Source organism: Sphaerodactylus townsendi, linkage group LG06, assembly GCF_021028975.2.
Source record: "Sphaerodactylus townsendi isolate TG3544 linkage group LG06, MPM_Stown_v2.3, whole genome shotgun sequence".
NCBI lineage: Eukaryota > Metazoa > Chordata > Lepidosauria > Squamata > Sphaerodactylidae > Sphaerodactylus > Sphaerodactylus townsendi.
Window position 1 is genome coordinate 59,662,230 of NC_059430.1, and position 50,524 is coordinate 59,712,753.

Here is a 50,524-nt window from a genome sequence, read left to right on the forward strand (position 1 = left end):
GAGAGAAGTACTCACAGCAGTTTCGTACTGGGCAGATTCCACCTTTGATTCTCTCCTGTTAGTCTCCCGCGCATTAGCCTTGGGAGTAGTGGTTCGGAGACAGGCCTGGTTGAGAGCCTGGACCGCAGACTTCCACTCAAAACAGGTGGTGTCTACTTACGATTATCATGGTTCCAGGCTCTTTGGCAAAGATTTAGACGCTGTGTTGGTGGAGACTAAGGGAAACAAAAAATCTATGCCTAGGTACGTTAGGCCAGACCAGGGCTCCTCCACCTACAAACCTTACACTTCATTTCGCACTCAGCGCACACTTGCACGAACTCCCAGAGATGGCAGAAAGTGGTTTTCTCAACAACCTCAACAGCAACACTACTCCTTTCGTAGAAGAGGATTCTCTGGCAGCTCCTTGCGCTCAAGACATTTATCATCAGAACAGAGAATATCAGACGGACTGAATCCCTATTCATAAACGTTACCATGCCTAATCTGGGAGCTCAGATGTCCAAGGCTGCACTCAGTTACACTCTCAGAATGTGCATTACCGAGGCATATAAAGCATCTCACATACCTGTGCCTAGCAGCATCACGGCTCATTCCACTCGGAGTGCCACAACTAACGCGGCATTCAGACGACAGGTTCCTCTGGAGGATGTGTGTAGGGCGGCCACCTGGTCCTCTTCATCCTCCTTTATCAGACATTACAGGTTGCGTTCCATGGCGGCTAACGAAACCGCTTTTGGAACTAGAGTGCTCGAACATATATTTGGAGACTAACATTCCCACCCATTTCGGGACACTGCTCTGGGAGGTCCCAATCCAAGATGCCCGAGATCGCCTCCAGGAGAACGGTACATTGGTACTTACCCTGAAGGGACCTTCTTCTGGTAGGCGATGAGGGCATCTTGGCCCTCCCTGTGCGCACTTTCTATGCAGTCTCCAAAATTAATCATTCCTTCGTTTATTATTATGATCTATGGATCGGGGTAGTTAGTTATAAAATACTTGGAGTTCCTCACGTTTTGATGTTTGTTTTCAATGTTATTCTTCGTTACTTCCTGTTCTACTTCTTAAGATAATAGAGTTTTTTCTCTCACTGCTGAGTCAACGGAATACTGGGGATCTAAGATGGATTCCAGCCTCTACAGGAAGTGACATCATTTAGTCCTGCCTCCCTGAGTATAGGTTAATATTCTTTCAACACCCTAATAAAGTTTAAATACTAAAAGATGTAATAAAATTACCATTAAATTATTACACATAATTCTAATTTAAACTAAGATTTAGACACTACAATATACCAAGATTACTGCCCAGATGGGTGGTGGAGAGCAGGGTTGTCAGCTTAGTATTGGGAACCAGTGGGAAGTTTAACGAATATGCAAACAGGACATAGGTAAGGGGGGGGGGTTTCTCGGGTTCAACCCCCCCATTCATGTTCGAAGCTCCCCCCCCCCCGGTTTGTGGATTTTAAAAACATTTTAGTGTTGTTTTGTTTTTGGCCTGCAGGGGGTGCATTGTTTAGGCTAGCAGCACCAAACTTTCAGGGGTTGTTTGGGGGACTCTCCTGATGATACTACCTAGGTTTGGTGAGGATTGGTCCAGGGGGTCCAAAGTTATGGACTCCCAAAGGGGGTGTCCCCATCCTCCATTGTTTCCAATGGGAGCTAATAGAAGATGGGGGCTACAACTTTGAGGGCCCATAACTTTGGACCCCTAAACCAAACTTCACCAAACCTGGCAGGTATCATCAGGAGAGTCTCTTACTGATACCACCCAGGTTTTGTGAAGTTTGGTCCAGGGGGTCCAAAGCTATGGACTCCCAAAGGGGGTGGCCCCATCCCGCATTGTTTCCAATGGGAGCTAATAGGAGATGGGGGCTACACCTTTGAGGGTCCATAACTTTGGACCCCCTCAACCAAACTTCACCAAACCTGGGTGGTATCATTAGGAGAGCTTAACAATTGCACCCCTGACAGCAGGCACCCCCCAAATTTCCCCAGATCCTCCTTTTAAATCCACCCCCTTCAGCATGGATTTAAAGGGAGAATCTGAGATCCTCAGTTTAGAAGAAGAAGAAGAGTTTGGATTTATATTCCCCCCTTCTCTCCTGTAGGAGACTCAAAGGACCTTACAATCTCCTTGCCCTTCCCCCCTCACAACAAACACCCTGTGAGGTGAGTGGGGCTGAGAGAGCTCCGAAAAGCTGTGACTAGCCAAAGGTCACTCAGCTGATGTGTGTGGTAGTTCATAGGCTAATCTGAATTGCCCAGATAAGCCTCCACAGCTCAAGCGGCAGAGCAGGGAATCAAACCCGGTTCCTCCAGATTAGAATGCACCTGCTCTTAACCACTATGCCACATTGAAAGTGATGCTGTTTCAGGGTGAGGGATAATCCACCTCAAAACAGCATCACTTTCAATGCTGTTTAACTGGGGACCCCAGATTCTCCCTTTAAGGTGGATTTAAAGGGAGAATTTGGGCTCTCTAGTTTAAACACCATTGAAAGTGATGCTGTTTGGGGATGGATTCCAGCATTGCAGCGGCTGCATGGGGGGGGGGGGGGCAAAACTCAGATTTTGCACCGGGCTCCATCTTCCCTCTATGCCTCTGCCCAGAGGGGAGGGCAGAAGGAACTGCCGGCTGCCGGCTGGGAGCCCAGCTAGTGGGGGGCAGGGGAGGGGAGGGTAGGGCAGGGGAGTCTGCCGTCCCTGGCCTCGGAGAGCTGCTTTTATAAGCGCTAGGCCGGGGGGGGGGGGGCTTGGGGAGGCATGGCCATGCCCTAGGGGTGGATGGGGGTGTGGCCCCCCGAACCCTCCCTGATGGGTATGCTGTTAAATTTTTTTAAAAATTGTTTGGTTTTATACCTTGCCCATCCCAGAAGGGCTCAGGGCAACAACAACATGTTAACCCTACATTACAGGTAAAAATCATAATTTTAAAAATGCTCAGCATAACTTAAAAGATAGCGCAAAAGCAGGACCTACCTGCTAAAAAACTACCTTTATTAACATACAGAGTCAGTATGGCTCTGTGTAGCTGGGTTTCTGGAGCACTTGCACATGTGCTTAGCCTGGCAAGGGGGAGTGGCCATGTGGGGGACGCTGCAGACAGGCCTGGGTGCCATTTTGCCTCGGGCTCTGGTTCCCCTTCCTATGCCTCTGACTAGAAAAAGTGTTTTCTATCCTCTCAGAAGGATCTCTGGATCCAAATTTTGTCTTTTCTAAATCTTATATTTAGTTCAAACACATTATATTAGCACGTAGATGATTTAAAAAGGTATCATCTATATACTAATAGCTAAATTGACTAAATCTGAGAATACTTAAACCTGGTGATTGGAGCATACGCAAGATAGGTATTTCTACAAACCTGATAAAAGGCCAAGGTTTGCAGAAAATGTGATATCTAAAAAAATAAATTGTGGATGTTTAAAAAACCCCGCAATGATAAAAATTGCTCCTGTAGCTTTAAGCAATGAATTCCCTCAGTGGCTTTTATTAGACAGCCACAGTATTCCAGGCTTAGTTCTATCAGTAAAAGGCAGAGGGAGGGGGCAGGACCTTTCCAGGTTTGTTTTGGTCTTTGAGGAAGGCCACTCTATGAAAGCCAGTGTGATTTAGCAGTAAGAGCTTCAGAGCAGGGTTTTGGAGGCTCATATTCAAATCCCCATCTTCCTATGGAAGCTCACTGAGTGACTGTGGACCAGTCACATACTTTCAGCTACCGTGCAAGTGGCCAGGCCCAATGGCCAGCACCGCTAAACTGGGTCTCAGTTTTCCTATGCAGAAGCTGTGTCTGGGGGTGAGGGGAATAAGGCAAGATGTTTTAAATATTTTTTAACCTCAAATCACTATAACAGACTGAATGATACAGAAATGTTTCTCAGCTGCAAGCAACAGAAATGACAAATATGGAAAAGGATACGTGACTGGTGAAGTATTTCCAATGATCCAGTAAATAGACAAGTTCACCATAAAGGCTATAATTCCAGACAGCAACACCATAAACTATAGATAAATAGAACACAGAAAATACAGCAAGTCAATACATTTCATGGTGTACCTACTTTAAAAATAGAGAACAGATGTGATACTGTGCAATAGAACACAGCAAGGTGAGAATCAAGACAAATATGGGACATAAACAAATCTCAAAACAAGTGAACTGAAATTGCTCCTTGGGAAGATATGGATATTTCTGATCCCTTGCAACCCAGTTTGTGTTCTTAATTTGATCACAAAGCCCAATTCCAACCTTACCTTCACCCCAGATAAACATAATAGGGCACTACCTTGTATACATATGCTTGTAAGCAGGACCAATTATGGTGAATCCAAATTTCACATGGCCTTCTTGTTTTCTACAGGCCTACATATCTTTGGCTAATCTCTTATACCCTGTTTCCCTACTTATAATCATTACACTAGGAGGTGGCTTGTTGCCCTATACATTTATTCAGAAGGAACCTATATTAGGAATTTATTCCCAAATAAGTAGGGATGCTGAAGCTTGAGACTTTCCAAGGGCCCAGGTCACCTTAGGGACCTATGGAGCTCAGCAAGTTATGACATGTTTTCACATTATTTTGGAACTGGGTGGTGTCAAGAGGGAAGCGAGGGGGCACACTGGGCTTGTACTAGGGTCATTTTCATTTATCTGTCCACTGCTGTTTAGAACTATGGCAAGAACTCAAACATAAAACCACAGAAGATAGAGTAAGCTAGTTCTTTCCCCACTCTGGTGTTACTTGGAGGAATGGAATAGTTGGAATTGTCTGATGGATGAAATTATTCATAAGCTCTACAACCATCAGTCAATGATATAGTTAAGAAAAGTACAATATAACCAGTGTGAGCTTTGGAATCTATAACCTGTTACAGATTATTCTCCATGATTCCTACTAGTGAGTGCCTGTTAAGCCTAATGGCCAGTTTAAATCTATTATCTTAGATCAACCCATTTCAAAGCTTCCAAGCTTGCACTTCTATATTTTCCTTAATTTGAGGCTGACATTCCTAAAATTATGGTTTGGTTTAAGTTATGAGTGGATTTCAACATTCCAATTCCTACTAGGCTTCACACAGATGAATAATTCAATGCCCAAATGCATTGCACTTTTAAGAAACCCTTTCTGAAAACCTTACCACAGCAGAAAGTGTCCATGGTCCAAAAATTCCTCCTTCTCCAAACACTGGCTCAAAGAAAGGTACAACACAAAACAACATGCTGCAGGACATTGGTGCTTGATAATACAGCAGCTGCATAGAGTTTACTTGCAGCTCATGTTGTTTTGCTCCTACCCACTAAGACAAAACAAAACAATATATTCAAATTAATAATATGAAACATCCAGCTCTTATATAAAAATAATAAATATTTATATTTATATAATAAATAACCATGTTGCTACCTACATAAACAAAACAAAAACATTGATCAAGTCAACACAACTTCATCTGAATTTATCTAAGGTATCTGAAAGCTCAGGTGCCTGGATAAATACATCTTCTTTGTAAACTGGGCAGAAGCCCTGCCTGGCTCCACATACTTTCTAAAAATACTTGGCAGGTGCAGGAAAGGTATTAGTGGGTATCGTGGTGCCTTCAGGCACATGCTGGGGACCTCTGCAATATAGCTTTTATCATCATGGAGTCCACATGAACTTCACAGTTATGCCTGCTAAGAGGCAGGTGTATCTTCTTGGAGATTGGGGCAGTTGTCCTTCTGTGGGATATTAGGACATGCTTCCATGAAAACATGCATTCAAACAAGCTGCAATGGGGCAATTTTCACTGGTTCCCTTCTCAAGCTGCAAACTACCCATCATGCTATTTTTGGCAGTACCCTATTTCTGAAGACAGCATTTGTGAGGCATTTAGGGGTGCAGTGGGAGAGGAGCTCTACTACTGGAAATCTTTGTGACAGTGAAAATCTTTGGTGGAGCCCAGGTTTTTGGAATGGAGTCCAAATGAAAGAAAATGCAACAGCATCTTTGCAGTCTATTGCAAATACTACATTGAGGAAATGAAGCAATTTTCATCCAAATGTGAAGACTGCAATACACGCGGGGTTGGATTCATGCCATAGTATGGCTATACAGGAACTGACTTTTCCTAGCAAAGAAAAAACTGAATATTTAGTTTGTTCAAGAGTTCTCTGTACTTCACAAAATAAAGTTGCATCACAACTTTATTCTGCTCTGATGTCTTTCCACTAGAGATGCATAGGGAAAAAGGAGGGAAGAATGGATAAAATCTGGAGCATTACATCAAAATGGTTATTTAAAAAAATCTTAAATTACATAGGGTGAAAACCCTAATTTACTTACCACTTGATAAAGAGAAGTAACTAGAACTCCAACTGAAGCAAATACTATTCCAAGAAAGTTAAATTTTACATCATAATACGAATTTAGGAAAACACCTAAGGTTATAGGAATCTGAAAGGAAGAGGAAAGGATAATTATCTATAAAAATGTTTGTTAGCTGCACCTTGAAAGTACTAACCCCCAACTGTAACTGTCCAATCAAGAGAAGTTCCCACATTGTATTCAGTCATCTGACAGAGTACTAAACCTCAGAAGAGCAATACAACCCACACTTAAGACAAATAAAAGTAACATCCATCAGTTGCGACCAAATGTTTTCCCGATTTGCACCTCTTGAATGAATTGCAAGAGCTTGTGTCCAACGACACCCAGCAGTGGCTTTCATGAGTAACAGCGGCTTCTCCAAGAGGGGGCTTTGGTCAGCACCCTATTTTTTGCCCAGTTTTGTGTAGCAGCTCCCAAAAAAAGCAGCTAACCTGGAAAGACTTTAATACAACCAACCCTAAGATATTAAAGGATTCATATCTAACTCGTGCCATAAACATTTGTTCTAAATGCACACCATGATCAATGAGCTCTATGCTACTTCTCTTTTCAAGGTGTGAAAATGTGCCAGAGTGCTCTAGCGATTGCAAACTGTGCCACTCACATAAATCTGCACTGCCCCAGGTTGAGGTTTCCCACGAGATGAGTAATTGAGGCCACTGGCTTCTGTGGGTTTGCTACCTGAAGGGAAGCCAATTCAAGTGCATGTGGGAGATCCAGGTACCAATCTGCATTCAGCTACAATGTTCACCAGGTAGCCTGCATGAAGGGATTATTTTCCACATAACCTACCTCACAGAGTCACTATAAATCAGTGGTGGCGAACCTATGGCACGGATGCCAGAGGTGGCACTCAGAGCCCTCTCTGTGGGCACGTGCAAACAGAGTCCCCACACATCTAGGCTGGCCTAGGCCACTGGGCTTGATTATTAGTACTAAACCTAAGACCTAGTTTTGGGGAAGAAGTAGGTAGCCCTGTTAAGCGCTGTTAAACCCCACTGATTTTCATGTGAAGAACTAAAGTGTGATCCTTTACCTGGGAGTAAGCTCGGTTGCTGGCAATGGGGCTTGTTTCTGAGTAAACCCTCCTAGGGTCGTGATTCACCCACTGAAAGAGTTGCACGGTTGCTTCAAAGCAAAGCCACCGACTACCACCAAGATTACTCCTGAGTAACGCACACCTCCGAGTCAACCGTTTTTTCTAAACTAAAACCTCAATATTCAGGTTAAATTGCTGTGTTGGCACTTTAAGATAAATAAGTGGGTTTTGGGTTGCAATTTGGGCACTTGGTCTTGAAAAGGTTCGCCACCACTGCTATAAGGATTATAAGGTAAAAACTTAAATCCACTGTATGCTACAAAATGGTATCTCCTAAAAATAAATGTGATCAACTGAAAATCCCAGTTAAACTGTTTCTCAGGAAAGCAGTCTTTTGGTGGTGTCTTCTGCTTTGCATGTGTAAGCAAACTGGAATACGACCACATGACTCTCTTCAAACCTGTTGCACGGAACACCTGTTTCTTCTTCACCAAGCATCATCATTACAGAGAAGGATGCTGCCTGCAATGCCTCCTGTAAATCCTTGCCTTGTTCCTGAATCATTTCCTCCAGCTTTTGAGGAAGCCTCTTCACCTGCCATGCTCCTGGACAGACAGTGACTCAGAAACGCCACAGTCCAAGCCTTTCTATTGCTCAACCATTTCAAAGATCTCCTCAGCCATTGCCAACTAGATGCTCTGCAGCCTGGCTTTTGAGACCATTTTTTGAGACCGTCCCTTGTGGTTGCTGATAAAGGGCATTTCCCCACTCACAAGGATCCCCCCTATGCCGCGTGCTGCTCTCAGCGCGGCATCCCTGGCTTGCGCTCGGGCGTCCCCATGACCCCGCATCATCAAAAGGCGCTGTTTTCTCCAGCGCCAGGGATGCCGCGTGCTGAGGGGGCGTGACAGCGGTAGCGTCGGGATGGCTGCGCTTTCGCCGCCCCTGTCGTGGGGAGTGCAGGGGGACTTGAGGAGAGTAGCGCGGGGCTTAAGGTAAGTGGGGAAAGGCCCAAGAACACAGCTACCAGCTCCTCCAGATTTCCTTTCATAGACTTTGGAAGCGCTTCTGAAGTCTCACCGCCGCACTGATTCTACCACTGTTTGCTGGAAGGCTTCTTTTAAGAGAACTATTACGGCTGCCTTCTGAAAAAATCATATCTGTTCGCAGTTTCATTCCACATTACACCGTCCAACTTCTGCTACCACAGTGCTGTACAAGCTCCGCTTCTTCCAGTGATGAGAACTGCCAAAGACAATACTACCCTGAGCAGGCATTGAGCACTACTGGCCTACCCTGCCTGGGCACCCCCAGCCCTTACCAGAGTGAGCTTGATGCGGCTGGGGAAAGTCTTGCCGTACGCCCAGCTCTGGATGAGCACGATGACCGGCGTGGTCATGGCCTTGGCCAGCTGGTAGGTGCCGATGGTGTTGTTCTGCAGGGACAGGTTGGTGAAGACGACGAAGCCGCAGAAGCTGAGCGCCAAGGGCAGCACCTGGCGGGGGCGCAGGCTCTTGGGCGCGAAGATGTTCAGAGCCTGGCACACGTACAGCCCCAGCCAGGTGACGGCGAAGTGCACCAGCGTCAGCGTCAGGTTGGGGAAGCCCAGCCACACATACAGCCACTTGTTCAGGAAGACGATGCAGATGGACGAGGCCAGGTTCGCCAGCAGCCCCGCCGCCAGGCGGCCCCGCTGGGGCACCCACCCCATGGCGCTGCCCCCCCTGCCCAGCTCTTCGTCCGCCACCGGCTCAGGAGCCACCCAGCCTGGGCAGGCGGCGGCGGCGCCAGAGACGCTACCAGCCTCCAGGGCTGCCTGGGTGCCGCCCACCTACGGCTGAGCTACGTGGCTCCAGGAGCAGGAGCTTCCGGTGCCACAAGCCGGTAGCTCCGCCCGGAAAGGACGTTGCTTAGGGTCCCGGACTGGCAGCCAGTTCCTGGTGGCCACCTTGTGGGGGGCGGCGACCCCCGCTGTCCGAATAAGACTGCATTTGTGCTCCCAGGAAGAGGGGGAACCGGGAAGCACCTCTAGCGCGACCTCTCCTGTAAATAGCCAGGTCGCCGAGGGGCGGAGAAGGCTCCATTCCGTAAGGGGCAAACTGCAGCCTTAGCATGTTTCAGCTTGCCTTATTTTGTCCAAGCCCGATTAAAAACTGGGTTGGGTGGGGAGAAGTCTTGTACTCCTTGCCCAGCGGGCAGTGGGGTCTCAAATACACCAGCGTTGCCAACACCAGGTTGGAAAATTCGTGGAAATTTTGGGGTGGAGACTGGGTGGAGTGGGAGGGATTTCAGCAGGGTAAAAGTCACCAAAGCCACCTTCCAGTGCATCCCTTTTCTCCCGAGGAACTGATATCTTGGTTGAAGATCAGCTGCAATTTAGTGAACTCTCGAGGCCCCACCTGGAGGATGGCAACAGTATATTCACGTGCAGTCCCTCATAGTGTGTTAAACTGTTTAAAATCCTACACCTGCAAATTGTTTCAGGTATCTCCTGGTTCCTACATGCATGCATTACACTGGAGTAGAGTGACTCTCTGTTGAAGATATGTATTCAAGACTACTGAGTCTGTTCGGCTGGGCAAAGGGACCTGCACAGTCGGGAAGCCATTACATAGACAGTATTTATTCCAAAGGTCGCTGCAAATTGTTTGCACATTTTATTGAGTGGCCACAATACCATAATTCATTGTTGAGCACAAAACAGTCTTTTTCTTCTGAAAAAGATACATACTACAGATTGACAAAAGTCACTGTTGAAAATGATTCAGTGAAAACTACTTCATTGTGCACCACTGGTACAAAAGTAAAATAAGGTGAGTCCTTGTTAAAATCAAATTTTTGGAATCCAAGGTTGCATAGCTGCCAAAGAAGAGTAGACTTTCGTTTTGTATTAGTAATTGTAGGACTTTGTGAAACCTTACAGTGCCCAGCTCCCTCTATCCCAGCATTTATGGGTGACACCTCCCTCTTCATGACTTGCATTTGCTGCGTTTCCTCCTGAATTGATCATAGGTGACATAGTATGTCTATGTATTTCAATCAATCATTCACAACATGAAAATATGTATTATATTTGGAGGCCTATAAACTATGTTTCTGTACATTGGTGCAATAAGTTCTGAAGAAAAATAAACCTGGCTAATTCATACTCTGCATGTATCAGGACTTTTGCAGGCACTTTTCTTAAAGTTGAAGGCAGCCTGCAAGCCCAGCATCGGCAGAACTAGGCAGCAGCCAAGTCACTCTCCAATGAGCTGCCTTCAAACGTGGCTTGTTGAGCAAGATTGACCCACCCTGGCACCTGTACCCTAGAGGACAGGAATGCCCCTCACTCAGCACTGAAGCTCCTGGTGAGAGCCAGTGTGGTGTAGTGTTTAAGAATAGTGGCTCTAATCTGGAGACTCAGGTTTGATTCCCCACCTCTACACATGAGATGGGGACTCTAATCTAGTGAACTGGATTTGTTTCCCTGCTCCTATGCACGAAGCTTGATAGGTGACCTTTGGCTAATCACAGTTCTCTCAAAATTCTATCCGCCTCACCCACCTCACAAGGTGTCTGTTGTGGAGAGGGGAAGGGAAGAAATTGTAAGCTGCTTTGAAACTCCTTATGGTTGAGAAAAGTGGGGTATAAATCCAACTCTTTTGTAGAGAGATAGATTTTATTGTTGGTCATTGACGATCACAATTCCTTACATAAAAAAATACATCCTGTAAAAATTCAAATATACATGAGCTATATTTAAATTAAAATCATTAACATTACATAGACATCCACCTTCAACCTCATTCTTCTAGCAGCATGGACAAATATAGCCATTTGACTTGAGATATAATAGTCACAGTCTGCTAACAGAAAGATCAACTTTTCCTCATGGCTCCTGTCCTTCACTGACATAAATCCCATTATGTACTTTTTCCTGGGCTTACCATACAGGGAACATTTTAAAACATAAGTGCACTAGATCTTCCCTACCACAATCACATATGCAATTTTCACTTATCCCTCCTTCCTTCGAGTATAGGGCCCTTCTCATTGCTGTGGGAATGGAATCTCAGGTTAGTCAACTCACTTCTGAAGACACATGTTGATATGTTTTTTAGATATGTTGATCTTGAATGATCTTGTTTGAATAGCTTAAAATAGGGGGCAATCTTGGACTGATGTATTTTGTTCCTATCTGTTCTTGTGTCCATGGTGAATGCTTCTTTTGTAGGTGTGGCTTACAGCCAGGGCAGCTACAAACCTGGTGCATATTGGGATGCCACAGAATGTTGCAAGCCTAGCAAGGTGGGAGCATCAAGGTGTCTTCAGTCTAAAGAGGCAGAGGAGGACAGTGAGCCAGGCTGCTTGTTGTTCCTCTCCCCTTGCTGTGCAGCCTCATATCACGTAGCTTCAATGAGCAAAGGACAGAAAATGGGTTGTGCTGTCTACAACCCCAAAATGAATAATAATTTGTCTTGAAAGAGGGGTGGGGGGAGCCCACTGATATGTGAGTTTGGCACTGTGTCATTCATTGTGACATCTATATAGAAGTGGCATGTGACCTCCCCCTCCATCATCTATGGATACCTACATCTGTGGATTGGGATCACGCTGGCTCTAAAGCAATTCTTCGTCAAACTGGGAGTACTCCCTGGGTTTGCAAAATTGTGTGGCCTGGCAGTGACCTCCAAGCAATGCAGCTGGATGACTTGCTACCACATGACTTCTGCAGTTTTACCAGATTTCCCAGGGGCACAGAAAGCAGGCAGCTGATGTGGTCAATCTTAAACGGATAGACATATTCCCCCATTGAGGCTTAAGGCCCCACTACCTACTTTAAACTGTGCTTTCTCCTGCTGCAGTAGATAATGCCAGGAGCAGCTCTGGGCTCAGAGAAACATATCAGACTAAAATTTGGTGTAGCCATCTTCAAATACCCTCTCTGCCATGGAAACTTGCTGGATGACCTTGGTTGAGTGACTCTAGCTTAAGCTAATTATTATTTATTTCATTTCTATATTGCCCAGAGCTGAAGCTCTCTTGATTACTGAAGCCAAGTTCTCTCTGAAGCTGGCAAAAAAAACACTCCAAGCTACTGAAGCTACCCGAGCCTCCCAACAATGGCATCCTGACAGCCTCACAGGTTTGTTGTGAGGATTAAACAAGATGACAACGATGTAAACTGCTTTGTGACCCCACTGGGAAGGAAGATGGGATACAAACAAGGTAAATAAAACAATAAAACTAAAGATGAAGGACTTGGTGAGAAGGAAGCAATGAAAGGGGAGAGAGTACAGGGTCGGTGAGGAGTAGAGAAAGAGGAAATTGCGTGAGGCAGGGGATTCAGGAGAAAATAAAGCGATCCCCACAAGTCCTTGTAGGTTCCCTGCTTGTAGACACGTATTAGAAGTGAGTCAGTTTGCTCATGAAAATGCAAAAACTTATTTTTATATTAAAGATTTGTAAGTTTATTGAAATACAGATTTCACTTGCTTATATAAAATTCAAAAATTCAATTTCCATTTTAAGCACATCAAAACATATTTCAAACTAATGTTTCCACATCATACATAACATTCATTCATACCACCATTCAAAACTGTTGTTCTTATTGCATGGTTGAATTAAGACTGAATTTCATATCCAAGGGGATCCAAACCCCGATCCAGAAGCATGAGAGAAGACTCCCTCATCTTCTGTAGCAGCTTTCGGAGTTCATCCTTACTAAATACCTGGACAGAGACAGGGAAAAAGAGATACATTATACTTAATTATGGATATAACAAAGTAGCCTTTGTTGGCAAGCACAGCATGAGAATCAAATTAGGAAACAGCAGTGGCATTCAGCTGTGATCATCTCAGAATCAGGCCCTTGGGATTTCTCTAAAAGTGATAACATCTATAACATTTGGTAGGAGAAAGCTTTTTAAGCATAAACCCCTCTTCCTTAGTGCTTCCCTTGCTCAGAAAAGCTGACATTCACAGAGAAAATCATTTCGTGAAGCAGAAATAAGGACTCTTTAGTTCTCATGGATGCTATGCTGACAGCCATGGTCAGTCTACTCATTATAGGCCATGCATATGCTATTCCACTCCTCCCCAATGTCCCCTGCTATTAAACAAATTGTAACAATGAGACAAACCAAGCATGACAGTGTAGACTATTTAAGTAATTTTACACAGCTTTCCCTGGGTAACCAGACTGAAGCTGCCAACAAAGTATCAAAACAGAAGCATTAGAAGTTATAAATTAAAATGCAGGCTTAGCAGGTTAAAATTAATATAACAGTTTTTGGACTAAAAAACTATAACATTATTTTAAGGATCAATCCCTTAATTAAAAACTCGGCTAAACAAAAACATTTTGGCCCAGTGTCTAAAAGAAAGCAACATAGGTGCCAGGCAAGGGCATTCCACAACTAATGACTGAAAAAGCCCCGTCTATGGCTGCCGCTCACCCCCCTCTGAAGTCAGGGACTTTGAGAGCAGGACTTGTGAGGCAGATCTTAAACTGATGACCTGAGCAACATGGGAGGGGGCAGTTCTTCAAGGACCCTAGCCCCAAACCATTCACAGCTTTGAAAGTAATAGCTAGCACTGTGAATTGTGCCTGCAAATAAACGGGCAACTGCCAGTGCAGATCTTTTAACACCACAGAATACGATTCCTGTATCTAGCCCCTCAGAATAGCCTGACAGCCACATTTTGGACCAACTGAATGTTCCAGACCATTTTAATATGATCTGGATGTAATTAGATTATTAGAACATTTACCTCCATGGCCAGATCAAACTTTTCATGGAATGGCTGTAGCTGAGACATCAGGAAAAGCTGATTAAAACGTACTACAGGCCAACTACAGGCCAGGATCAAGCACTGAGCCCAAGCTATGAACCTGCTACTTCAGGGAGAGTGCGACACTCTTCAGGACAAGCGGATTCCACAGCCTCTGAGCAGCTTCTCTGTTGACCTACAGCAACTCAGCCTTGTCTTGACTGGGTTTCAGTTTACTGCCCTCATCCACCCCATTACCTTCTTCAGGCACCTATTCTAGATTTACATGTGGTTCAGCTGAAGGAGAAATAGAGCTGGAAGTCATCCACATTTTGGTGGCACCACACTCCAAATCCCCGTATAATCTCTTAGCAATTTCAGGTAGATATTAAACAGCATGGGAGACAAAATGGAATCTGCACACTCCCGTCCCTCATCACCCTACAGATGCAGATCATCAATCAAACAAAGGCAGTGTTCATCCCAAACCCAGGCCTGAATCCAGACTGAAATGATTCTAGGTAATCAGTCTCCTCCCAGACTGCCTGAAGCCTCATAGCTGCTATTAGCTCAAGCACCTTGCCCCAAAAATGGTTTTTCATAACTATGCAACCAAAGATGAACCTAACAGAGCAGTTTTTGAATTTCAGTTACAAACCCAGAGGGTTCTTTGACCTCTCCTGAATTAACTTACCATGTAGAGTTTGTGCCGTTCTGATGCAATCAAGTCAGCAAGCTTCAGATCTTCTTGATACTGCCCTGTTCTGTACAATACTGTATGAAGGAGGAAGCATATCATTGGCAAGCAGAGTTTCCGCAGCATGATCATTTGTCGTGTACGCTCAGGGTCATCTTCAGCATCCTGGATTTTTAAAAGTGGCATTAGTTTTATGCAAAAACCCCCACAAAAAGATATCTATCATTTTTCATTTAAAATGTACAAATACAGCCTACTGCATCCCATTATTTAAAACCCACGATGGCACCATAAACTAGACTAGCACTAATCATACTATACCTTTGCACCCACTCCCAAATTAAACTTGATTACAAAAAGCAAACCCTAATTAAGAGGTCTTTCAGAGAAGCAACAAAGGGTACCAGTTGGATTCATGGTTACTATGAAATTTTCATAATTTCTTTTGCAAAAAGTATTCCCATTTTAAGTTTTCCTACATTTATAATGCAACAAGCATTACAGAGATAATATAAGTCTTGAGGACAAAGCCAGCAGACAATCCTAGACAGGGGCATACTGTGCCAAGTAAATGCCTAGCTGTGTGTTAGCAGAGGAAGTGCTACTGTTCTTTAGTACTAGAGAGGAGCAGTTTGTAAATGTCTTTTTGAGATAAGAATATACTGTACCTCTCTGACATCAACCATCCAGCCACCATCCACAAACAGTAAGACATTGTACATTTTTTCTTTCACATCAGCTGTAAGTGCATCCAAGAGACCTTTCCATACTCCATAATCTACCTGAAAAAGAAAAGCCAAAATGAACCTATCCAGAAATGTTAAGCCGCACAGAATCCTACTGTTTCCTTACTACAGTTTGTTTCGTGTCTGCCTACTAACATGTAAACAAGCCCAAAGGGGAAATTACTGCACAAGTTGCTCAGACTTTATTAATCTGTGTGGCTGACACTAAATTAAATGATTACAATTACGCAATTGCCTAAATGAGGAACTGGAACCCAGGTTCCAGTTTCCTAAAGTAGTCTTCAGCAGATAGTAAGCTAAACAATTGTGCAAAACAAAGAGCAGATGAGTGAAGGACTGTAACTGGCTATCATTTAATTGCAGCTGCCAGTTAACCTTGCTGCACATCACTACCAGTTAAGCCAAATCCAAAAATTTACAATTAAACAGAATGTTTTCTAACAATATGAATTAAATTACTGTATTTTCCCCCTGCAGGATATGCACAGGGATCTGACTAGTACCACTGCTATTTTGTAGAAGGCATGCTGCTATCACTCCAGAGGCCCTGAGAATTGGGCTGTTAATGTGACAAAAGTTGTATGGCAACATCAGCCAGCAGAAAAAAACCCCACAACCCTTCAAGACCTTATTTTTATGTCTGCTTACCTCATACTTCTTCTCCTTAAGTTCATGAGCTACTTTCTCAGTGAAATTTGCTTGTGAAAGCTGGCCAGGCACCTGTGGCACTGAGCTCATGTGTTTAAACCATTCGTTGAAAGCTTCATGAGCTTCCTAAATTGGATTGGAAATATATGCACGTTTTCATGTAGTTATCTACAGAAGTATTTACTATATAAAAGATGTGTTCCAATGGAGTGATTTGACTTTGTTTCCTGAACAACTCTTTTGAACGTTATTTTGAAATCAAAGCCAATACAAAATATTTGTGTGCCTCATTGCTTAACGTTTAATCAAAATGTAATCCATGGAACTATTTGTACTAACTTCTCAACACTACAGCAAATTTAAGAGGAGCGATTTCAAATATACTAATCAAAACAAATTAAATCAATTATTAGAAATCTTAGCAGGAGCCCTGTCTGCTTGCATGTGTCAAAGCTCAGCTCTTGAAAGAGTTTTTAGCCTTAATTTTTTAAAAATAAAAGATCTAAACACATGAACAGAACACATTTCCGTTCTGAGGGGCGAGACTTCTAGGAACCCCTTTTGGGAGTTTAATAGCTGAATCTTACCAGGTATGCTCTGATACACAAATGCTCTCTGATAGCATTGTCATCTTCGGCTGGAAGGGGACTATCCATTCCTTGCTCTTCCCACTGGTTGTATATTTCTGCTATAGAGTCTTGTGGTATTTTTATGAAAACATCTTTTGCTGCTTCATGCTTCTTAGATGCTGTAAAATATAACATTTAAGAAAATCAGTTATCACAACAAGTGTAATGACTAAAATAATTCCTTTCAAGATTTATCATGCTTTCCCCATTTTTAATTAAAAAGTTGATGAGTAATACTGCAATACCCAAGAATTTCCTCATTATTGCATTGCTTTGCTTAAGCGCTTCAGCTCTCTGAGCAGGATCAAATACCAGCCAGTCAATTACATCTATCTTCAAGCGGTCTTCCTGAAAAATCAATATAGGTAAACAAATTTACCAGTCAGTTTTAAATATACAACAGAAGTTAAAGACATGGAGACAATCCAAAGAACTTTGAGACACATTCTGCATCCCAATGGGGATTTGTATTTGTGTTTCTCTAGCACAGTGGTACTCTCTCCGCAGCACATGGATAGCCATATTTGCAATTACCATCAACTAAAAGAGCCACATTTGCTTGTATACCTGGCAGGAGACCTGCTCTTCTGGGGAACCTGTTCTTCTGGGAGCTGTTTCAAGGTGAGAACCACCTGTAAACCACAAGCCTCAGATACCTGTGGCATTTCTTGAAATATAGGGTAGGAGCCACATTGTGGTATGGTGATCACTTGTGAAAGGGCTACATGAGGCTCTTGAGCCACTGAATGAATTTCACTACTGTTAATATCAAATGTTTCCCCTCCGCCCCCAAAGTCACACAAACATCACTTCTGAATATTAGGAAGATGCAATATTAGGAAGAATAACAGCGCTTTCTCTCAAGAAAAAGAAAAATCCCAGTGGGCATTCAAAGGCTCTTCAGAACCTACAAGCAGCTCTTTGGGTCACATCTACAAAATTTAAAACTTTAAGGAGATAACCTTTATACTCATAGTCAGACACTGTAAGGCAATTATGGCTTTTAACAGGTTCCAGCAAAAAAACTGAAAGAACAAGTGTGAAATTAATCATCCACTTAAGAGTTCATCTAATCTTCAAACTGTTGGTTATTTATTCACTGGTCAAATCTCACATTCTGTACCAAGAACCCTTTCTTAATTTTTAAGTTCTGCTGAAAAGCAAAGCAAATGTATATTTCATTGAACAGTGTGCACTGTAAATAATCTCCTCTCCTTTAATATGGCATTGACTACCAATTGATCTATACCATTATTATTGAATGATTTCATAGAGTTCAGTTATAGTGGAAGGAGAGGTGTTCCTTACTCTACCCTCTGGTTTTACAAAATTATAGTGTATATAACTTGAAGTCAGTCACCCCTCAAAACTGGCAGGAGGGAGCAGACTAAGAACACAGCAGGTGTTCTACCTACATTTGTCAGATTTACACGGCTGGATCTAACAGAAAATGTCCACTGATGGAAAAAGTTTGTAATTTTCACTAATTTCCCCTGTCCCACTGCAGACCTCCAACAGGATTTGGGGCTGCAGCAGGATGGGGCAACATTAAAATCTTGTGTTGCTGACATAAATCCTTTTCAATAGCAGAAATTTTCCACAGGATACAAGCAAACAATCATTTGATCTTCAAATTGTCCAACACAGCTGCTTTCCATAGGAATGACGGAAATATGTTGGGCATTCTTTTTCAGTTTCTCTTCCACTGAAAGCAGCACAAGGGTTTTCTGACGCCATCACTGCAGCACACTGATGTAAGAAATCTGTCTCTTCTCTCCAATTATCCATTATTGCTTGTTAAAAGAACATAAACTGGCTCAAGTGTCTAGTGCTTTGTTGAGCCATCCCAACACATGCATTTACACTGATGGAAGAGGCTGGGTCTCTAGTCTGTGCAGAATTGTCAAGTAAAAACAGGTCAACTGAAACAAAGTGAAGACAATATGCACACACCTTTGTTAATACACACTCAACTATATAGATGGCTGCTTGAAATCCTGATCTTAACTAAAACACAGCCACAGATGTAGTGTGATGAAGGTTTGTTTTGTACCAATTTATGAGCAGCATTTGGGCCCTACTATAGTCAACAAGATGAGACACAGAAATATAAAAATACAAGGATGTCTTTCTTCTGTAACTGCACTATTTCCTCCCTCCAGACATCTACATTTGGATTAAAAAAAAGATTACAGGGAAGAAATCTTGCACCTCAGTTTTCCACTCAGCAGCACCTAAATCACAAAGCAGAACATGTATAAGCATTGCTCACCTCTGTGCTGCCTATATCAATGACAAGATCATGGTGAATGAATTCACTAGCATCTTTTTTGCAAATGTTTTCTACAACAGTTTTTGTTATGGTTGCAACTTCCAAACCTGCATTTCAAGTAAAATATATAATGTCAATTATGAGGAAATAGCAGGGACTTCTGGAAAAAAATAAATGTTTTCAAATACACATCACAGAAGATGATAGAATCAAGTGTATTTATCAAGACCATGGAGTTTTTAAAATATAAATATGGAAGAGTTCATGGAAATTCTGCAGAAGTGAACACAGCCTAACTTACAAACCAAATACCATTGGTAAGTGCCAGCAGAAGACAGTCCAATGCAAATTAGACATCATGTTACAACTGCATATTAAATGCAACACTTCAAAATCATGGTGTGGATTCATAAAATTACATTTGGAGGCTCCCCAGTATCCCCTTCACAAATTTGATTCTCCCAGCACATGCCTTTCTCCTATTCCACTTTTTCCCCCCTTCCTGCTTGTGACAGAGCACAAAACTGCTCAATTGGTAGCCAGGGACAAGGAGCCAACCGGAGCAGTATTCAGAAGCAGCCAATAGAGCTGTACAGGGAAAAGTTAAGATCTATCAGAAGGTCAGAAGTGAAGTTTGGAGACTAGCGTTTCAAGGACTGGGAGTTAAGAGGCTGGAAGTTGTGAGTGAGAGAACAGTAAGGTTAACAGGACTGTGAACTAAAGGTCTGATGAGATACCACATAATTGGTTTGGTTCCCCTGACAGAGTAACTGAATTGTTACAATAGGCCATCAGGCTATGATAGGCTTAGAGCCAGTATGGTGTAGTGGTGAAGAGCAGTGGACTCTAATCTGGGGAACTGGGTTTGACTTCCCATTTCTTCACATGAACCCTGTCAGGTTACCTTGGTTGGTAACAGTTCTTTCAAAACTCTCTCAGCCCCATGTACCTCACAAGGTGTCTACTGTGGGAAGAGGAAGGGAACGTGATTGTAAGTCACTTTGAGACTCCTTATATGTAGAGAAAAGTGGGGCATAAAAACCAACACTACTTCTAGTGTGTTGCAGCGAAGTGCTGAATTTAAATGTTAGTAAATTGTCTATGAAAACTTTTTCCTTTGTCAAGTACTGCCTGAAACTAAACAACCCTCAACTCTTGGTGAAGTGCTAATATTTACCTGTTATGTACTTTTCAAAATAAACTTTGTACTTGTTCTCTTTAAAAAGCAAACAAGCAAAATGCATGTCAGTTTACCTTAGTTTCCAATCCAGGCTTGGGTGAGTTTATACTCTGGCCCAGGTTCTGCCTCCTTGATCAGTATTTTATTTCCCACTGGGAACCTTGAGCTAGGTGGGAAATTGGGGGATGATGGGGAAATTTTATGGGGTGGTATCTAGCCCCCAGGAAACCCATCAGACTGCTCCTGCACAACCTGGCTTTTAATTTAGCTACAATATTTTTATTATGATGCAGCTGTTAAATAATAGTGGCATTAGGTATTACCTTAAAAACCCATAGAATGCTACTTTTTCAATTTATTAGCCACAATATTTCTTACCAGCTTCCTTTGCTAGCTCCAGGCAATGGTGACGTTGCTCAGTTTCAGTGACATCTTCCAAGAATGCAGCATATTGAGCAATACCTACATCTTCAGGCAAGTGGCTGACATAAAATGCTATAAGATCCGTGTGCTTCTCACATATTAGCCGCTGCAGCATAAAAATGTTTAACAAACATACACTGTGGGTCGTTATGGTTTCAGCCCATGCACCCCATGTTTCAACAACGAAATACACAAAGAATGAGTATATTTTTGAAGTCTGATATTGCCATTCACCTTCAATAATATTTTTATGACCGACTTATGAACTTACAAATCTATTCAACTGCTTTTCAGACAAATACTGATCATTCCTATTCTAAAGTGTAGTAAAAATAAATACTAGTCTTAAGCCAATAGTTTATGATCGTCTCATTTACAACAACATTTCAGAATACTACGGTGGTATAAAGCGATACAGCATCAGGCTAGGATTGGGGAAATGCAGGTTCAAATCCTCACTCTCACAGAAACTCCCTGGATTACCTTTGCACAGTCACTCAGCCTCACCCACCTTATAGGGTGGCTGCTGCAATGATAACATGGAGAAAGGAAGGATGATGATGTAAACTGAATTGGCTTCCCACTAGGGAGAAAGGTGGGGTATAAATATCTAATCAGATAAATAAGATGTAACCATACAACAAGAGACTTACCTGAATATAGGTTTTCAAAACATTAACCTCAACTTCTTCCTTAATGAGGAAAAAAGATACTGGAATTAATAAAATTCACTGAAATCATCTCTGCCATTTTGCTTTTTCCCTATAGAATATGAGAACTGCTCTCTATGACCACTTTTCTAATATTCTTTACCAGCTCTAAAGGATTACAGCTGAGCGTTGTTTATGCCTGCATTACAATGCCAACCATTCTTTAAAAAGTCAAATATTTATTTAATGAAATCACTGGTCATCAATCGTCCTACATTAACTTCTTTAATTTGGAAATAAGAGGTTTGCAGACAATCTTGGCAAAAATATAAATATAATTTGTTACATTAACATTCATTTCAGATACACAACTATTGGATAATGAAGAAGAAGAGGACTCAAAGGGGCTTTACAATCCCCTTTCCCTTCCCCCCCACAGCAAACACCTGGTGAGGTAGGTGGGGCTGAGAGAGCTCCGAAGAACTGTGACTAGCTCAAGGTCACGCAGCTGGCATGTGTTGGAGTGCACAAGCTAATCTGGTTCACCAGATAAGCCTCCACAGCTCAAGTGGCAGAACGGGGAATTAAACCCGATTCGCCATATTAGAGTGCACCTGCTCTTAACCACTACACTGCACTGGCTCCTATGCTTTGGGAATAAGCTTTTGCTTATAGGAAAGGGTCAGCTCTTATCTTCTCAACTCTTGATGTGATATATTGATGACTTGACCTTGTCATTATCTCTCTTCCTGTGAATTTATCTTCAGGCTTTTGGAAAAAAATATTGGTTGAGTATATATAGTTACATGATTAAATATACTGCTATAAATACTAAACTCTAACTCAGGATACAATCTTATAACTTTAATATCTCTAAACAAACAACATGGGCTTCAGTTTTAGAGACTTTATATACCATATATACTCGCATATAAATCGACCCGCATGTAAGTCGAGACACCTAATTTTACCACAAAAAACTGGGAAAACTTATTGACTGACGTATAAGTCAAGGGTGGGAAATGCAGCAGCTACTGGTAAATTTCAAAAATAAAAATAGATACCAATAAAATTACATTAATTGAGGCATCAGTAGGTTAAATGTTTTTGAATATTTATTTCAAAGAAAAACAGTAAACTAGCTCTGTAAGTGGAAAAGAGGGTCAACAAAAACAATATGGTCTCAACAATAACTTTAGAAGTACAAAAACCTTAGTTCAACCAGCAACCAAGCGAAAACACAAGCTAAAAATCCTTCAAAACTGGATTTTTGGTCAGGGGGAGGAATGTTTATGTTAGCAGTACCAACATTTCAGAGTATCTTTAGGAGACCCTACTGATGATACTACCCAGGTTTGGCAAAGTTTGGTTCAAGGTTATGGACCCTCAAAATGTAGCCCCATCTACTATTAGCTCCCATTGGAAACAATGGGCAATGGGGGCACCCCTTTTGGGGGTCCATAATTTTGGACCCCCAGAACCAAACTTTACCAAACTTGGGTGGTATCATCAGGATAGTCTCTTGAAAAATCCCTGAAATTTTGGTGCTGCTAGCCTAAAAACCGCGCCCTCTGGCGGCCGACAAAGTAAAAAACCGTAAAACATTTTTTTAAATACACCTAACTCGCGTATAAGTCGAGGGGGGCTTTTTCAGCACAAAAAATGTGCTGAAAAATTCGACTTATATGCGAGTATATACGGTATGTGCTGGGTGCCCATAACCCATAACGACCGGTTTTGAACAGTCACCTTTAAGAGAACAGAAGATATCTTTCTTAAGTGTTGATAAGATGAACTTACTTTGGTTTGTAGTCCTAATGTGCGAAAAAATAAGATGAGGTGAGTCATGAACCGAAGCAGATGTCCTGGGAGCACATTTCTGTCTTTTGAAAGCCATCTATTAAATTCATCCATCAAACCTGCCAAAAAAAAAAAAGCCTGAATCAGGCTTTAAATGTTTAAACGTGTAGCAGCACTCGTCTACACAATCGTACCAATACAGTATGCCAGAGTTGGAAACACAGTTGACAATTGCAATGTTATTACATTCATAAGACACACTGTATCACTATACTCAAATACAGGATTTAATTATAGTATGGCTCAACTAGGTCGCTCTTTCTAAACTTGGTGACGGATTGCCTGTCAACAGGACGATCACAATGAAAGGTTTATACATGCATGAGGGTACTTTACATGTATGCAAAAACATACATTTGTAAATTTAAAAAGAACATCCTTCCTCATAAGGCCAGAGCATGTGCTATGAAGGAAGGAAATCTATGAACATCTTAATGCCATTTAATGGGAAAAGAGAGCCTAAGAGCTTCTTGGAAAAGAACATGTACACCCTCACGTCCCCCTGCTCCATTTTTTGCAGGCCTGTCATGTCTCAATACCGACTTTTTCTGAGTGAAAAGTCTCTTAGAAGTGGGAATGCTTTCTAGCACAGAGATAGTATAAAAAGCAGCAGATTTAAAAAGCAGACAGCAAACTTACCATCCACATTTCCCAGGATAACACATTTTTGAATCACATGGTAATGTTCTTGATTCTCTTCCAAAACTCTCTGAAAAATAGTTTACACTGTTTATGAAGACAAACTGTTTTATTATAAATAACTACTAATACCCAATAACATTTTGTATATGAAAAATGTTGTCCTTTACAGTCTGGTAAATTCCATTTGATGGACGTAATTTAAGAGTAAGAGGCAGGCATGAACAGTACTGCAACTGGGACTTTAAAAGGAGCAGCAGTGGCGTAGGAGGTTAAAAGCTCGTGTATCTAATCTGGAGGAACCAGGTTTGATTCCCAGCTCTGCTGCCTGAGCTGTGGAGGCTTATCTGGGGAATTCAGATTAGCCTGTACACTCACACACACGCCAGCTGGGTGACCTTGGGCTAGTCACAGCTTCTCGGAGCTCTCTCAGCCCCACCTACCTCACAGGGTGTTTGTTGTGAGGGGGGAAGGGCAAGGAGATTGTAAGCCCCTTTGAGTCTCCTGCAGGAGAAAAAGGGCGGATATAAATAAAAAAGGATATAAATCCAAAAGGAAATGTATACTTTCTCTGTAGGTCAATCTATGTAATATCCATTACAACCAAAATTGCTACGTTCTCTGCCTTCAACAAAAATAAACTAGTACAAATTGTTGAAATAGTTCACTCAGAGTAAATAAATGTTCCAGGGATACACTGGGTTGGACCCAGACTAAGTTTTCCACTCACAAAGCATGTCTTTTCTCCCCATCGCCAACTGCACTCCACTAATCTCCCCAAAGTGCTGCTCGTGGGGGAAGGTACTGGCTAACGCACACAAAATCCTCCATGGCCTTGGTCCCTCATCATATCTGTGGGACCACGTCTCCCTCTAAGCTCTGCCACAACAACTTCACTTACTTGAGCAGGGCCTTCTGCCCGTGCCACCCAGCAATTAGCAAAATCTACAACTGCCCATATACAGGCATTCTCTGTTGTGGCCACCGTGGAGGTCAGAAAGACTCCCACCCTCATGGCTTTTGGCAAGCTATGCAAAACTGAATTATTTAAGAGGACTTTTTGTACAGGAAAAAGGGCTGAACTATAACAAGATGGTCCAGAAAGAAGCTTGTGGTAAAAGGTTAGGTACTGTAAACTACTGTAAACTACTGGGTATAATTCTGTTACTTTACGTAGTCCACACAAGTAATTTTTGCTTTCGTTTAGTGTGTCATGTTAATACACCTTCACCTTCTAGTTGGTTGCCAGATTTTTACAAGTCAAATCCTATTATATTGTCTATTGGATGTCCCAGTCTCTTAACCATATTGACTTATTCTGTGTAATCTGCCTTGCGTCCCAGAGAGAAAGATGGACAACAAATATAAATAAAAAAGTGTAACTGTTAAAGATGCAAGATTAAAGCGTAAAAGAAAAAACCTCATTCTCTTTGGACACTAACTTAAAATTACCTTTTTGTCTGTTGCTTGAAGTTCTTCAAAAACCTTTTCTAAAGTCCAGCTTCAAAGTATGAAGAAAAAAAATGAAAAAAATGAATTAGACACTGCATTTAACAGAAATAGCTGTTATTACTATGAATACAGATTAAGCAAATGATGACTTACTTGGTTTGTAAAAATTCTCTTGGGAGTTCTTCTGTCTCCTCTGTGTTCATCACTGATGTTCGAATTTCTTGTTCAACAAGAGTGTCCACCATCACCCTGAAATATGCCCAAACTGTATCCTCCCAGGTATCACAAACTGGAAGGAGCTTTAGAGTTAAAAAAAAAAAAGGATAACAATCACTAAAATTAATAATTTGGAAAAGTGTGCAATTACAATCTATCTGGAATGAAGAGATGTATGAAACACTATTTACAGACCAGTATATAGATGCTGAGGCAGGCAGTAGCAAATCATCTATGAACATCTCTAGCCGTGAAAGCCCTATGGGGTCACCACAAGTCAGCTGTGACTTGAGGGCAAATATAGAACACTTGGCCTAGAATTCTCACTCAGCCTACATCCTTTGTGCACATAAAGGCATGGCAAGCCACTTGGAGGAAAATCTACCTGGTATACCACTTACGAATAATTGCTATGTAATTCAAGCATTTTTTTCCAATGCCAATACAACTCTTCCTTTTTAAAGCTTCCACTGATCTGGCAGGAAAAATGCCTAAACTGCACCAGGATCTTTTCACACCTGTCCCTTGGGGCTGCTTCCAAGCTTTTTGCATTTTAATAAACTTAGGATGTCATCATGTGTCTGTGTGAATGGGGTCTCAAAACATGTTCACAGTTTTGGTCATTCGAACAATGGAAAGCCTACTATTGCATGTATATTCTAAAGTACAGAAACGTATCCCTGCTGAGATATGTTCAACATATACTCACAAAAGCAATATATTCCTAAGATTTAAATTTAATCTTAACATGTTCAAAGGTAACATTTAAGAGGAAAGTACAGGATAGCTGTGACCAAAATTCCATTAACCGTTTTTCAGAATGGGTGAAGTCAAGCCTAACTTATTTAAAAGGCAGCACAGAAAACTGATTACAGCTAGGAACTGCTCATTGCCGGTCACTATGGGAAGGCACAAGCCCTGCTCTGAGTGCTATCATCAAGAGCTGGGATGGAAAAAAGGGGGACAGAATAATTAACATACATGCCTGTTCGTAAAGACTTGCAATGTCCAGAGCTAAAGCCAAGCATTATGATTAGAGCTTCCTATACACAAAACAATAATCCATTCACTACAGGGGCATTATGCAACTGCCCCAGAGGATGGAAGATTGTATGTTTAATCTATTAGCAAAATGCTATAATGCTCTTTTGACCAAAAAACTATCAACATTGCATACCTGTTTGAGGTTCCCACTCAGTGCGGCATAGATTGCTCTCTCATACTTGTCAAACTGCTCCTAAAATATTCAGTTCAGGAACATTTCAGAAATATTTCCTAACATTCGATCTTACAACAACTTATATTTACTGAAGAAATGGCTTCTCCCCTCCCCCTTGAACTTCAAAGGGAACATTTTTTTCTTTTCTCGGAGAAGACTGCCAGCCTTGCCCAGTCACCCTTTAGAGATGCTAATACAGGTAAAGAAAGACAGTGGCATGGATTAAGCCCTCCCCTCCCTCTCCAAGTTGATATCACAGATTTGGAGGACTTAAAATGATAGGACATCAGGAAGAGGATATCCAGATCCAGCAGGAAAAGATTCCTTGACCCAGACTGACCAGATCAAGGGAATGGGGACTGGAAACTGATAAAACTTTTGGGAGCAGAAAGGGAGGGGCTCTTCTGGCTGTACTATTGAACGAGGCAGAGCTCTTGCCTGAAATCTGGAGGCAGCAGTCATTTTGGGCCCTGTGCTTGCCCAGGAAGCTGGCACAATCTTCCAGGTAATGGAAACTCTGTGAGATCTGTAATATTCTAAGCTTAAGAGCCTGCCCTATTTTAACAACTGATAGGGTATGTATAGAGAAAGGACCAGTGGAATTGCATTTATCTCTCATTTGTTGTGAATCCCTTGCTGTGCTGAAACTATGATTGTAAAAGTTTTTAATGAATACTTTTTAATGTTGGATGCTAGTAGCAATTCTCTGGACCACTATTTTGGACACACTATCATAAATGGAGGATGCCAGAGAGAAGGCTGACATTGGGCCAGCAGCTATTCCTCCAGGGGCACCCCAGGCCATAAACCAACCCTGCGATACCCAGGAGGGGGTTGAAAGGAAGCTGGAGGACCTGACTCTCCCCAGTGGGAAATTCCTACAAAGATCACGTAGTGGCAGCAGTTACCCTAGAGCAGGGGTCCCCAAACTTTTAAAACAGGGGGCCAGTTCACTGTCCCTCAGACTGTTGGAGGGCCGGACTAAAAAAAACTATGAACAAATTCCTATGCACAAATGATTGTAAAATGTTTGATTTCACCTTTCAGCCTTTCTGTCATGGTCTATTTTTAGAACTATTTTAGAGCCCTTCGGGGATAAGGCGGCCTATAAGTTTAATAAAATAAATAAATAAATAAACAGTGACCAAAGTATGTCAAGTACAGGGCGGGCTCCAAATATTGTTGGGGAGGCTGTGGAATACCTTCCCCTGTAAAAAAAAAAAGCGAGCGATTCACCAGCCTGGCTGATGCCAGTGGGAGTGAGGCAGAACAGAAAGCCTGAGAGCAACACATGGGGTAGCTGAGAGGGAAGGGCGGAGCAGGAGTTGCCACATGTAAGGTTTCCAACTCTGGGTCAGAAAATTCATGGAGATTTGGGGGTGCCATCATGTAATTGCAATCAACAGCCGTTGGGGCCGGTTCCTCCTCTCCCTCGAGCCCCCACTGCACATGAATGGAGCCATCACCGCCATGCCTGGCGGGCCGGATAAATGCCTTCAGGGGGCCACATTTGGCCCCCGGGCCGTAGTTTGGGGACCCCTGCCCTAGAGAGAAAGAAAGCCTTTTCCAGGAGAAGTTGGGAAACCCTGGGAGAGGGCTGGGAGGAATAGGGACTGCAGGTCAAACCAGGCCTGTTCTGCCACAGATCCTAATTCAGAAAAGTTAATTTTGAAAGGATTAGAAAAGAACTGATACAATAGTAGTTAGTTAAACAACTAATTCATCACCAGTGGATTTGTTAGGCAATATTCTAGCAGACTAAACTAGAAATAGGATTGACAGATTATATTACTATTGTAGCTGGTGCCTGCAATATTAAAGACTACATGCTAGCATTTTCAAAGGTAGCTATCAGGTTAAAAAGCACCACATGTATCCAAGGTCAATCTGAATTAGTCTCTCTGAGTTTAATAAAATAATACAGGAATATGCTTTTCAAGATATCTTTTGTTCAGAGGGAGATCTTTTAAAAAATACAGTACGAGTAGTATTTGCTGCCACATATGTTAAGCTTTATAATAAAGCCTTAATCTGGAAACACGTTGGCTGAGGGTCAGCTATCTATAGTTTTTTAATCCTTTCCATTTTTCCAATAGTCAATAATCAACATTTCTCTCAATATTATACAATATGACCACAAATGACTCATCATAATATATTCAGATGTTTTTAGAAATCTTTTACCAAAAAATGGGCTTTAGAAATGTTAGTGATGTTATGCATTGGATAGCAATGGGATGAGATTTCCTTTTAGCATAATCTATTGTAAATGTTTCTTACTTTTTCTGCCAACCGCCAACAGCTTATTTTCCAAATGCATCTGTATGGATTTCCTTCTACTGACTCCAATTCTGTCCCTATACATAATTTTAGAAACAGTTAACATGTTATTTTAGAATTCATTACCTGATGAAAGTAGTACCGCTCACTGAAAATTTCAACTTCTCTGAAACGTCCTTAAAGATTAATTATAGGAATCTTGCTGGGACACTCAGAATAAAGCTCTAATTTACTGTTTGGAAATATTTCTGAACATTATTTTTTCTTGTTTTAATTAATACCCTACCTTTATTTCACAGGCAGTCTATGTGGTTTGCCATGAAGCTCAAAATGTATTTCTACAGCCTTGTAAATCTATAATTATTTATACACAGCAGGTTACTAAAGGGTGGGAGAGTGAAGGGAGGGGAAAGAAAAGACCTCCCAGTGCAGTTGAATTTAATGAAAAAGTAGAGACTGATAGATTAAAAGGGAAAAAAGCCCCTGGCTCAGTTAAAATAGACTACTATTTTTCTTGTATAGGGCTTCATTAAAAGTTTCCCCATAACAGGTGATATCGTTAGATGAACATGCTGAAAGCTGCCGTGCATGATGAGCTAAGTTGTTTCGCAATTTATATGACCACTGTGTTCCAATATATATGGATACAAAGGGTAACCATCTCTATGCTGACAGACAAGGCAGTTAAGCTAATGAATCAGGTGCATAGACTGTATTACACAAATCTTGAAGTCCTCAAGACTTTTAATCCTTCCTTGAATCATTCTTTTTAAGAAATAGTAATGTTTGTTGGCTCATACCAATCACAAACATAGCAATACCAAACCACCTACAGATAGAAATAGAAAATTTCAAGAAATTTTGAAGCCATGGGGGAACACTTCCTCCATAAAAAGACAAGGAAATTTTGGGGGAAATTATAACGTATGCATTTCTACTTTCCTATCAAACATACAGTTATTTTGCTGCTTTAACAAATCACATGATGCATAATTTATAACTTAGTTGGCACATACAATTCTATTGCTTGACATATTTATAGAATGTAATAATATAAATGCCGGGCAGCCCAATCCAGATGGGGGGACCGAATGGGCTGTGGGACCAGTGCAAGGCTAGGCTGACATGTTTGTCCCCTCTGCTGGCAGAAGGGGCATCCTTGCTGGTTGAGAGGCACCTCACAGTGGCAGCCAGGCACTCCACAGCGGCGAAACCTGGAAGTGGGCACCGGCACAGAGCAACGCTGGTGTCTGATCAGAAGGTGAGGCAGGATCAGGGGTAGGTCGGGGCATTCTTGGGGTGCAGCCAACTTTAGCTGGCTTCTACCTGGGAATGCCATGACCAGGGCTTTGGGTGGCATAACTCCGTTAAACCTTATGAGGGATTCCAGGCGGCCGGTGTTTTTCTTTTTGCTGCCTCCCCTCATCACTTGGAAACCCTTTGGAGGCAGAATGGCAGTGGCATCATCCCCAGCCGCTGCAGGCTGTACACTGGGCTGTTAGTTTTCTACAGCAAAACTGCAAATACAACTGATACTAAAGCAAGAAAAAGCTGCAAACTTCTGCATCCTATGCTATCCAAGAAAATTTAATTCTTAAAAAGGACAGCCCTGAAGCAACTGCAAAAACTAGAACCCAAGTATTCCCCCAGGTCAAAGAAGAATCCTGAACAGTTACCTCCATTCACATTAGGATCATGGTACAGTTTCCATCCTTCTAGAGTTGCTGCCCTCCAAGCCTGTCCACATCTTTTGCACAGGCGCTGAGCCTGTAATATATTAATCAAGGGAAGTAAGCAATTTAAAGAATATGCTAGTTGATTAAAAAACCTATAGTGTTATCATGCAACCCCTCCCTCAGTTCAGCCCCCCAGTTCAACTTGTTATTAAAGATATAGCTCCCTAGAAGGAACAGACTGGCATGTTATAAGGAAATGGCATCTGTGTAAGAAGGATCTTGTGCATCTACTGTTGCTATTCCATTTAGTGTGCAAAGCACTCCAAAGCTTGGGTTTGCAAACAATGCAGTGCAAATATAGAGACAGAGGTAAGAACTCTACCCCACAGTGAATAGTGGCTAAGGAGCAGCAGTGGCGTAGTGGTTAAGAGCAGGTGCATTCTAATCTGGAGGAACCGGGTTTGATTCCCAGCTCTGCCGCTTGAACTGTAGAGGCTTATCTGGGGAATTCAGGTTAACCTGTGCACTCCCACACACGCCAGCTGGGTGACCTTGGGCTAGTCACAGCTTTTCAGAGCTCTCTCAGCCCCACCCACCTCACAGGGTGTTTGTTGTGAGGGGGAAGGGCAAGGAGATTGTAAGTCCTACAGGAGAGAAAGGGGGGATATAAATCCAAACTCTTCTTCTACTTCTTACTGGTCAAAGAAGCCTAATAATTCTCAATCAGCAGCTATGAGCCTCTTGCTAGAAGCTTCATGGACTTAGGTGGCTTAACCACATGTTAGCAAGTTCATTGCCCTATCCTAGTGACTAGGCCCTGGTGCTGAATTTATGCACACTCACAAAAACAGAATATCATATACTGTCAGAGTCATTTATATATTTAAAGCAAATTGAAGCATTTTGAACAATAGTTTGTCTTTGGCAAAATATTCTCTCTCTATTAGTTGAAGAGTTATAAGCCAGATTGTTAACTAGACGTTCCTGTCCACAAATAGAATCACAAGTAAAAGTAAAGTAATTCAAGTTCATAAAAAGGGGCTTGGGATAGATTATAACATAGCAATACAATAATAAAAATAAAAAGCACAGTTTCAATAAAATGCTATTAAAATCTCAGCACACAGTAAACCAACACTATTGGCTTTAAAAAAACAGTAGTGTTAATAGAGTTGACCTAAATTACATTAGTGGTATTCCTGGTAGAATAGCTTTGTCTTACATGTGCTGCGGAATGCAGATAAGTCCCACAATGCACTAGTCTCCTCGGGAAAAACATTCAATCAGGTCAGGGACATGATGGAAAAGGACTTCATCCTTAAAATGCTCAAACTGGTGAATCATGGGTTATGCGTCACCAAAAGCCCACACATGACAGAAAGAAGACACCAAGTGATCCTAATGGGAAAGATGGTTCTTTACGTAAAATGGTTCCAGACTGTTTAGGGCTTTAAAGGTTAATATCAGAACCTTGAATTTGACTTGGAAAATAATCAGAAGCCAGGGCAGTTGCCACAAAATGGATGTGTGCTCAGCATGGGGAATTAGTCAACAGCCTGGCAGCTGCACTGTGAACAACTGAAAATTTTGAAGCACCTCCAAGGGCAGCCCTGCATAGAGCAAGTTGAAGGGATCTAGTCTAGAGGTGACCACTACGTGAATCACTGTGGCAAGATCAGACCTGGAGAAGTGAGGTGACAGCTGGGCCAGGGGGAGGTTGAAGAAAACCTGTTTCCCCACTGAAGACACCTACTTGACCAAAGCATGGCAAAGTAAGCCAGATCCTCAAACTCTTCATGGAGTCCACTGGAATGTTGGCCACAATCCAAATTAGATAGCTGAAACCCCTCCCCACCCCTCTCCAGCCACATGACCTCAGTCTTAGTGAGATTCAAATTCAGCCAGCTCTGCTTCAACCACAAACCACTACATCCAGACACCCAATCAGGACCAGGCAATAGCAGTGCTGAGCCGCTCCAATCAGATTGGAGCTGGAGATCATCCAGAAGGGCTACCAAAGCTGTCTTGGTACAGAGTCCAAGTCTGAACCCAGATAGGAATGAAGAAATGCAGATGTCAAGAGGTCCTCAAGTTGTTCAGCAACTGCTCTCTCAATCACTAGGGGATACGTTTTGTTTACCAAAGGATGCTGGGTGGTAATTGGCTTGCTCCAGTTTATCGAAGGAAGACTTCTTTAAAAGAGGTCTAACAATGCCTTCTTTTAAGTAGTGAGGAAGGCCACCCTGAGAGACTGACAAATTTCTAATTGCCCTCAGGGGGTTTCCTATCACATCCCGGAAAGATTTCACCAGCCATGATGGGCAGTAATCTAAGGGGCAGGTTGTTGCCTTTACAGCTCTCAGAACCCTATCCATTTCTGACAATGACAGCAGGGAGATGTGGTCCAAAAAAAAAGACAAGACATTGGTCTTGGAGCCTCTAGTACACTACTTGCATAAAAGTTGGAGGAGAGGTCCCAGCAGAGCTTTGAGATTTTATCTGGAAAAAAATCCACTAGCAAACAAATCACAGCTATTAATCAAGTCTCTACCGTGTTTCCCCGAAAATAAGACAGCGTCTTATATTAATTTTTGCTCCCAAAGATGCGCTATGTCTTATTTTCAAGGGATGTCTTATTTTTCCACTCCACAGCTGCATGCTCTGGTGTTCTGTTCAACGGACATGCTTCCAAACAAAAACTTTGCTACATCTTACTTTCGGGGGATGCTTTATATTTAGCACTTCAGCAAAACCTCTACTACATCTTATTTTCAGATGATGTCTTATTTTCAGGGAAACAGGGTATTTTGGGGGGGACTCTCCTAACAGAGAGGTCAGTTGTCAGAATGAATCACCTAACTGTGCTGGATACGAGTTGGCAGATGTAGTAAAAGCAGAGAAGAAAGTTTCCTTAGCTGCCTTTACTGCCACTTCAGGTACTTTATAAGACACCGTAAAGTATTTTATGGACCATCTATACAAAAATTTGTCCATATCCAATATAACACAACACAAATGCATAATACAGTAAAGGTTCTGTTAACCCACGGGAAATCAGGACTGCTAACTAACCTAATATGCCAGTTATTGAAGCTTTCATCAGCACACACCCTAGTAGCTGGTAAGCTGGATAATAAAACTTGTCCTATAATATGCTGCCTATGAAGAACCTTCCTAGGTCATAAACCATTTGTAGATGCTAACAGTACCAGTATTTCAGTTTAACAAGCTAATATGAGAATTTGAAGGCAGATTAGTATATGCATATTGAAGTAACTATGGTCCCACCATTTATCTACCCGGTTTTTTGACTAGATTAAGTTTAGCAGATACAACGAAACATGCAGATACAAGTGTCTAAGAAAGAAACTTACTTCATCTGTCATTCCTGCTCTAATAAGAGTGAAAAGGAACTTCAGCAACCGTGCATCATCTTCCCGATCCAAATCATCGAGTGGCAGTTTTTGCCTTATTGGAGCATCTGGGTCCTAAATATAAAAATGGCAGAATTGTGAAAACATATTTCTTCCCACTTACTCATTATAAGAAAGCATCAGGAAACGGCAGATTTCTGTGCCAGATTATTATTTATTTGCTGTACTACCATGAAGATTCTGAGTTTCTCTTTAAATTCTGGAGAAAAAAATCAAACATGAGTTTTCTAATTTTTATCACTTGCTTGTAATTCCTGCTCTGTTGTGTCTGTTTGAAAGCCATGTATACAGTTAAGAACATAAGAAAGAGCCTGCTGGATCAGACCAGAGTCCATCTAGTCCAGCACTCTGCTACTCGCAGTGGCCTACCAGATGCCTTTGGGAGCTCACCTGCAGGATGTGAAAGCAATGGCCTTCTGCTGCTGCTGCTCCCGATCACATGGTCTGCTAAGGCATTTGCAATCTCAGATCAAGGAGGATCAAGATTGGTAGCCATAGATCGACTTCTCTATAAATCTGTCCAAACCCCTTTTAAAGCTATCCAGGTTAGTGGCCATCACTATAAGGCAAACATGCCTATCCCAAAAAAATAAATTGACACAGCACTAAAATTTGTGGTTGCAAACAGCAATATTCAAAAAATGAGAGAACATTCAATCTGTTGCTGACCACAAATCACAAGTCTTTCAACGAAGGAATTTCAGAAGGAAGGCTCTAACATGAAGCTGCTGAATTAGAATTTGTCAGAAAGGGACCATGTTCCTCAAGGCTTGAAATAAAAAACAAACAAAACAAAACCTTTTCTCAGTCATGAAAGATGAAAAATTTACGTAGCAAAGCTAAGGATACTATGCTGTCATCTGTTAAGGCTGTAATTGTCACTGGACTTACTTTACAAACATCAGAGTTGCACATACAAATGACAGATTGTAGCTCTTGCATTTCAGCCTGATAAAGCAAGACACCAATTCTCCATTTGTAAAGGAAATTTTTCATGAACCCTGAGAAAATTTCACATAGGAAACACTCATTGTGTTTACACATTTAACCAGTTTACACATTTAACCAGTTTACACATTTACCCAGTAATTTACACATTTAACCAGTTCAAAATTATACCTACTAATTCAGTTACTATAGGTCGTGAGCTTCCAGAGAATGTGTTTAAATGTCGCTGCTTCAAGATGTGTAGAGTGTTCTCCCTGAAAACACAAGGAATATCCTTATGTCAATAGCACTGACTAGTATACGAAAGAATTTATTTCCAAAACATTTGCATCTAAATAAAACAGTTTTTGAACAGCACATAAATGGAACCTGACCAACTACTGGGCAAGTAACAGTATTTTAACTCTTAGTTGTACCTAAATTCAGTCCAGAAATATTGGTAGTTGACAATTATGGTCACCTCTGAAAGCTGTAATAAACTAGTTAAGCAGGCTAACACCCATTAAGATAATATAGATAAATTGCAATAGAATATGTGCTGTAACTCACAAACTCTGATTTCAGATGACCGTCCAAACTAGCTCCATGCAAGTAGGAATCAGGTTTTACTTGAAACATTTTGCAGATGTAAGATTTTAAACAGAAGGGCCAGTTTAACACACTATGAGGAACTACACGTGAATATACTATTGCCATCTTCCAAGTGGGGCCTTGAGATCTCACTGAATTATAGCTGATCTTCCACCAAGATATCACTCCCTTGGAGAAAATGACTGCACTGGAAGGCGACTTTGGATGCATTTTACCCTGCTGAGATCCCTCCCAGTCTCCACCCCAAAATTTCCATAAATTTTCCAACCTGGTGTTGGCAATGCTGGTGTATTTGAGACCCCATTGCCCACTGGGCAGGAGTACAAGACTTCCCCTCACCCCCCAGTTTTTAATCGGGGTTGGACAAAATAAGTGAAGCTGAAACATGTTAAGGTTGCTATTTGTGAGGCATTGATTCTCCACCCCTGCCCCCTGGGGTCTGCTCCAACCCACCTTTCCCTTCCCAGGTGTTGGCCTGCCTGTCCTCACTCCTGGTGTCAGGGGAGCAGTGCAGATTGCAGACACGTTTGAACCATAGGCTGGGTGTTTAGGCGGCTGTCCCTGCCCTAGGCTCTCCTTGCTGCTCTTCCGACAAATCCTCTCCACTGTGCTCTCCCTCTAAGCCTCCGCCTCACCCTTCCTCTGTTCTGTGTTTCTGATCGTCTCCTCTCTGTCCTCAGTCACTCCAACTCTCCTCTCTCTTCTTACTCTGCCCACCCCTTCCTCCTGGCTCCCTCTGTCTTTTATTTCCTCCCTTAATCATTGTTAATCCCCTCCCCCAATCAGCTACCTCTCCCCTGGCTGCCACCCGGGCCCCACCCCGCTGGTTTTAAGTGCAGCCTCGGCCCCGCCCTTCAGGCTAGGGCCGTGATGGTCAGCTGCCAGGTCCGTCCGAGCCGGGCTAGTCCCACATGGCTCCGGAGCAGCCCTCAGGCTGACATTTTCTTGCCTGCTCCTCCATGAGCTCCTCTGGGTCCGCAGTTGGTTTCCCCCCCTCCTCAGGCTCGGCACAGCTCCTTCGGCCTTCTGGCCGCTTGCTGCTGCGTCCCAGGGATGCTCTGCCTTGGGCCTTAGATGGCAGAGGGCTGTCTGCAGGCTTTGCCTCCCGGGCAGCTGCTTCCCGACTTGGCTGCCTGGGGACTCCCTCGCCCTCTTGGCAGTAGGGGATTCCCTGGCTTGCCGCCCGCTGTCTTGGTGCTGTCGGGCAAGACCTCCTCTGCCTCCCCAGCAACCCCCGTTTGCCATCTGAGACCGTGTGCCTGCTGGTGGGGCCGTGTGCCTGGGTTGGCCCTGGACAATATTATAAATTAAGACCTAATAAAACAAAAAATAAAATGCTAATGAAAAGAGCCTTGTTCTGTTCATGATTCATAAGCTTTCTTTTTTTGCTTTCCAGTCACAGCTGCCACAGGGACATGTGGGGACAATTGCCCTGGATGGTCCCCATGGAGTCATGTGGGTCGAGGTCCGCGCCGCAGCCACCCCCACTGGCTCAGCCCACCTCTTGGGCAGCAGCCGAACCAGCCGACTGCAGTGTGGAGCAGCCAGGCGGCACTCAGGCAGTCTTCTAATGCTGCGACCACCCCCTCTGCCCATCCCGCCAAGTCCTGCTGCTACCGACTAAGGTAAGTGGGGTGTGGGCCATAGGGTGGGCAAGAGTTCACCCCGGGCTCCATTTTACCAAGCTACGCCACTGCAGCTAACTTATGATGACTGGTAGGGTTTTCAAGGCAAGGGAAGTTCAGAGGTTGTTTGGCATTACCTGCTTCCATACTACGCCCCTGGATTCCTAGAAGGTCTCCCATTCAACTACTTGCCAGAGTTGTGGCTGAGACTGTGTGAGTGGCCCAAAGTCACCCAGCAAGTTTCCATAGGATTTGAACCAGGGTTTCCCAGATCCTAGATCAGCACCTTAATCACTACACCACACTGACTCTCCAGCGCAAGCCATGCCTCTGGCTTAGTATAAAGAATGCTCATTCCCAAACTTCTAGTACTTAAAACACAGAGGTTTAGACCAGTCGTATTTGTGAAAAGTCATTCTGGAAACAACTGTTCCAAATGTGTATGAAGAACGCAAGAAGCACATGAACACAAAAGCTCAATAATTAGCCAATAACTGAATCTGAATCCAGATAAGACGAAGGTTCTCTGTGTTCAGGATTCCCAAACATGAGAACCAGAAGCACCCGGTTTTGGATGGAGTTGGAGAAAGACTGGTGTGAGACTTGGGGGTGCTCCTGGATTAATTGATGTCCCTTGAAGCTCAGGTGTCAGCAGTGTCTAGGAAGGCCTTGCAGCAGCTCCAGCTGTTTTGCTGGCTCTGCCTGTTTTTGGACAAAGGGGACCTGGCCACAGTGCTACATATTCTGGTAACCTCCTGACAGGATTACTGTAATGCACTGTACATGGGGCTGCCGCTGAGATGATTCAGAGGCTGGAGCTGGTGCAACATACTGCAGCTAGACCGCTTGCACGTACATCTGGCCAGACAAGGAACTGTACTGGCTTCCAATTTGCTACCAGGCCCAATTCATAGTGCTGATATTAATATATATGGCCCTAAACGGATTGGACCCTGCCTACCTAAAGGAATGTCTATGCCTGTATGTACCAGCTTAGGCATTGAGGTCACAGGGGAAGCTCTCCTTCTGGTACCTCCCCACCGAGATACAGGCCAGCCCTATGTGGGAGAGCACAGGAGGGCTTTCTCTGTGATTTGCCAGGCGCCTATGCTTTATGGATTTAGACAACAGGTGAAGACTTTCCTCTTCACCCAGGCATTTGGTTAGTCGCACTGGATGCCCACTCTGTGATGCTGCAGGTTGGTGGCAGGGGAAAAGTTAGAATTTTAACTTTTCTATGTTGCCGGGTTTAAAGGGGATGTTTTACTGCTGTAGCCAACTAGAGATCTTGCATATAGGCAGGGTATATATTTAAATAAATAAATAAACTTACCAATACACAGACTTTGCATAAAACTCAATATTATCAGAAAAGTCTCCAATGTCATCCTTGGCAATGCTCTCTAGCCAGTCAACCACCAACTGAAATTAAAGTTTAATTAAATTAAAGAGGAGGAACAAAAAACAAGAGACAACTCATTGTTCTCCAAGTTCCATCCCCACTACAGGTCTCAAAAAGATACATTCAAGGGATCCAAGTTCTGTATAAATTTGCTTGGGAGTTAATTCCAGGTTTCATGGCATTGGGAGCCAGTGTGCACATAACTGCAGCTGCGATTGGATTCTTCCACATAATCTCAATCTTTTCCAATTGTTTACTCTTTTTCAAATAAAAAGTAGCTGCAGCACAGGTGTTTATTCCCATTTTAAATAATAATGTTAAGAATCAAACTAACAAACAATCCTTCATTATTCTCATTTTCCAGTTCACTGTTATTACTGCCAAAAATATGAGATTTTGTCATTATGAGCCAGTGGAGCCTGCAACAGTGAGATCCAATGAACATTTACTTGGAAGCAAATCCTACAGCATTTAACACACATACCCCCAAGCAGATACACAGGACTGTATCCCAATTCTTAATACCTGGCTTTGTCGAACCAATGAATCTCTCTGGAACAGATTGTTCACAACAGTCTTTTCACTAGCATTTATAACCTATAAGAGAACAAGTCCATCTTAAAATATAAAACATTTATTTTGTCATGAAATAAATATTAATGTTTTTGCTACTGAAACATTTTGGACATTTTTGCAGTATTCAACAACATGAATACAGTAGTTAATTGACCTTCATGTATCAGTTATTTCAAATGTTTATTTCCATAGCTTTGGATTACCATTATTAATTTTAAAAAGTTAAGTTTGGGAATTTTCCCTATTTCTTTGCATTTTGAACAATGCAACAACACAATAAAAAGAAAGATAGATGTCTTTAAACTTTAAATCATCAGAGAATAGAAAATGGCTGAAATCAACAGTACTTACTGCTATCTCAAATATATTTTCATCTTCTAGAGCAGATTGTATTCTATCCCTAGATGTAAAGCAAAGAGCAAAAACAATATTTAAGGTTTAACATGAATGGTATCTCTTAACAAATAAATACAATCCATTGAAATCCAACAGAAGCACACATAACACAAATTAGAAAATGCGGGTACAATTTGGTTACACCATGAAGAGGATCCTGATGGGAAGCCTCATGTTCTCTCCCCTCCCCGCCCGACTGCTGTTGTGGCCTCCCAACTTTCACCTCTTTTTGTCTAACATTCCTACCCTTTCCCCACAACTCATCTCTTTTCATTGGAATGTGTGAGCAACACAAACATTGTCAAAGTTCCCATGTCATGTAGTTTTCTGTGGAATTTGCTGAAAGACTTATGGCCAAATCCAAGGGAGGGGAAAATCCACCAACGGTGGAGGAAATTTGCTAGTGGGTGGCCACTGTGGCCCTCCACAGCTGTCTGATGTGGGTGTAGCAGAGGTGTTCAGGTGGTATGGCTGGAGGTGGAGCTGACATTAGACAATTTCCACCTGGCTTTTGCCTGTCGAAATGCCTATGCCTGGGAATTGAACTTGCGCCGCCCTTGTGAGGGCTTTTTGGAAGCTTGAAAGCTTTTTGTTTTGCTTCCCCACACTGCCAAGAAGCACTCTTGGTGGGGTATTGCCACAGCAACACTGCTAGGGACATGGAATTGGCCTGTTAGGATCCCTTTCCAAGCATTTGTCTTAAGTCCTTCAGAAAAATTCAGAGATCAGCTATGGCTTTGAAAGTAAATACCACAGAAAGCTTTAAGCAAGGTTTCCAGAAATCTCTCACTCGGCCTGAGCCCACCCTTTGCAGTATTCCACATGGAAGAGCATGTTAATCATATGATAGGAGTATGCAACTAACCTAACCCTAATACAGAAAACTGCCACTGCTTTCTTACTGTACTGCATTAAATTTATCCAGCAACTTGTTAAAAATGCATACTTGCTATATGTACCTAATTTATGCAGTCAACTATTCCACTTTAAGCTTCTGGAATTTTTGGGATGGGTTTTTTTGTTGGGAGTTGATTTATGAAAAAGTGTTGGTTGTGTTTGGGTGTACAGGCCTTGGTTAAATGAGGTTCTTTTCTTTTTCCCTGTTAAATTTTTTTTTGCCATCCTGTATGTCAAGTGGTTTTTTGATTGGGATGTCCAACAGCTGCTTCCTTAAAAAATGTTGTACAGTTCTGATTTTGTAAATTTTTAAAAAAGAAGTTAAAGTAATTATCATTTCAAAGAGTCATTATGGTTGTGCCAGGTGGGCTGACAGAGAGTAGTGTGTTTAGGAAATGGGATGTGGGAGCTGCTACCCGTTTTCTGTCTTTGACATCCCCAACTTCATGACAGACTTCTGCAATTTTTAGAGGGCCCATTAGTTTTGAATGTTAAGGTGGCAATGATTCTGTATTGTTTTTTCCGTGTTGTGTTGTTTTATGCCCTCTTGCATTTTATTCCCTTGGCCCTAATAACATTATTTTTTAAAAAACCCAGTATATGCAGTCAATTGATGTTTATTTTTCTTTTAGTGATCAGATCTACACTCTGACCACAGTACAGTAAATGAATGAACTGATGAAGTAATCAAGAAGCCTTTCAAGGGAACTACCTGTACATTGATGACAACAGTCTCCATGTTACCATCTCTTGCTTGAGAAGCCACAGAACACTGGCAGTCCTTGAAAACTTCTGCTTTCCAGGCGTTGCTCGGTAAACTATTTTTTGTAGAATATTTACCTGATAATAAAAAAGAACGTGGATTATTACTGGCCTTTTAATTATGATTGTTTTATATTATTTTTACAGTAAAGTCACAATGCTTACGGCACAGAGAAAAATGAGAGGGTATGTCACAGGCTGAGGCACTCCAGGCCAGGTGGTGAAGGGGTAGAACAGAGGCAGTGCTCTAAACTTGCAAGCAGCATAACAACGAGGCAGAAAAAGCCACTCTTGGGATCAGTAAAGACACGGCAGGAGCAGGAAGCAGAAAGGACCAGTTCCAAAGGGGAAAGACCTGCTTAAGGGCAAAGTTCTCCTTACAAGAAAAGACCTACTCAGGAGTAGGAACAGGGCAGCAGGAACAGGGGATATTCAGGGGAAGGACCCAGCAGAAAAAGGTAGGGGGGTGTACCTGGCTGGGACAGCTAGGAACAGGGAAGGAAAGTATCCAGTGAGACCTGGGCACTCTTCAGTGGGTAGACACAAGACTTCCTGGGACTAAGAGGGCAGCATTCCTGCCTAAGTGGCCACAGCTAGCACAGAGCCAGGCCTGGATGGTCTAGCTACTGTCAGTGGTAACTCTGACAGAAGGCTAAGTGGCCAGAGATAGGAGCTACCAATGCCTGATAAAGGACCTCACCAGGGGGACAGGCCTAAGAACCTGCATGTGAGCAGGTGTAGGTAATAAGGGACAAACCAGCCAGGCTGCAGGATGACTGTTAACCTTGGACAGAACTGACTGGAACTGATCTAAGCTCATTAATTAAATGAGAAACTGCAGCATCTCTGCAGTGTTGACTCATCTCTGGATAATGTGGACACTCCACAGTACATCTCCGGGGAAATGGGATCCCTGGCTGCAGGGGCATCGAAGGGGGGTTCCTATACTGTAGTTTGTACACTTGTGTAGACAGAAACCTCCCTCTCTAAAGCAAAGGAACAGACATGGTAAAAGGGTTCACATACTTGGCTTGAGATATATAGAGTGGCTTGAAGGGGGAGGCTAGGGTTGCGGCGGTCAGGGACAGCACCATTGTGGTGCAGCTGTGCCCCCTCCAAGGGGATTTTAGGCAGCACAGGAAGCAAGAAAAATGACAGAAATCCCTGGTCACTTTGCAAACTCACTGTGCAGTGAATCCACTGCACCTGTCTTTTTTGCCAGTACAAGTCCACGCTGGCAAAAGGAGGTATTCCCAGGCTGAAAGACCATAGAAAGTTGACTAACGTTGGCTCCATCCCAGGAATGCATTACTCCAAAATGAACTCACTAGCACCTAAAGGAGTGCAGCCCCAAGTATTCCACAGTGCCAAGGTTCTGCGTGCCTCCCCTGCATTGGTGGAAATGCCCCTGCATCAGTGTCCCTGCAAACACAAGTGGAACTGACGCTGGTGCAGGGGTCATGCTGCTTCCAATGCCCCGTCCTCCCACCCCGGATTGTACTGTTAGAACACAAGCTCTATGCTCGTTAAATTATGGGAATGCAAGAGCTAAATGAGTTAAATAATGTAACACAATATACCTGGCTAGTGCAAATCTCTTCATACACATCTACAAGTTCGAAGACTGTAGTTGAAGTGTGCTTTAAAAGGGACTGCAGAAAATCAGAGTACATGCTTCTGGTAGCTAGAACCATCAATAAAAATTCTTATTAGATTACAATATCTACCTTAAGAGTTATTTTATCATTTAAGTTTACATAAAATCCTAGTTAAATAGCATTATATTTCAAAGTATATTTAATAACAAATGCCCCTGTTGCAGATGTTCTTTGTTATAGCAAAATCACAAAATATAGGGGTGTAATCCCAAAATACCTATTGGGAAAAAAAGTCATACATGCGTATGTATTAATAAGAAACAACCTATGACACTATAATACATATTCACAGAAAGAACAAAAATAAAAAAGCAAACTCTGACCTGCTTCTCCAGGATCATCCTCATTTAGTAGAACAGTACTCTTACTGACATCCTCTGTTGTACTACACTCTAAATTTGTGAACACAACTGAATGTGGAGGGGTGAATGAGGTCATCCAATCACTGTCATCTAACTAAAAAATACAGCATAATATAACAGGTTAAAAAACAGGGGAAGGAAAAGAACCTTAGCCTTGCCTAAAAGCTGTGAAGAAGTGTCAGACACATGCTGGCTAATCCTGTTTAGCCAGAGGCAGAGCAAGGAGAAACTGTGCATGCACGCCCTGTGCCGCTGCTGTGGTGTCGCCCGCCCCGCCCCCTCGGTGGCCTGGTCACGCTGCCGCCTCTGCTCTGCCCGGGGCGTTGTGTCCCCCCCCCCCGCCCCATGGGCGCTATGCCACTGTGTTTAGCATGATCTTACCACAGACATGTTTCCAAGATGTCCAGTAGTTTGCATCAGATAAGAAGACTTTACTCCTGTGCCCAGAGTTGTAGATAGGTTTGGTGGCTTCATGGTGCTCCGGCTCTGTGGACTAACTGGAAATTTTAAATGTTTTAAATGTTTTTCTGAAGAAAAATACTTTTACATCTTTTCCAACCCGTTCCTCAACATGAATATATTTATTAAATTCTACTTATATCCATAAAAGTAGTGAATGTAAATACTTGCTTGCACCCAACATGTTAGCTTTCCTACAGAGATCTACTAGTATGCATAATGCTACAACATTCCATCTTAAAATTTAATTTACTTAAAAAACAGAAAATAGTTCACATAAAACAATATATGGAAAAGGCTATTAAAATCCTTGAAATTAAAAAATACCAAGGCAATAAATGAAAAGGATCTTACAGGGGGATGTCAATCCTCGAATCCTGTGAACCATCGGGCTCCTAGTTACCCTACCACTTAAACTCTCATCCAAGGAAGCAAGGACTGGGAAAGGAAAAAAAAGCTAAGAAAAACAGCCAAAGTTTGATAAACAGAATGCTTACAAAATGTCACTTGTCTCTCTCTTCAAATCCCCACTTTAAAACTTACTTTTGCTGCGATTGCTTAATTCCTTAGTTCTTATCATCAAGTAAAACAAAGTAGATATCCCTTATTTTCTCATATTTTTACTGTTCTTTTTCCTTCCCTTTATTCACACCCCTCCCTTTGAAATTTAAATTGCAGTCTTCCTAAAGAAGAAACTTTTTGGGGGGTGATGGTGGTGTTTCTTTTGCTTGCATCACTCTGTTCCAAGTACAGTGATGGCACTATATAAAACAAACACTGGTTTAAAGAAGAGGAAATTAGAAGCATAGAAATCCAGATGTTGCGAGAACAGGATCCAGTATACATCTCTTCCAAACAAATTCCAGTAATTCTACAGAACTCACTTCAGAATACATATGCACTATTAAAAATACAGAGTTAAAAATGATACATACTCTCGGCAGAGCTCAGAAAATTGTATGTGCTTTTTTTTAGAAAATACTTTAGGAATCTGATTCCAATTTCATAATTTGTTTAAATTCTACTGCTGCACTTCTCTTCAGCATAGTTATAATTTTGCTATTCTCAAAATGCCACTCCTGCTGCAAAATACAAGCCACTCAAAAATTCACCTTAAGCCATGAAGTATGTTCCCTTGAGTTCAGTTAGATATACTTCAAGGAAGGTGTGTAGTAGAGTCAGATGAATTTTGCAGGACACCTGTCTGGCAGCTAAACATGTTGGATTTGACACTCAAAATCACATCATGAGCCAAACACTGTATCTGTTTAGATCAAGTTGAACAATGCAAACAACAGTCAATGCAAACAACAGTCAAACAGGATTTTTCAGAGGCTTGTCGCAACAGATCAGGGGATCAGCTGGGAGGCAGCTTCTGAAGTCCCTCCCAAGAAATTTTACTTGTGTTAAGTCTTGCTAGGTAGCAACGTTGCCAGGGAGAGGAAGATCAGAAGTTGACTTCTATCTGATCAGGGAACTAATTAGTACCTTTAAACATTAAGCAACCAAAAAACAATAAACCTATCACATTAAATTATCCTACTAAAACATAAAAAAGTTAATGAAATGAGAAGAAAATATTCATTATGACTGAACAAGAATTAAGTAATAAAATAAAATTTCTAAAATAAAAACAGCTGACACTCAAACCCAAATAATTACACTTTTAAGTTAGAGCCAAAAACTCTCTAGAAAAGGATACCAGAAGCCTTTTTTTGTGAACTGTGTTTACGAATTGGCCGAGTCACTTCTTGAGGGGAGGCCACATTTTGAAAGTCAATCCTGAAAGAGCACAGAAAAATGGAAGTGATCAAATGCCTAATGTTCTCTGACTTGACTTGTTAAGCATGAAGTAAAGAAAAACATGAAATCTGGACCTACAATTTCACATCTTAATCTAAATTCTTTAAAAAATTCAAAATGATTGGTTTGACAAGACTACTTATGTTGCATCCCACCATGGATGCTAGCAACAGCTGCAATACCAAGCCATCATGTCAGATATTGAAGTACACAGTCTCTTGTTATTTTGAATCTTATTATTTTGAATCGGAGACATTTGGGGCATATTTAATTATATAGAACAAGATCCCTCTATCTATGAAAGAAGATGAACAAAAGCACATAACTGGGGTAGTTTTTGCAACCCATTCAATACATTCTTTAGTTCTTAGGAAACCAGTTCAGCAGAACCCAACTGACTGATTAAAAAGCACAATGGACAATCTGTGGCAGGAAGTGGCACATCAAAGACATTGCTAGTGGGCAGGAAAAATGAAAAACCAAGTGTCCAAGGTTACTGCTGTTAGCAAGTACAAGGGCAGAGACTAATCATCTGGAACCTCATACACAGGACACGTAGAACCAGAACCATCTGGTGTTCAATAGCATGCTGAATGGTTTGGTTTCATAATCCATAGCTCTTGGTAGACCTCTTGGTCCATGGATTTGTTTAATTTTTAAAAAAGATTACTCTATCTAAGGCAGTAGCTGCTACTTTACCACAGAACAATCAAAGGTTAATCGTACACTTTGTGAAGGAGCAATACAAGAAGTACTCCTTTAGTGGTGATGCCTCATTTCCCCCTTTTGTATCGGCAATCAATGTGGCGTAGTCTGGGAAGGTAGGAAGACAAGCAATTCAGACTATGCCATGGCATAAGAGCAAATATAAATCATAAGGCGTAGCACTTTTTAGAAGAAGGATCTATTGCAGAGCAAGATCAGACTCTTCACTTTGCCTTTTATTCAACTGGGCAAGTTGCTTGTTTCACAGCCGGTCTAACACGTCATCCGTAAAAGGCTGTTGCAAAAGAAAATGCAGGAGCAAAGAGTGATTTCATATTTTGGGGCTGAAAGACCATCTCCATTATTTTTTAAATATTTCCCCCTTCTTCAGCCACTAACACAGACGGGGAAACGCGGGCACGGGGGTGCTCACCCAACACACACATTACAGAAGCCGACTTCCGGAACACAAACATGCCATCGACACACACCGAACCGCTTCATGCACACAACATGAGCTCACCTGTCCATCTCTCCGTCAGAATCCGATGAAGGGACTAGGAATGAACCGCTCTCCGGAAGTGTGAATGTTGAGCCGGAAGTGAAACCAAAGACGCCAAAGATCACGCCGGTAATTGAATTTTTTCATGTCAATATGGGAGATCACTTAGGACTACATGGGCATTTATAAAGCGCATGCGCAAAGGGTGGAGTCAGACATTGGGAAAGCGCGTTTATGGGTGGCGGGTTATCCCCGAGGAAATAGAAAAACGCCCTGTCGCTATTATTTATCATGCGCACTGGTCTCTGGGCCAAGTAATTTTGGCCTTGCAGCAAACGAAGGTGGCTTTGTAGCAACGCCTTCTTCATAAGACAAACATTTCCCGAGTTCTGTCTCTTTCGGCGTCTACGGTTGAGAAAAGTTTATTGCATCGAGGTTACAAACTTCAGTAGATCTGCAAAAAATCATTTTAAATAAGTTTCATTTTGAATGTTGTAAAAATTCTTCCCTTCTGAGTGTATACAACAGATGCAATCGTCGTACGGTATTAGGTGAGAACGGTGTACTTTGTACCTGACTTCCATTAGCAGTGCGAACGCTATGAATGTATCCGCCACGACTTGGGGTTTTTCTGGCTGCTCCAGAGGCCCGGAGGATAGCCGCTGATTACAGGAACAAACAAACCCCCCAGAGGATTCAGACACTTGCCAAAAGTTAAATCATTACTTTATACAAAAGATGCTTTCACATACACAAGGTCAGTGAAAGATATTATATTTTTAATGCCTTTTACTGATGGGTGGGGCGGGAGCAGAAACGGAACAAGGTAGGCACTAGGATCCCAGTAGAGCATTTAGCTAAGAAATTCCAGGAAGCGGCGCACTGATCTACAACCCAACTCTCATCTTTATCCTGAACAGGATATATCTCCAATTCTTATGTTGGGAGGATATTATTCTGGGGAGGGGAGTGCTTTGGCGTAGTTGAGATTGGCGTGGTGGAGTGGCACTTACGTTACACACATCATATTACTTCATACGGGTGTAAGGAAGCAGTTACTTCAGGAACACTTCGATAAATTTATAACTGTGTCCAATTGGCCTTGCTTTCCATACCTGAAATAATGCCAAGGGAAAGTCCTAATGAGAAGTGTTTACAGTCTATCATCATCACATTTAAATCCTGCATAACTACACAAGGCTTGCATATAGTGAGCTCTGCAATCTCAAGCAGCTTCTCAATCAGTCAATTGAAGTCAGCAGGCTTGGTTGTGGAAAATGCAGACAAATGGCAATCCTCCTATGGCGACCTGGTAGATTTTTCAAGGCATAAGAGGAACATCAGTGGTTTGCCATACCTTAATCTTCCTTGATGGTCGCCCATGCATGACACAAGCGTGGTGTAGTGGTTAAGAGCAGGTGCACTCTTATCTGGAGAACCAAGTTTGTTTCCACACTCCTACACATGAAGCTTGCTGGGTGACCTTGTGCTAGGTATAGTATTCACTTGAACTTTCACAGCCCCACCTATCTCACAAAGTATCTGTTGTGGGGACAAGAAACTTTGAGACTTCTTACGTTTGAGAAAAGCAGAATATAAATTCAAACACTTCTAACTAGGACTGACCCTGCTTAACTTTCCAGATCTGACAGATCAGGCTAGCGAAGTCAGGGAGTCAATGGGCTTAGAAAACTATCTCTGCTTTGACTGGTAATTTACCACTTGCACACAATACAAAACACATACTTGGCAGGAAGAGGCTAACAAGTAATACTCACCTTTGTGTTGGATTTTTATTGTCACACAACTAAAGCAGTTTCTAACTAGTAACTGATAAGATGCACCTTTGAGAAAATGTTGAAAAAGACTGGCAAAATTTGCCCCCCGATTTTGAAAACAACATTTAGATACTATATGTTTTATAAGGTTATAGAGACATAGGAAAAAAAACTATATTACCTTATTGAAATCCTGCCATTAATAAAAAAAATTAGGGTGACCCTTTCAACTCTGAGAAGAATTAAAGGGGTAACAGAGCAGTACAATTCCTTCTTGAATTTTTCTTTCAAGGCTGACTGAAAGATTCTTATTTGAAAACGGGTGCAACTTTGTGGCGATTGCAGTGGCCTAAGCACTCATCACTCATTGGTAGGGTCAAGTATAGATGCTATGGTGATAATTAACTTCTACTCAACCACTTTCTAGCAGCTGAGAATTTACCCAAATAACATAGTTTCTACAGTGATTGAAAAACACAAATAGTTGTGGTGGGTTTTCTGGGCTGTGTGGCCGTGGTCTGGTGGATCTCATTCCTAACGTTTTCCCTGCATCTGTGGCTTGGCATCTTCAGAGGTGTATCACAGAGGGAAGTCTGTAACAGACAATGTGTAACAGACTTCCCTCTGTGATACACCTCTGAAGATGCAGGCAAAACGATAGGAACAAGATCCACCAGATCATGGCCACACAGCCCGGAAAACCCACCACAACCAGCTGAATCCGGCTGTGAAAGCCTTCGACAATACATAGAACACAGGTACTTCAAAAGTCAAACCAGTTTGTCAGAGTACAGTGGCATATTCAGTGTTTTTGATGATCACTCCAGAAAGATAATTGTATTGTTCTACTGTCGCAAAGTAAAACAGAAGTCCAACAGCAACTTGAAGACTAAACAACATGAATTCCAGCAGGAGGCTTACTTGAGTCAGTTCTTCAGATGCAATGAGGAGGAAATATTCCCCATTTTGGTACATTTTCTCCTTCCCCTTCTGTAATTTTCCCAATAAAACATCTGCAATTAAGGTGCCATTGGATTTGTATTTTCAATTTAATCACCTCAGATATATTCCCACCTTAATATTTCTTCCTTTCTATCAACTTACATAAACAGCTAGTCTCATCAGAAAGCTTATGAAAGGCAAACCCTCCAATTTTCCAAGGTAGCAGTGGCTCTGGGAACATATTCAGGCTGTTCAAGTTTAGGAGCAAAATGCAGAGCCTCAGGGAAAATATCACAACTACCCTCCACATCAGTGCATGTCAACAAGCAATTCTGTATTGTTTAGATCTGGTTCTGAAAAATCAGACAATCTGCTTAAAAAAACCCCCCACACATACACTCCACAGGCATTAGATGAAATCATCTGCTGATAGTGAAGATATTTTGCTGAGCAACTTATAATTCCATAAGTTAGGACTAGAAAAAAATACCAATTTTTGCAACAGCCTAGCATCCTGATGCTTGCAAGCTGCTCTCATTAGCTGACTAAATGCAACTAAATTTATCACTTACCGATATATTCTTGCAAATCACATTATTCGTATTTGAAAACTGCAACAGGCAGCTGAGCAGGAGTATTTTATCTGTAAATTCCAGTTGCAGCCCTGTGAAAACTTCTCCCTACGCTCCCTCCAAACTGTAACTGATGACACTGGTCCTTTTCTCACATGGCAGTTGGTACAATTTTTTAGTACTCAATTTTCTAACATGTTGAATAACTGTTGTTATCATTCAAGTTTGTTCCGTCATCTTTGATTTGCTCAGATGGATGTATTAGCCACCTATACATCATTGCTAGCTTGCAGTCTGCCTTTGCTTAAAAGATGAGTGAAGAGTATTTCAAAAGAGCACTTAATTTAGCTCATT

The 50,524-nt window shown here is 42.1% G+C and overlaps 2 protein-coding genes across 2 annotated transcripts in view; both read right to left on the reverse strand.

The window, feature by feature from the left end:
* SLC35E3 (solute carrier family 35 member E3) overlaps window positions 1-9,259 on the reverse strand; it is a 15,669-nt gene extending 6,410 nt beyond the window's left edge. Inside the window, exons 1-4 of the mRNA XM_048501158.1 lie at window positions 8,734-9,259; window positions 6,329-6,439; window positions 5,145-5,303; window positions 3,925-4,007 (exon numbers count right to left, since the gene is read on the reverse strand). Coding sequence (XP_048357115.1) covers window positions 3,925-4,007; window positions 5,145-5,303; window positions 6,329-6,439; window positions 8,734-9,123 — 743 coding nt within the window. The 5' untranslated portion in view covers window positions 9,124-9,259. The remainder of the gene's footprint in view (window positions 1-3,924; window positions 4,008-5,144; window positions 5,304-6,328; window positions 6,440-8,733) is intronic.
* Window positions 9,260-12,841: 3,582 nt separating this feature from the next.
* On the reverse strand, window positions 12,842-47,036 carry NUP107 (nucleoporin 107). Its single transcript, XM_048500688.1, has 28 exons — window positions 46,900-47,036; window positions 45,571-45,650; window positions 44,223-44,306; window positions 43,791-43,906; window positions 43,371-43,503; window positions 42,970-43,073; window positions 41,340-41,467; window positions 39,686-39,734; window positions 39,284-39,355; window positions 38,690-38,778; window positions 35,316-35,394; window positions 34,133-34,246; window positions 30,759-30,849; window positions 29,083-29,159; window positions 26,761-26,820; window positions 25,521-25,666; window positions 25,368-25,416; window positions 23,916-23,985; window positions 23,217-23,335; window positions 21,420-21,458; window positions 20,722-20,872; window positions 19,164-19,270; window positions 17,137-17,239; window positions 16,850-17,010; window positions 16,263-16,388; window positions 15,537-15,650; window positions 14,866-15,033; window positions 12,842-13,129 (listed from the first exon to the last, which is right to left on the reverse strand). Exons 1-28 carry the CDS (start codon window positions 46,905-46,907, stop codon window positions 13,022-13,024), a joined length of 2,745 nt encoding a protein of 914 aa, XP_048356645.1. The 5' UTR covers window positions 46,908-47,036; the 3' UTR covers window positions 12,842-13,021.
* Window positions 47,037-50,524: the final 3,488 nt, after the last annotated feature.

Excerpts from the sequence above, each read along its gene's own strand:
- NUP107 (XM_048500688.1), bottom strand. Across the intron at positions 34,247-35,315 it reads GACCTATAGTAACTGAATTA|GACCCAGATGCTCCAATAAG; the intron begins GTAGGTATAATT and ends TTTTATATTTAG. Across the intron at positions 15,034-15,536 it reads GGATGGTTGATGTCAGAGAG|GATGCTGAAGATGACCCTGA; the intron begins GTACAGTATATT and ends TTAAAAATCCAG.